Source organism: Papaver somniferum, chromosome 1 (assembly GCF_003573695.1).
Source record: "Papaver somniferum cultivar HN1 chromosome 1, ASM357369v1, whole genome shotgun sequence".
NCBI lineage: Eukaryota > Viridiplantae > Streptophyta > Magnoliopsida > Ranunculales > Papaveraceae > Papaver > Papaver somniferum.
Window position 1 is genome coordinate 54,057,045 of NC_039358.1, and position 70,424 is coordinate 54,127,468.

Genomic DNA, 70,424 nt, shown 5'->3' on the forward strand with positions numbered 1-70,424 from the left:
GATTATCTCTCTTCTCTACTATATAAACCTTCTGGTTTCTTCATTCTAATTTGTGTCCAGAAGAGCTACTATCCTCTTCTTTTCGTCTCTCTCCCTATGTGTGGTATTTTTCATTTCTTCTGTGCCATTGTTGTTGAGTTCATATGAGTGGGCAAGTATTATAGTGCTAACAATACTTGCAATGGGCAGTTTTATCCTGGATACAACTTGACCACAGGGTATAGACATCACTCATTCTTGAGGCGTACCGGTCAACTATTATGTTAAGGAAAGCGTGTTGAACACGTGACTTTGTCCTCTGTTTACTATCAATTGAGTGTTTATTTACCTTTCAGAAATTTTATTTCTAACTTCTTCACATCTTCTTTTAGTGTTTTATTGTTACAGTTGCAACATTTACAGAAACAAGCCTACTACAGGTTCCTTGAAAAGACCTACTACCTTCATCTAGTTGGCCTTGCACTGTTGTTGTACACCGTAGAAGGCTTATCCCACCTTATTTGGGGAATGGTAAGTTCGAATAAGTAAGCTGTCTGCGGAAAGATTACTGCTACAAACTTGTGCCACATATATCTTTGCTTTCAATCTTACATATTTATACAGAAATATGAAATATATTTTTGATTATGTGTATAGGATGTACGAACAACATTAGGGTACCATTTCACATTCGTGGTGAATTCAATGTGCCATACATGGGGGGAAAGCCATGGAAAACCAACGACTTATCCAGGAAAAATTGGATGGTAGGCTTATTAGGACATGGAGAAGGTTGGCACAACAACCATCATGCCTTTGAGTTCTCAGCTCGGTTAGGGCTCGAATGGTGGCAGATTGACGCGCCTTGGTACGATATAAAGCTGCTTGAGTATCTTGGATTAGCATCAAATGTCAAAGTCCCTACAGAGATTCAGAAGTTTAAATTGTCTCACGAAAATCATAATGAATTTCCTCAAACCGAAAAGTTGCACTAATTCAATCTATTGATTACCTTTAGTAAGTGAGGATTTGGGTTTTCTTTGTAAACTTAAGTACTGTAATAGGATTATTGCAATAAGTTCCATGATGCATAGCAAATGTATATGTTCTAATAGACCATAGCATATATGGGCAGATAGCCTGCCTAATTGCTATATTGATGTGTGTATCTGTACTTACAAGCTCTTCTCATTGATTCATGAGCTTAGTTTTCCTCTTTTGATTTTTTTTTTTTTTTTTTGACAGAGTGAGATTTTCCCTTCTCATTTTGGTTATTGCAGGAATCTTGGCTGCTCCATTTCACTTTACTTTGAGTGCACTTTGTGTTGCACTTGCACTGCATTGGGTGACTATACATTTAGGCATTAGCCTTTCTTTCCATCGAAACCTGGCTCACAAGAGTTTTAAACTCGCAAAACCACTTGAATACTTGTTTGCTTACTTTGGACTACATGTGTTGAGATTATTAGTCCCACATTGTTTAGGAAATCTAAGATCCTGCGATTTATAATCCTATGGACCTCTCCACTCATTGCCAATTGGTTTGAGTTGTATGCAGTAATCTAACATGGTATCAGAGCGACACAAGTATAATTCTAACTTGTGCCACGACCACGTGATGCTCATGTTATTCGTTCCATGTGGCTATTTCGTCACAAATATAATGGCGATGGTTCTCTACAGCGACACAAGGCACGTCTTGTTGCTAATGGTGAATCTCAGCAGGTTGGGGTTGATTGTTTTGAAACGTTTAGTCCGGTTTTCAAACCTGCTACTATTCGTACTATTGCTACTTCGCATTCTTGGCCAATTCACCAACTAGATGTTAAGAATGCTTTTCTCCATGGTGACCTGACTGAGACAGTTTACATGCATCAGCCTCCGGGATTTGTTGATTCTGCTCACCCTGATTATGTATGTCGACTACGCAGATCCCTATATGGTCTCAAGCAGGCTCCACGTGCGTGGTTTCAGAGGTTTGCCAAGTTTATTACTAATTGTGGTTTTCGTGGCAGTGTGTGTGACCCATCTCTCTTTGTTTATCAATCCGGCTCAGATACGGCATATTTACTGCTTTATGTAGATGATATTGTTTTGACTGCCTCTAACAATACTCTCCTAAACCGCTTCATTGATCTAATGAAACGGGAATTTGCTATGTCTGATCTTGGACCGCTACATCATTTTCTGGGTATTACTGTCACTCGATCATCTTCAGGGTTATATTTGTCTCAGTCATTATATGCTCAGGACATCATTGCTCGTGCCTCCATGACACAATGTAACCCAGTGGCTACTCCGGTCGACACCAACTCCAAGCTCAGTGCTACTTCAAGTCCTGCGATTAAGGATCCTACTCTATACAGAAGCCTGGATGGAGCATTACAGTACCTCACCTTCACCCGGCCAGATATTTCATATGCAGTTCAACAGGTATGTTTATTCATGCACGACCCACGAGAGCCTCACATGCAGGCCCTTAAGCGAATCATTCGCTATCTTCAGGGCACAATTCATCACGGTTTATTTATCTCGGTCTCCACTACTTCTGGATTAACGACATACTCTGATGCTGACTGGGCGGGATGCCCTGACTCTCGTCGATCGACTTCGGGTTACTGCGTCTTTCTTGGTGACAACCTCATCTCCTGGTCATCCAAACATCAGGCAACAGTTTCTCGATCCAACGCTGAAGCTGAATACCGGGGGGTAGCAAATGATGTTGCTGAAACTACATGGCTTCGCAACCTCCTTCTAGAGCTTCATCTTCCTCTACGACGTGCTACTATTGTATACTGTGATAATGTGAGTGCGATTTATATGTCTGGAGACCCTGTTCAACATCAGCGCACGAAGCATGTGGAAATTGATATACACTTTGTACGTGAACGCGTATGTATTGGTAACATTCAAGTTTTACACGTCCCCTCTGAAAACCAGTATGCTGACATCTTCACCAAGGGACTACCTCATCAGCTATTTGTTCGTTTTCGGTATAGTCTTAGCGTTTGCTCCTCTCCCGCTCAGACTAAGAGGATGTAATAGAATGGATATTATCCTGTTTACCTTATTTAGAATAAGGAGAATTATCTCCGACTTAACTCTTGTAATATTTAGAATAAGGGAAATTATCCCCAATCTAACATGGTATCAGAGCAGGCTATTTGCGACGAGTCTTTGACCGTGCCTTTACTCCGTGTCACCCGATTTAATTGTCCACATGTTAGACCCAACGAGGCGACACGTGAGGGGGCGTGTTGAGATTATTAGTCCCACATTGTTTGGGCAATCTAAGATCCTGCGGTTTATAATCGTATGAGCCTCTCCACTCATTGCCAATTGGTTTTGAGTTGGATGCCCGTATTCTAACAACATGCTGCAAAGGTTAATATGCATCTCTGTTTAACTCTTTTCATTTATCTGCGCTCACCGACACCACCACCAATTCACGGATTCTGATCGAGATCCACATAGTCCAGTTGAAGGATTTTGGTTCAGCTACGTAACTTGGCTCTTTCATCATAACTATCTCGATGAGAAGGTTCGGTCTCTCCATATACTTTGCACTGATGTAATGTAGTTTCCACTTCTTTCTTCCAAAATGATCAAAGGTGAACAGCGTAACAACTAATAGCTATATTGCTATCTACACCTGAAATTCTTGGGCGTCGACTTTATTGACAGTCCAAAAAATGGTCATACAGAATGTTAGAATTTTAATTATATTTGTTTAGTAACTTGGGGTTTTGGCCTTTGCATTCAAGGGTTTCTCAAATGATGTTTCCTCATGTTTTGCAGCGTGGAGAAATGAATAATGTGATGGATTTACAAAAACAGGCCTACTATATATAGGATCCTTCGAAAGAGCTACTACCTTCATCTAGTTGGACTTGCACTGCTGCTGTACATCGGAGGAGGCTTGCCCTACCTTATTTGGGGAATGGTAAGTACATAATTATACACGTAGCTAAGTCCCTCTTCCCTACAGGGAGAATGGAATAAGTAAGCCGTTTGTGGAGTGATCATTACAAACTTGTGCCAATCAACAACTTGTTAAGCATATCTGAGTTGATTGATGATTTTTTTTTCCAGGATACTCATAGGGTGTCAGAATAGCACTCGGGCACCATTTCATATTCTTGGTGAATTCAGCGTGCCATACATGGGGAGAAAATCCATGGAAAACAAACGACTTATCCATGAAGAATTGGTTGGTAGGCTTATCGGGAGTTGGAGAAGCTTGGCACAACAACCATCATGCCTTTGAGTTCTCGGTTCGATTTGGATTTGAATGGTGGCAACTCGACATGCCTTGGTACACTATAAAGTTACTTGAGTATCTTGGATTAGCAACAAATGTGAAAGTCCCTACGAGATTCAAAAGTCAAAATTGTCTTACAAAAATCACTATGAATTTCATCAATGAAAAGTTGCACTAGTTCAGTCTATTGAATATCTTTAGTAAGTGTCGATAAGGGTTTTCTTCGTCACTTTAAGTACTAGTAGGCTTATTGCAATAAGGTCCAAGATGCATAGCTGATGCCGTGATATGTTCCGATAGACCAAAACATATATGGGCAACATATATGGGCAGATAGCCTGCGTAATTGCTGTATTGATGTGTGTATGTGTGTGCTTTCAAGCTTTCTTATGCAAGTACCTTGATATTTCGTGCATGTTTTTTCTGTAGAGGTGGGATGTTAAGAATTGCCAGTTTACATTTCACATTCCCATTAGTGATTCTTCTACTTTTACTGGGAATAAAAAATTCCTGACAAAAAACAGATTTGCAAATTACCTATATCCTTGGTCGGACAGTGGTGGTGGTGAATTAGGAAAATGAGAAACCGTAGATCAGGACGTTAATTTACTGTGGGCTTACAAAGAACTAAGAACGCAATGTAATATGAACTAAAAAGGAAGACATTCTGACTAAATTGTGAAAAAGACCTCAATCTATTATTTACCTTTATTGGGATAAAGTCTTGGTCACATCACATATGGTGCAGTGAATGTAATTTGATCGGATTACCCCAGATAAATTCCACTAGGCTACAAAATCAAAAACATTTCCCTGTGCAGAGAAAATCTAAACAGAAAAGAAATGGTTAAATCAATGCGATTAACAGTATTATCAAAGGGAATTATATATGCAATGAGCCACTGAATCCTTGACAAGTCTTGGTAATGATCAATGACTAGGTGAAGCACTTTGCTTGGTAGCTTTAGTAGAATGAGCAGGTGGAGCGGACTTGGGATCTCCAGACCGGCCATCAGCATTGGAATGAATTTCTGACCCTGATTTGGCATTCTCATTGCCATTAAGATTCCTCAAGTTATAAATACCAGGCGGGAGTCCTTGTGCCTTAGCTAGGAGCTTCAGTTCTGCAAGTTCTCCTCTAATCGACTCCAGTTCTCTTTCTAATTTTTCTTTTTCCTGTCTGCGCAACTCCTCCTTTCTGGCTTCAGATCTAGCACTTCTTTGCACCTCAAATATAATAGCAGCACCAGCAACCGAGAAGACAAACACTTCTCCGAGAAGTTCCGCAGCAGCTTGAACAGCTTTCTGTTCATTCAAAGGTCGAATCGCAACATCAGTCGCATGACCATAAATCCGTCTCTGCACGGTTGTGGTAAGTCTGTGATTTGTCTGGGCAATATTGATGATGTATTCACGAAATCTAGGGTGTTTACCGGCCGCTGCTTTGAGTCTATTAGCAACAGGTTTACACATGGTTCTCACGGCAAGAATACCTAACTTAACAACTGGGAGCTTCATCATATTTTGAAAACCTGCTGGATCAACAATAGTATCTTGAAACTAGGTACTGATTATTGAACCCTGATTATAACGTTTTAGAGTCAAGAGTTTCTTGAAGAAGAAGAAGAAGAAAAGGGGAGGAACAACTGGTGCGAAATTTTTGGTGGTTTGATCAGTGATACTGTCTAGGGTTTAGGGGATTGTTTCTTTGGTGGTGAAGCTAATAATACTGATCTTGATTTTAGTGGGACTCCTGTGTATTTTGTTTTTACTTAGGGAACCAAGCCCGGAATTTCTCTATCTGACCAACTCTATAAATAGGTAAAAATAGAGCCCTTGCACCTTGACCTCTCTGACACCAGATATTTTTGGAACCTTGCACATGCACTATGGCTGGCGTAGACCGTAGGACTCAACGTGACAAAAGTGAGTTCCAAGTTTTATATCGAAGTACTTTTTATTTTTAAAATAAGTTCAAAAGAAAACATGGAGAGAAGCATTATTTGTGATGCTCACAGTCATAGTGATTGCCTTGTTAGCAGAGCAAGCCACAGCCATGTTACAAAAACCGCTTTATTTGTAGCCTTTGAACGAATTTGTTGGGGGTCTCGGCAAAAATGGAAAAAGGAAACCGCCTTCAGCTTTTTTTACTGCCAGTACTGCTATCGAAATGGGTTGCTTCTTAAATTATGAGAAACCATAGCTTCTTCAAAACCAAACAGAAAGTTTACAGTGGATTACAAAGAACTAAGAACACAATGTAATACTATAAATTAACAATGTTACAGTTGAGTAATCAACTAGCAGTAACTCACGCCTTCGCCATTTACTACCTCACCAATGCGATACACCACATTGCCTTCCTGTCTTTCTTCTTCAAGTATCCTATCAGCAGCCTCGGAGCTAACAACAAGAACCATGCCAATACCCATGTTGAATGTTCGCATCATTTCAGCCTCTTCAACTCTTCCAGCCTTCACAAGCACATAAAGATTTATTTAGGATTATCACAAGTAGAAACAAGTTTGGAGGATAGGGGAGAATTTATTCTGCTTAAGATATTCCAATGGGTTTCTTTTTGGTTTACCTCTTGGATCCACTTGAACACAGCAGGGATATCCCAAGAATTGTTATAAATTGAAGCTCCAAGGCCCTTTGGGAAGACCCTAGGTATATTATCTGTGAACCCACCACCTGTGATATGGGCTATGCCTTTCACCCCACCTTTGCTGATAATGTTCAGAACCTATTTCAAAACTACAAATATAAGAATCTTCGAGTCTTCCATCATCAAACTAAAATGTGATTTTTATAAAAAAAGGAGATAGTTTCGAAGTCGGAGCAAAATGACCAACCTGCTTAACGTAGATGACAGTCGGCGCAATTAGAGCTTCACCCAATGTAGTTTGTTTTCCAGGAAGCTGGGATTCCAGTGTAAGGTCACTTCGAGCCAGGACCCTGAACATGGAGATACAAAACCTTCATATGACCTTTCTGAATTAAGCACCTTTTGCAAATTGCCAAGAAAGATAACATAGCAAAGAAACGGGAAAACCAAGGAATTTGTCATTATTTTCTGGAGTTAAGGGATAACCTTCTAACAAGAGAAAACCCATTAGAATGGACTCCACCAGATGGAAGGCCAATGAGAACATCTCCAACCCCAATGTTTTTCCCGTCAATGACGGAATCCTTTTTAACAATTCCAACCGCAAAACCACTGAGATCATATTCCCCGTCAGCATAGAAACCTGGCATTTCTGCTGTCTACAAGGCACAAATAAGAATCACGTAAGATGAAGATAGAAAGAAAGAACACCAAACAGTCAAGCATCCATCCTCCTGATGATCTGATATAGTGGTACAAATCATAGTTCTTTTCGACCATCCAAAAGGTTAATAAGTGGTTGTAGTACATTGCGTGACTCTGTTTATAGGTAGAAAATCTTGGGCTAAACCATTGTAAATACCAGTAAGGTCTTTATACTGCTCAAAAATTGCTAAACCATTTGCTTGAATTGTGAGATATGTAGTTTTGATCCTTATTTTTTTTAAGATTTCGTTTATTACAGGCGCAAAGAACTAACAGAAAAAAACAAACAAACAAACTATTTGACATTGGATTACCTCCCCTCCTAGAAGAGCGCAATCGGATAGTTTGCATCCATCAACGATGCCTTTTATAACCTGAATAAGCAAAGAAAGCTCGTCTCAGGACTGTTGCACAGAGACATAGGCAGTGACTACAAGAAGAAGCAAAATACACTTAAAAATTCATGAAGAGTAAGATTTCCTCCACCTTTTCAGCCAGGTCAACATCAAGACGGCTTGTAGCGAAGTAATCAAGGAAGAATAAAGGCTTTGCTCCAGATGTGATAATATCATTGACACTCATGGCAACCTGGAAAGAAAAAAATTGTAATGCCAGTCCTAATTTCAAGATACAAGGTGCAAGGTTCAGTTAGAAATATACAAGGTCTATCCCAATAGTGTCATGGATATTAGTTTCAAAAGCAAGCTTAAGTTTGGTTCCAACACCGTCAGTACCAGCAACAAGGTATGAATCCCCTGTTCAGTGAAAAAGAAGAAAGCATTGAATCAAATGTCTAAACCTGAAAGGAACAATTGTTGAACAACTGAATTCTCAAGAGTAAATACACAAACATATATACATATAGCAGTCGGGCAATAGATGGTAATTCTAAGGGATAAAATTCCTTTTGGTTTCTTTAGCTCGATAAATGGCTAGAACTCTTTTATTATTAACAAATTGTGCTGTAAAGTTGTGATTTCTAAAAATATCTCAAAGAAAATGCTAATAACAGAAATTTTACGTACCCAAATAAGCTAATCACATATAGATAGATTACATAGTGGTTTTGAAAATCGGAAGATGGCTATGAATTTCAGATTGTTAGCTATCCACAAACAAAAGACAAGAAGGGGTATATGCTAGACACATGAGATTAGATGAATCATGTGGACACAAAATAAATGGATGAGAAAAAACAATAAGATCAAGAATCGACGGTTATTACAAATATACAGGTCATAGATGTACAATGTCTACACAAGAAAACTTAATGTTGGGTAGTTATACTTGATGTTGAACATGTGATCCGTGTATCTACGTAAAATGAATCATATATAAACAGTTGAATCCCATCTCCACAAGAAAGTGTGGAAGATATCCTGCAATTCTATTCTTCAGTTGGTATCGATCTTTCAATCACGCAAATCTTCTTCCACTTCAAATGGCAGAAAATACCACATCTCTTTAACAATTCTACTGTGCCATCAACGTAACCTGCTAGCTTGTAACCTTTAAGAAGAGGTTTGAACTGTGGTATCTGCTGCCGTTTGAAGTGGAAGAAAATTTGCGTGGTTGAAAGATCGATGGCCTGATACCAACTGAAGAATAGAATTGCAGGAAAAACCCTTTCAAGTGGAGATGGATTATTTCACACTTTCTTGTGGAAATGGATTCAAGTGTTTCAGCTTACATGGATACAGAGATTACATGTTCAACATTAGGTATAACTAACCGCAACATAAGATGGAGAAGACATAAGAATAACAGAGAAATAATAGGACTCTTGGTACACGTATCATTAGACTAACATTATATCTCAACCCTCATTCAAGTTCTAGCTATTTCATGTCAATTACACAGCCCTCATGGTAAACAAACTAAACCTAATTCAAAAGAGGCAAACCCATTCAGGTGGCAAGTGTATCATATAACAACATAATCCCAAGACCCCAAAATCAAATGTTTCAATCACCATCTGATAGACATACAGTATGTATACTCAATTTTCCACACACTGAAAGCTAAATAATCACCAAAGGCATCTATTATAATAACTGAGAAACAATAAGAACACTACTTTCACAAACTCTATAAATCACAAAAAAAAAAAAAATGCTAATTTCCTCAAACAGCAAATTGAATAAAGGCCTTGCTTCAAGAAATCACTGCATTGCTTAATAGAGAAGTTAAATTAGACATTTACCCAGAGGAAACAGGCCACCGAACCCTCCAATTCCTGGTGCCATCTTTGCAATTCTTCGAACAAGCTCAGACCCAGCATCAATATCCACACCAGCCTCTTTATATGTCAAACTCTCCAAATCTTCATCGTCCTTTTTTGATTTTAAAACTACAGAAGAAGAAGCTATTTTCATTTGTTTTGATAAACTTTGAGATGTTTTAGAGAAAGAAGATGATAAACTAGGTTTATACAGATTCGATTTCGGCAGATTTTGATCAGAGGAGGATTTGGTTGAGAATGGGACACATCTCAGTAGCTCTGCGTTAGCTCTACAACCGATTTCCATGGCAACAGATTGTACCTTTATCGGTAACTCTCTGGGAGTGTTTTGAGTTAGTGAGAGTGTAGAGGGAAGGTGGAGAAAGAAAGTAGGGTTTAGGTTTTTATGGACATGGGAAAAAATAAAATCATTTTAGTTAGGGTAAAAGTGTCAACCTATTTGCTTTTCTGTAAAGTTTTGAGTGTTTCCGGAAAAAAAGTGATCGGCGTAGGCCGGAACCGGCCGCCAACATTTTATAGACGGAAATAGCCTCAACAACTTTACAAACTTTTTTAAGAAAAATTATAGTTACACTTCGACCACACCAATATTTGGGATCCTGATTCCCTGACTGACATTCTACCTCTACGTGTTCCATGAAGCACCACACATTCTAAATGCAGCGCTGCACAAGTTCACTGTTTGATCTGATTCGTGAAAGCGGTCTCATCGTCCGTAGAGTCTTATGGCAGCCAATTATGCAGTCCAAAGTTCCGGATTGTATATCTCGAATACAATATCTTCACTGAGAAAGGCACAGATTAGTCGTGCCTCTTCATTCAACAACCCGACTTGTGAAATCCCAGCTGAAAACGCCTGTAAAAGTAGCGAACTTGATGCAAGGAAGAATAAGAAGATTGTATCTGCGGCAACAATCCCAACAATGTCCGAAATCATGGATTCTTCGAGAGCTCAGAAACTCCAACTGAAGCTACAAACGTTGGGACCTTTTTTCAGAATCACTGTCAGTAGTTTGGAAACAGAGAAAAAGCTGGGGAGAGCTGAAGGTTTTATAAAGATTTGGTATGGAGCTGGTAAAATTCTTCATTTGGACAACATTAGATTGAGAAGGGAAACACTAGACATGGAGAAATCAATATTTGGGATAGGTTTGTCTGTCGGAGCTGTTGCAATCCGATATGGTTATGATTGCGATTGTAAGACAGCTGAGCTTCTTGCCATTAATGATTCTGATCTTTACCATTCGAAGGTTCCTCTTCTTCCTAGCTTCTCTCGTTCATGCTTTTTATCTTCTTATCTATGCAGTCGTTCTTGTAATTCAATTTGAGTGGTCAGGGATTGGGATAATGTCATAATGATGTTGTCAATATCTTCTGATTTACAGCTTGTTAGGTTCTATACAAGAATGGGGTTCAGGGCAGTGCACGAGGTGACAGGAGGTTCTATGCAAGACCTAGCACACTTGTTGGTATGGGGAGGCAACGGAACTCGAATGGATGCTAACGTCGAGGAACTTTTGTTAAAATGGGGCAGAAAGTTTAAGCCGAGGAGTTCATCTCAAAGATGACACCACACAACATGCTATCGCTTTCCAAAGCTTGTCATTCAAAAGTTTGAGACTTTGAAGTATAAATGAAATGTAACTTGACAGGATTTACTGTATAGAGCATAAATGATAAGCTCAACTTGGAACTTTCAAAGCCAAACTCAGAATCATTAATATCAGTGAATTGCAGGGCTTTAAAATATCCAAAGATGTTTGAGAAACAGAATTCACACAAATGAAATGTTTTCGGCATTTACAACTAACTTTTTTCCCCCAAGAGACCATAGAAATCAGCAATTCAGCAATTCAGCAACAAGCTTATCATGGAAAATGGGAACTTGAAATGTTCCATGTGCCGGATAATAAAGATATAAGTGACACGAAATGGTCATATAGCATTTTCTCAGGCAAGCCAGAGCTAAGAACCTCTAATACAAAAAAATGAATTGTTATAAAAGCCTTCTATGAAACGCTTTCGCTAAAAAATAATAAAAAGCAGTACAGTATCAGGCCTATAATGTGAGCAAAACAAATAAATCCACAGGCATCTGAAACCTAAAAAAGAATGAAAAAAGTTTCATCTGTGGCACATTTATTTCCAGCTTTTTTCGACACCACCAACAAAACACAAGGTCAACGAATTCCAGCAGCGTAAGATCAATTCCAGACAATGAATATTCAGAAGACGGTCACTCATGGCTTGAGAGCAAGGGACAATCCGAACCTGGGAGCCTTATCCAAGGCCTTGGTGTCAAACTCACCAGAAAGTGTCAAGAAGGACTTGAGTTTGAGCTCGTGTTGCATGAGAGCAGCAAGCTTCCCATGGTTGTTGAGCCTGTACTTCACAGATGTTAGGGGATCAACTGCATACGAACCTCCTACTGTGATTGTGTTTTCATTAGTGGAAAACTTCCTGCAGACCTCTGCCACACCTGAAGTCCTCTTCAAAACATCTAGATGGTGCACGTATGAGGCAGTTATAGTATCCCCCTTATCAGACCTAAAAATAAAAACCAAAGAAAGGGTCACACAAAGTGCTAAAGAGTAAAAAATTCACACAATCCAGTAAAACAAACGACTAAAACTGTATTTGTTGTGGTTGCTTGAAGTTGGAAGACTTACAAAATAATTGAAGCTTTGTAGTCTGGATTAGTCAGACTAATTCCAGCATTGTACTTTGTCAAAGCACCAGCACTTGTATCATAACCAGCCTCTGCACCAAAAGCGAAGGTAGGGGAACCCACGGTTGCTGTAACATCAACTACAGGGGACTGGTTCAGGCCAACAGCTGATGTGACGGTTGCATGATCATGGAAGTATTGCATCTCTATCTACAACAGAACAAAAAGACATGGCAGTTGTAGTATATATCAGATAATAACTACGACTAACAGATTTTGCACCTGTAAAAAAAAGTAACTTGGTACCTTGCCAGAGTTGTAGTTGGGCAGCTTAAATGAAGCAATTGCTTTTGTTGCAGGCATAATCTCCAAGAATGTCAGGGTTGTCAAAATCTGACAGATTGACAATAAAGATAGACATCATGATTAAAAACTATAACTCTTACAAGAAAAAAAATGGAAAATTTAAAACTGTAGTGCACATTACAAAGGTAAGTCACCCACATTTGATTCTGTGTCAACTTTGACATCGATGATTGTGTTCTTGTACTTGTATTGCGCTGCAACATCACCTGTCGAGAGCCCTCCCTTCTTAACTGCAGTTGACGAAAGGGCCTGAAAACAATGCACAAATCTTAAACCATTCAATCGACATTATCTGAGACACGAATACAAGACATCTAAAGATTCTAGAATGACAAATAACTAAACAAAGTGTAAGTTCAATGGGAGTCCTCGTCCCGAGATTATACATGACTACCACCACCATACAACGCCGCTAAGAAATCATCAAACATCTGCTTAATACTAAAGTAGCAAAGAAAAAAGAGAACGAAGAACGCCACGGCGGGTAATAAACCTAATGGCCAGAACAGGGAAGAAGTACAAGGATGGGATATACGTAAGCTTTCCATATCAGCTGGATATGTAGTTGAGGCCTTAGGTGGATACAGCTTGTTAATGAAAATCTCAGTCCAACTTACTCGTGAATTTATAATAGAATACAGAAATACATAGTGACATATGTGGATAAAGCTACATACGTTAATTCTAGTTTTTGTCTAGTTTTTGCTACTTATCTCAAGAAACCATACATTTTCCACGCCTGCGCTTCACAGTTGCAAGCTTCAACAACTAACAAACATTGTCATCCTAAGCCTATTCGCCATGGGGATGACCTAAACCTTTAATACGGGTAATCGTCCGTAAATTAAAGGTTCTTACATTAGGACCACTTCAAGAACAAGAGAACCCATACCATAACGAAAACATCAATGGAAATTCAAGCTCTACATCTGACAATTGGAATTAATATCAAAATCGTAATTATGTCTATATGAAGAAACATTTAGATCCATTATTCGCATGAGAAACGAAGACTAGGCGGAAGATGAAATAAAATACAAAACAGATATAAATCATTATCTCGAATCTCAATCAATCACTTGACCAATCTCCATCATAATTTCACAATCATCCTCACCAGTGCATAACCAAAATTGAATAGAATATTCAAGATATAATTTCATCTCCGAATTTCAGTCAAAAAAAAACAAAAATAATTCTCTATCCAGCACTAAAATAACAAACATAAATCAAACAAACAAAATCAAAAAAATCGCGAAAAAAGAATAATTAGGTTTAGCAATTTCATACCACTCCAGAATCGCTCAAAGTCGAAACAGTGAATTTCTGATCATAACTGTAATCCCTGGTGAGCAGATCTACAATTCCATCAAATCAACAAACACCATATCAAAACCAAACACACATCACGGATTACAAGGATCACTGATCGAAATTCTCAAACTCAGAGAAGGAGAAGAAGAAGGACTTGTTCAAACCTTTAGCTGTCTTTCCAATTTCAGAGAACAATCCAGGTCCCATGGTTTACAGCAGCAGCAGAGAAAAACACAGAGAAAAAGAGAGAGGAGAAAGTTTTTTTCTGAAAGACTGAAACAAAGGAGAGGAGTGGAAATGTCGAGGCCGGGTTTTATCACAGAGTTTCTTTTCTTTTACCGCAAGAATGTAGTGAAACTAGCAAGAGTGAATGATTTGATGATCCTGTGGTCATCGTATTACACGTGGTTTGATATTTCGGTGAGTGATTATGAGACGTTGGATTTTTCTTTTGAGAGAGTGATTAGGTCAAAGTCAGACAATTTGTAGGAGGTGTGGCTCGAGGCTGGCACGAAGAGTTGCCACGTGTTAGTAGTACCAACCATTTGTAGTCCCATCCCATGTCATCCGGTTATGACAGCTGTTACAGAGAATGACGAAGAATTCCGAAGTTTTTGAGATTTGTTTGGTAAATGCAAAAACTGTGGAAAAGCCAAAGATCATTCGGCGCAATGGAGTAGCGGGAATAGAAATCTAGAGCAGCTAATGAAGATATTGGGCAAGAAGAATTGCTAAATCCGGCACATACAGGGTCGGAGCCAATTTTTGGAAAATTGATGGGAAAATCACCAATGTGCATTTATATGAGGAGTGCAAAAATGATAAAATGACCGAGTTGAGCCAAAGTAGCCGAAGGAACCAGTTTGGCTGGGTTGGCAATTGCACACCTATCTTTTTGGATCCGCCCCTGCATATTAATGAAGGTTTTTTTTTTTTATAAGTCAAAAAATCGTATTAATCAAAAAAAATATTTACAAGATAGTTTATGAGAAAAGAGGTCACAGCAACCCAAAAAAACTCATAGAACTATTTAAATCGATAATAAGTTACATTAGGAAATTCAATAGAATGTAGAAAAATCGGGCGACCAACAAAGTGCAACCCCACTCCATCTTCTAACAAACATCCATGCTTAGCCATGTCATCGGCTGCAAAGTTTGCTTCACGAAAAGTGTGAGCAAACCTGATAGAGTCATACAAATTTCTAATATCCGTCCACCTTTGTTGGGTAAACCAAGGAACATTATCATTCTCCAAAGCATAAATCACGCTTGATGAATCCGAGCGAATCAAAATATGTTTATAACCCCATTGAGTAGCCCATTCCAGACCAACCAGAATTCCATAGAGTTCCGCCATAAAATTGAAGTTATGCCCAAGCCAATACACATAGATCCAACCCTCGGAATTAGCATTTCTCGCCACCACCCCAGCTCCCGCCACCCCTGGATTGCCTCTTGAGGCTCGTCAGTACAAAGAAGCAGCTCATTTGATTTGGAGGCGTCCAATAACAAACTTTAGGATCAGCATGTTTCACTTTTCTGAAGCTCACACGGAAAAAGTCCAGCACCTTCAGATCCGCCAAAGTATTATGCATGTAACCTCTCATTCGCGCTGAGTATTCATGAATTAAGTTGAAAACTCGCTTCTGGAAAATAAACCAGCAAGGCGTCTTCTTTTCATAAACTTTCTTGTTTCTTGCAAACCATAATTCAGATATCTCATCACCATATTTGCCACCAGCCACAATTCTTTCACAATGCCACTACACTGCCGAGCTTTATTGTAAGAAAGAATCAAGTTATAATCAGGTTGCATATCAAAAGTACCTGCCAGCCATTCCCATGCTCATTTCGCAAAGCTACAGCTCCACAGAACATGCTCCAAAAATTCCTCTGCCATTTGACAGACGCTGCACCTAGACGCCAAAGCTATCTTGAATCTGATACGCACCTTGTCCAACGTTGCACATGCTCCACGGACAAACTTCCAATTTTGAGCCGCCAATGAAGGGTGAACGACTTTCTTCCATAACAGCTTAGCCTCCTCTAGATTTGGGTATTTAGTCCTAACGAGTTCCCTGGCAGACTTGACAGAAAACAAGCCTTTGAAGTCTGGCATCCAAATATTCTTATCACTACCAGCACGACGCCTTGGAATCTCCTCCAGAACAACGCCAGCATTTGTAAGGTCCTGAAAATGATCCCCCTCCAACTGCCATTGTTCCTGCACAATAATATCACTAACCCTTGCGTTTCTATCAAGATCAGTGCGATTCAAAACTTCCGCCAAGGCTTCAGTTTCGTACCATACATCATAAAAAAGAGAAGTCGCCCTCCCATCTCCAACCAAAGATTTGGTATTGCGAATCACCTCTTGGTGCACCCAACGAATTCCAGGAAGAATCGAAGATTTAACTCCAACCAACTTCAGACGGCCATCTCTGCAAGTGAACTTCGACTCTAAGAATCTAGACCATTTCTTCTTCGAAGCCTTAATGCTCCACCACGTCTTCATGATCAGCGCCTTTTTCATAGTTCTTAAGATAGTTAACCCAAGACCACCTTCCCGCACCGGACTGCATATCTTGTCATAACCCACAAAAGCTCTAGACAAATTCGAATCTCCCGGCCAAAGGGAATTACGAATCACTCGTTCACATTGTTTGACAAATTTTACAGGCCACTTATACACAACCATGTTATGAATCGCGTAGCTAGAAAGGACAGTTTTAACAAGAACCACTCGATCTTGAAAGGAAAACATCTTACCTTTAAAAACCGACAACTGATCCTTAAGTTTGTCCACAACATTGCTGATATGACTATACTTCACCGCTCCAGGCATCACCTTAACACCCAAATAACGATCCGGGAAATAAGTGACTCTCACCAATTGATTGGCGTCTATCTAAAGACCTCCCACCAAATTAAATTTTTCTCTTCTCCCTACACACACGCTGACCATAAGCACGTTGATAATCCTTAAGCAGCTTCACCAAGTTTGTCAGACTCTTCATATTTCCCTTGCAAAAGATCATAATATCATCAGCAAAAAATAAATGAGTTGGATCAATACCATTGCGCTTCACCATATGAGTCATGCATTTATTTTGAAAGAGCTTTGTGATGTTTCTACTTAGAACATCCTCTATCAAAACAAATATAAGAGGCGAAAGAGGAACCCCTTGACGCAAACCCCTATTAATCTTGAAAAAACCCTCTGGGCTACCATTAAGAAGAATAGAAATTCTAGCAGATTTCAGAATATTGTGAATCCAAGTACACCAATCCTCTGAAAACCGTACATTCTGAACACCTCCATAACAAAATACCAACTAACCGTATCAAAATCCTGAGAAATATCAAGTTTGAGACCCAGATTACCATCCTTCCTTTTAATGTGAAGCTCATTCACCATCTCCGAAGCCAAACTAATGTTTTCATGAATATTCCTCCCCTTCATAAAAGTCATTTTTTTCTCCGAGACCAAATTATGCAAGACCTTAACAAGTCTAGCAGCCAGAATTTTAGTAAAAATTTTGAAGAAAATATCACTTAGACCAATAGGTCTATATTTCCTTAAACTATCCGCACCTCTCACCTTAGCCAGCAAAATAATGAGACTAGAGTTAGCCCCATTAGGAACAGATTTATTATTCCAGCAAAAAATAATATCCTTGGCTAGATATTGATGACTTAAATCCCAACAGTGTCTATAAAAACACCCCGAGAATCCATCCGGACCTGGAGCACTATCCGCACCTAAATCAAAAACCACCGCCTTAATTTCCTCCATTGAAGGAATAGAATCCAACATCTGACTCTCCTCCAAAGATATGGAGTCATGTTCATACTCAAACGAGTGTTCATCAATCGCTAAATAATCCCCAGTAAATTTATTCTCATAATAAGAAACCACATGATCTCTTAATTGGTCCGGCTCATTGATAAGTGACCCGTCATCTGCCACCAACTCCGAAATAGTATTGGCGCTTCTACGAGTATTGATAGTACTGTGGAAGTAAGAAGTATTACTAGAACCCTCCAAAATCCATTTGTTGCGAGACTTTTGCTTTAACATAATATGATGTTGCATACGCACCTCCTGGACAGCCACCAACACATCCTTCATCACATTCTGTTTTGAAGTATCAAAAGGGTCCTCATCCGAATTTCTACTAGCCACTTCAATCTTCAGTTGAGCCTGTTTAAGCTGTGCATTGACATTGCCAAACACCTGTTGATTCCACAACTTCATAGCTTCCTTCAATCTTTTCAGTTTGAAAGGAAATATAAAATCAGGGTTACCATACACCGGGGCATTCCATGAAGCCTCAACCATTCTCCAAAAATTAGGATGCGTAAACCACATTTTCTGAATTATGAAAGGAGCACACCTCGGCCTAGGAGAAACAAAAGGATAACCAATAAGGGTCGAATGATCAGAAACTTCCCTAGGAAGAGCTTTACACCGCCAATTCGAAAATTTAGTTAGCCAAGGATCATTAATAATAGCACGATCAAACTTGCTAATAATTCTTCGCACCCCCGATTGACCATTAGTCCAAGTGAACTTAGAACCAAAAGAGTCCGCTTCAAATAAACTATTCTCCTCCATACAATCACTGAATTCATTGATACTAAAAATAAGAGTTTATCTACCCCCTTTTTTCTCATGATTGCGAAGAACACAGTTAAAATCACATATAACCAGCCAAGGAGTTGTCAAATCCATCGCAGAGAGTTGACTCCAAAGTCTCCTTCTAAAAACTTGGAAATAATTAGAATGAACAAAAGAAATGAAGACCCCCTCGTTTCTCACCGTAATGGCCTGTCTAGTCATATATAACACTACCGGCTCTTTAATATCCTCACTCCAAAGAATCCAAAGATTACCTATAGAACTTGAAGAAGAATTATGAACTGCCTTTTTTTACAAAACCGGCTAAATTAAGCCTTAACATAACACTGTCTGAGTAAGGAATTTTCGACTCAACTACACAAAGAATAACCAACTTAAAAATTCTAACTAACTCACGCAACTTCAAACCAGGCTCCACCTTTCGCCACCCTATTGTCATTCCAATAGAGCACTCGCATTAGGAAACAATTTTCTTTGGTTTATTAGTTACCTTTGGATTCTTAATGTGAACCCTTCTTTCATTAATTGGATAAAATCCCTTACGAACACGGTCCCAAATCATTAACTTCAGTGTCAGAATCAGACTTGGAGTCTGTATCTTTACTTTGTTGTGAATCACTTTGAGAAGCACTTTGTTGCGAGCTAGACATACGAACACGTCCAGGCTTCCTGGTCTGTTTTGGTACAACTTTCTCCACCGGTATCTCGGACCATTTAGCACCCTTGACACCTGAAGCTGCTTTCTCTGGCGTTAGTTCTTCATCTGAACTCACTTCTTCCTGATTGGATTGTTGTACATAATTTTCAAGTCCCAACTCAGCAGTCAAGACATCAAATTTATTCGGCGAAATTACAACGGTATTTTCAGTTAAGGCATTGTAGATAGGCGTATCCACAATATTATCAACCATCGTGTCTTGAACTTGGAGTTATTTTTCACCCATAGTTTCAACGGGAGTAGAAGAAGAATTAGCATGGTTCTTATCAGTACTATAGTGATTAGTTCTTGCCAATTCACCACTCGTTCCCGACTTAGTTGCAGTTGTAGTTTAACCCACTAACAACCTGTTAGCTAATGCTCTTTTCGCAGCTAACGCCTGTTAGTGAAGGGAATTGTTTCAAAGAGAGGTGCAACAAATATTGGAATTTTGGATTTATTGTATGGGTTTCTTTTTTTTCTATAGGTTCAAAATTGAAGGATTACATCAAGTTTCTCTCTAACGAGAGTCTTTAACCAATTAGGAAAATCAGAAAACCACGATTTTGATATTTTCCTTGCCCTTTCTTTTTGAAAGGCAGTTTGCAATTTCATTTGATTCCCTAGGAATAAATGTGCATTTTCAGACTTGAAAATGTTTTAACATCTCTTTACAATCAGAGACTATCAGGGTGTTATTCCTCAAGGGAGTTGGGGGAGTTGGGTGTAGTTATGTTTTTTCCCGTTAATCGTGGGGGAGTCTGAAGGAGTCTCTCAAAATCTCCGTTAGTCGTGGGGAAGTTTGAAAGAAACTCTTAAATTCCCTGTTAGTGGTAAAAATTAGAATGTTAGGGAGTTGGTTTTTTTTTTTTGAGTTCTGGGGAGTTCTAGAGAGATTACAATGTATTTTTATCTCATTCCAAATCTCTCAAAAGAGTAGAGATTTTGGGAGAATCTCTCAAACTCCCTACAGTCAAAACATCAAACTCTCTCAAACTCCCTGTACTCTCTTACACTCCCTCAAAATCCCCATGATACAAAATACATTAAACTCCCCTCAACTCACTCGTGGACTAAACCTTATTATTATTTTTCCATCTAATAGACCCGACACTACCATTTATTGCATTAACCACGTTCTGACAGTCTACTTCCAAATGCAAGCATTCCACGCCAGCAGCTCTAGCTAACTTTATTGCCTCCAATGCTGCAAATGCTTTTGTTTGCTCCTCATTTTGAGCTACTCCTGATGTTGATACTGCACATCTACATTCACCTGCACAATTAATCATAGTTAGTCATATTCCCGTATCCTTGTTTTTCTTGATAAAAGATGCATCAAAATTCACTTTCACAAAGCCGTTTTCTGGAAGTAATCAAGGTGTGATAGTTCTAGCATGTCTATTGGACAGATTACTTACTCTCCTCCTTGCAGAATTGCATTTCCATTCATTTACCTCTTTGTTAACTTACTTAACAAAGAGATCAACCTGCACCATAGCATTATCAAAGACCACTACACATCTAATTTTTCCAGACATGCCATAAAGCAAAACCCATCAACATTATGAAGTTGTTTTTCTCTACATTAGTATTTGTTCTATCAAACCAACTAGAACAAATATATGATTAATAGCACATAGAAGATTTTTTGTAACCTGACAATTAACTAGCAAATAATATGTTGTTTCAGATTCAACTGACAAAAAGGATACTTACTCTCTTTATCTACAACAACATGCCTAGCAAATTTTTTTCTAACAGGTAAACAATCATTGACACATTTCCACAAGAAATGTTTAATTTTTTGTGGTATGTCAAGTTTTCATAAGGCTTTCTATGGGAAATCAGGAGTTTCATTTCCATAAATATCATTTATTATGACTTTGTAAGCAAATTTAACACTAAATATCCCATTATGGGTTGGTTTCGATCTCAATACATCAAAACCTATTGAACTTATCTCACATATATCTTGAACTGTATCCTTGTTAAACAAAATATTAAGCAACTCCACATTCCATTTACATTCATTAGGCACAATAAGTTAACTGGAAAATTTCAAATTTAAAGAAGCATTAAAAGAGTCAAGTAAGCCAGATCTTTTTGGTACCCACTTATCCTTCCAAATTTCAATAGATTTACCATCATCCACTTCCCAACAGTAATGTCTTTTGATAATTTCTGGACCTCTGCAGATCCCTTTCAAATCCAAGAAACAGAAGTCTCATTGACAACATGAAGAGGTTTGTTATTTGGAAATATTTTTCCTTATATATCCTAGTCCATGGTGCATGTTGTTCAGTCACTAATCTCCACGCTAACTTATCTAACAAAGTTGAGTTTTAAGTGCTCTGTGTTTTTTTTTCGATATTTAGACCTCCTAAGATTATTGGCTTACTGTACGGGTCTAACTTTTCTATAAAATGACAATTCGAGTGGTATAGTTAACTTCATGAATATATCACATTCGTTTATATATATATATATATATATTGTTTGCAATTTCTAAAACTTGAAACGAGAAAGTTTAAAATATTTTTAGTGACTCTTTTGGGAAAGCTATAAAGTTTTCTAAATTAGGTGTATACTTTCGTAAATCAAGTCGAAGCCTTAGACGAGGATTATAGTTTCTTATAAAAAAAACTTTATAACTGGAAAATTATTAGGTCGACGAAATAAGGCAACATGAATGATGGGGTAGTGGTAATGATGTAACACCATGATATGAAAGATAATGATAATCGGAACTATAATTGATAGGTACCATGACAACTGCATAATTGTTACTGTTAGAGTATTGCTCGGTTGAATTCACAAGTGTTGATATCTCAAGCTTGTTTTCAGAATTATATCTTGATTTCTAGTTTACAATCAGTTAAGTCTCGGACTAGAATAGAAATGTAGTTGATAAACATAGGATTACGACCGTCATTATTGTATTCTACTGTTTGAAGGCGAAGATCAGTCGAAGCTTTTGGAGAACTTCATCAACAAAAGGTAAGTGAAGACTGAACCACCTATATATCATGTTATATTCACTTTCTATCATTTGAGACGATGTCGCGTAACTAATTAGACTATTATGCATAGACAAGAATTTCGAGTCGGGAACTAATTATCTAGTTAACGAATTTCTCAAAATATAATGACTAAGCTTAATGAACATTTGTTCATACTTGATGAATTTTGGTTAAGGACAATTTATTGTTCAGAATCAAAATCATGATTCAAGTTTATCATTTGGAAATAACCTGGAACAGTGATATGTATCATTGATATTGTTATAGCTTTGCTCGGTCGAACTCGCAAGCGTTGTTATCTCAAGCTTGTTTGTAAAATTTAGTTGCCAAAACTATACGTCTTGATTTAAAGTCTACTTATAGCTAAGTCTCATACTAGGATAGTTAAGTGTAGTTGAGCTCCAGACTCCACGACGATCATCATACAAAGACGACGGACTACTCATGGAACCTGTGGAACTTCATCCGACTAAAAGGTATGTGGATACTTGAACTTATCTATCACTCAAAAGTTTATCTACTCTATCTCCTACTCTTGAGACAAAGTCGTATAAGTATGATAGTTTTCATTTATGCAAATTTGCTATTTCGAGCCGAGTTTAACTCGCCTATCTATTTTTCGAAATATGTGTTGGTAATCTTTCGCTTTAACCATTTTCATCTTTATCCGTGACGAAAGTCATGATGACATTTCAATCTTGAAAATAGCTTAGACAAAAAATAGTTTGTGAATAACAACTATATAACATCCTCTAAGAATGTTTCAATGATTGGGATGGAGAGTTGAGATTACATAACCATCTTTGGATATAAGCATATATAGTGTGTTCGCACATTAGTGTATAAATCCATAAACCGGGAACCAAGTGTGTGCATATGTGTGCATACAGAATTGGTGAAGGAGACAGGTTAGGTATGCATACCCGTACGCATACTTGCAGAAGTTCACGTCCGTGAAAATCTGTTGAGTTTGTAGTTTGCAAACTTTGTTAACCAGTCACCTAAAGTATGTGTACCCGTACGCATACTGGGGGAAGTTTTTCACCCGAAAAATTCTACTGAGTTTGGAAACTAAAACCAACTCATTCGGTTACTTAAGTACGCATACCCGTACGCATACTCGTGCGCATTCTTAAGTTGGTTATTTTATAAAATTTGTAGTTCATGAACTTAAGAAAATAAATTCTAAGGAATGCAATCTTTGCAAACCGTGGCTATATTGTTCATGAATTGATTCAAACGAATCAAACTGATTTTGTTTCAATTGTGTTTATGAATAAAGACACAAGCAATTGAACAACTCTTCAACTAGTTCTTTTGAAGTCACTGGAACTAGTTATGAGAAAGATGAATACGGTTGATATGAAAGTGCTCATATGGATAACCATTGGTTAACGATTGTTGAACCAACTCAGTGTACACGTTTAGGTACAGTTACTCAAACCTAAATGAAATACATTTCATTTGTGTGTAACAAGCTAAGTTTTGATCTAACGGTGAAAGATATTAGCTTGAATCTAATCAGGTTTTCATCTAACGGTGAATATTGAATGCTTTGTTACTAAGCTAACATTAATTGCAAATCCTATTTTGAAATTATATAAAGGAGAACTCTAGCAACTGGAAAAACTAATCCCCAGACGTCATGTGTGATACTAGTTATATAGTTAGAGTCGATTCTCCTTTAACCTTAGGTTTCTTCTCGAGACCACGTAGGTTAACGACTTGAAGACTCATTGGGATTGTGAAGCCAGACCGATACTACTTCTCTTGTAGTTGTGTGATCTGATCTTGTTGTATCTATCGTACCAGCATAATTGTATATTATTGGCTTGAGATTTATATATCCGATAAGCAAGATAAAAAAGTAGTCACAAACATCTTCATCTCATCGTTTGTGATTCCACAATATCTTGTTTCGCTACCATACGATTAAGATTATTGTGAGGTGATTGATAATTATAGGCTGTTCTTCGGGAATATAAGTCCGGGTTATCGATTGGTTCCTGTTCACCTTGATTTCTACCAAAAGACGGAACAAACTCATAGATTTATCTTTGGGAGACAGATTTATCTATTATCGTAGATTTTTCTGTGTGGTACAGATTTGTTTATTAAAGTCTTCGACTTTGGGTCGTAGAAACTCTTAGTTGTGGGTGAGATCAGCTAAGGGAATCAACTGCGTAGCATCCTGATGGGATCAGAGACATAAGGAGCGCAATTGTACCTTGAGTTAATGTGAGATTGATTAGGGTTCAACTACAATCCAAACCGAAGTTAGTTTGCAGTACGCTAGTGTCTGTAGCGGCTTAATACAGTGGGGTGTTCAAACTGGACTAGGTCTCGGGGTTTTTCTACATTTGAGGTTTCCTCGTTAACAAAATTCTAGTGTCTTTGCTATTTATTTTCCGCATTATATTTTGTTATAAAATTGAAATATTACAGGTTGTGCGTCAGATCAATCAATTAAAATATCCAACCTTTGGTTGTTGATATACATTGATTGACACTTGGATATTGGTCTTTGGTACCATCCAAGTTATCTCTTGTATTTAATCAAGACTCGCAGATTTTTATTTGCTTGAGTAAGTATTAAATCGAGAGATCGAAATATTGTACTCTTTGATATACTTTATTCTAAATTGAGTCTGACTGTCTAGTTGATTCTCTAGAAAGTGTATTGGAGTAAGTCCTCTCAGATTGCCAAACGAATTTTTAGGTGTGGTTGTTAGACCCCCGCATTTTCAGATGTTATTCAGGAATGTTTCAAATCGACTTAGAAAAATATAGAACTACTACATATTCGGATACAAGGGAGTGGTATCAGTTTTACTAGGAAAATGGTTATATATCTGAACCTGTATTACATGTACTTGTACACGTAGCAGAGTAGCTATATATCGACTTACAGATTAATGGTACACATACTCTTATGTATATCATATGAAAATCCATGTAACTCGTGAACCTGATCGGTATGCATACTCGTATGCAAACCATTATTGAACTGTGGTTACGGAACAAGGTTTGTTTCCAAACCAGTATGCAAACTTCACTAGTTATGTGTACCTTAACTCGGTCGCGTTTCCAAATCGATTCCGGAACCGGCGATAGTATTAAGGTTTCCAAACTGGTACACAAACTTAAAAAGTTATGTGAACTCCGGAACTCGGTTTGGTTAAATGTTTACAAACCGGTACGCGTACTATGACTGAACCAACTCACGAATTGCTATGTATTTATACCTTGTACATCTCATTAGAGTGATGATAGGATTTCGGGATTGCCTATATATAATAACCGCAATCGCACGGTGTCTAACTAGTAGACAGAGGAAAGTACGGGTCGAACCCACAGGGAACGGTGGAAATACCAATAATCAATATTCTCAATCAAAAAGGTTATCCATTGCTTGGTACAACAATGTAGAAATGAAATTAATTGAGTCAAAATTTAATGTGTGCCATTTCGAATCAACTTTAGGGGATAAGAAGACATTGATTACTTGTGTTTACGGAGCAATATATGTTGATGATATGATAAAATAATGACATATATGGAAGAATTTTCTTTACAGGTAAATAACCCATGGATGTTAATTGGGCATCTAAACATTATTTTTGATTCAAAAGAAAAACAAGGGGAAATAAAACGTACTTGAGCAGCAAATCATTTATAGTTCAGATAATTGATTTTATGGGTCTGCAAGATGCGGGATATGACGGAGCACCTTTCACTTGGTTGAAAAACAGAAAGGGATAAGAAAATATTTATGAAAGAATTGACATAGCTTTAATATTTAATCAATGGATTCACAACTTTCCGGACACAAAGTTAACTCACTTACCCAGAGTGGGCTCAGATCATACTCCAATTTTTTTTAGATTCAAACCCATAAAAGAGGAAATTACAAAAACCATTCAGGTGTATCAAATCTTGGTTATCTCACCCAATAGTAACATCGATAGTAACCGTTTCTTGGAGACTTCACTCGGATAACCCTTCCAATAATGATTTTCACTTGAATCTTAAACTTCTTTCTTTGGATTTATCTCATTGGAATACCGATTTTTTCATAAATATTCACAAAAATATAAAAACTATAAACAATAAAGTAGAGAGTATCCACAGGCCGGGTAATTATCTACAAACATATAAAAAATGAAAAATCTACAAGCTGAACTAGGATAATGGTCAAAATAAGAAACTATTACTATCACCAGATCTCTAAGGATAAATTCTTTAGTAAATATGATCAAAACACTGAATACTTTCATGCGTTAGCAACAAATAGAAATAAGATTAATTCAATCAATTCTCTTAGAGAGCCATCGGGTTTGTGGCTATCAGACAAAGACCAAATCTATTATTTTCTTGTTAATCACTTTACACAGATCAATACTTCTCAAATCAACAATTATGATATTGATCTCTCAAACATAATTTTTCCTTGCATCTCTGAAGAAGAAAATTTCTCCCTTTGTGAAAGGAAGATATTTAGGATACTATTACAAATATGAATCAATGGGGGGCTCCTGGTCCGGACGGTTTCCATCCCGGTTTTTTTAAAGATAATTGTTAAGTTTCGGGCAAAGATATTATTTCTACAATTCAAGACTTATTTATATCAGGGATTTTAAACCCGAACTTCACTCATTCCTAGATTACCCTAATCCCGAAAATAACCACTCCACAAACTCCGACAAATTTTAGGCCCATAAGCTTTAAGCAATACGATTTACAAGATAATTTCAAATATTTTAGCTAACAGGCTAAACCTGACCTAAACAAGATAATATCCCCAAACCAATCAGCTTTTCCTCCGGGTAAATAAATTACTGATAACATTATCATAGCACACGAAATTCTTCACTCAATGAGAATTTTCATAGATAAGAAGGGATATTTAGTTCTTAAACTAGATCTTTTTAAAGCTTCCGATAGAGATAGAGTGGAGTGGGGTTTCATAAATAAAGCTTTTTTATCGCTTGGATTCAACTTCACATGAGTTAATCTGATTATGCAATGCATTTCAACCACCCCATTTTCCGTTCTGCTTAATAGTTTCCCGGGACCAACATTCAAAAATTCTAGAGGTTTAAGACTAGGAGCTCTCCCCTTATGTTTTCCTAATCTGCATGGAAATTCTATCCAGACTTCTGGAAAATGCAATTATGGAAAAAATCTCTTTGGTCTTAAAACCAATAAAGATGCACCGAATATCGCTCACATGTTGTTCGTATATGATTGTTTTTTATTCACAAAAGAGGATTTAGGAGAAGCAAAAAAAATGTATTAGACATTTTATCAACTTTCAGAGACATAGCGGGTCAAATCTTCAAAAATTGGGAGTTTATTTTAACCGCCGCATTCATCCGAGACATGGAAAGATAATTGCAAAAATACTTAAAATTTAATTGATGACGAAAAATGAAAGGTACTTGGGGACTCCTCTTTTTTTTTTATAAGAATAGGAAGGAGAATTTTGAGCCGCTGCTACAAAGGTATTATTCTACCTTTCAAGGTTGGAAATCTAAGCTTACCTCTCAAGCAGGGCGGAAAGTAATACTTAAATCTATTCTTCAAGCTTATCCTACTTATCAAATGCAAGTTCTAGGCCTACCAAAAGAGACTTGATCAATTGAATAGGATTCAAAGAAATTTTTGGTGGAACAAAGATGGGGTTAAAAGACAAGGAGGTTTTGATAAAAGCTTGGACCGGTATTTGCAAACCCATATCTCAAGGGGGGCTAGGAATTAAACACTCACACCAGTTCAATCTAGAACTTCTTACCAAATTGGCCAGTAGACTAACCTCTGAACCAGATTAATTATGGGTTAAATTTTTAAAAGACAAATACTTTTCAAACTCTAGCATTCTAGAATTCCCTAGAACATCTAACCTTTCTTGATTTGGACTAGCATCCAAAAAGGCTTGAACCTTATTAAAGGTAATTTCGTTTGAAAAATTAAAAATGGGGAATCGGCTAAAATTAGGGAAGATAGATGGGTTTCTAATGAATATATGATTCAAAAATCATCGGACATAGTGGACCAAATTCCAAAACTGGTAAAAGAGTTAATTACTCCAGAAGATACTTTGGATCTTGAAAAATTACTTGATTATTTCACTCCGCACATTAAGGAAAAAATTCTTACAATTTCGACACAAAACGAAGATAAAAATAAGATCAAATGGACGCATCATTCTTCAGGAGCATTTTTAGTGAAAAATATTTATAATTTTCTTATAAATCAGGAACAAGATAACGACACTATGGCTAATTTTCTATGGAAGAAATTATGGAAAATTAAAGTAATTCCAAGAATTAAACATTCTCTCAAGTACAAGAAAATGAATAACATCTTTTCAGATTGTGCCCCTTTACAAGAGCCGTTTGTTTGGTTCATCTTTAAGCCATATTAATAATCCCCTTTTCACACTCTATAAGTAATTGGGTCAAAAATTGGATATAAGATTCGAATGTTTCTCAGATATCAGATAAAATTGCTACCATACTCTTGTTTATTTAGAAGCATAGATGCTCAATGGTTTTCGAATAAAAGGATCCAAAACCGACAATGCTGATATAGCAGATTAACAAGTTTTTATATTCAACATGTCAATTACGTCTTTGCGGATTCCTTTTTCTAGAAATGGAGTTTTATCTAATCAAAATTGGGCGTCTTTAAACACGGATCATATACTGTTTATAGATGCTGCTTTCAAGAAAGAAGACTTATCAATGGGATTCGCGTTTACTTTATTTTTAGTAGATCAAGAGGAATTTATGCATATCGAAGCGGGTTCAGATAAAGCATTGACAACAGTTCATACAGAAGCAAAAGCAATGCTAAAAGCTACATCTTGGTTAAGAGATACTACCTCCGTTTTAGGAAAAGTGATACTTTCACTTTTTCATTTTTTCCTAAAAATAGGCCAAATTGAAAAAGTGAAAGTATCACTTTTCTTAAAACGGAGGGAGTAATATTTTATCTAGTGTGTCAGTGGTCACAGATTGCAAAGGTATTACTGATTCCATCAATATGAATTGTAAGGCCATTCCTTGGAAAGCTGAAAATACAATTAAAGAAGTTGAAGAGATCTTGGAAACGCTCCCACAAACTAAGGTAAGATACATAAACAGAAACACACAATTCGACAGTGGATACTTTAGCTAAGGAAGCAAGAATCAAAAGCCTTCAACGTTTTTTTATAAATCGAGTACATTGTCCAATGTTTTTAATCAAGATAACATGGTAAACTTATTGTACATATTACTTGACCTATGAATTTTAACCTTTTCGTCGAAGTAAAAAAAAGTACCTGTTATACTTGAAAGTGTATTCAAACATCTAACATTAATGTATGCAAATCTGCATGATGTAGGACGGGACCCGAGCTGACATAAAAATAATTCTCGGTCAGTATCGGTCAGGATCACCGATACGACCTTATCATATCTGCGAGGACCGATACGATATCCGGTACCGGAGCCACGGAACCACGGATTAGGATCCAAAGTCCAAACATTGGACTAGGAAGTAAGGAACCGGTGTGAACTTTTGCACCTCGATATTAATAACGAATAGGAGGGGATCCAGATTCCAGACTCCAGAGAGCCCTGGTTCCGCATTTGCGAATTCCTCTTCATATCTTTTTGGAGAAAACGAAGAAACCATCAAAAACTTTCAGACTGAATGATCCAACAATCGACAGCGGAGAGAACAGAGAAGTAAAGATTCCAATGTCTGGACGAGAAGGTCGTGAATCAGATACCAAGCGTAGTTCCCATCTCGAAAGAGAATCAAGGTTTCTTCTTCTTCTCTGATTCCTTTATACATATATTTGAATGATTTGTATTACATTCAATCGTTTTAATTGCTTGGGGTGTTTTCATATCGTAGATATTCTGGGTAAAATGTGTGTTTTGGGAGTTAAGAAGAAATTTAGGGTTTGAAAACAAAAAATTGCTGTTATTTCACAGTTAAAACTTGAGAATATATAATTTGTGTAGATACCCTAATGTCTATAATCACTGCGAGAACAGCTCAGCTGATACCAACTTGTTTTAATTGGAATATCCCGTAGTTGCTTTGATAAGTGCACTCAAACAACGCTACTGCTCGAGTTGAGATGCATGTTGCCAGTTAAACTCGAGAAGACTAACATTTCATACATACTTTTACCTTAAACCTTAATTGCGGAAATCTATCTGCTGGGGTAAACTAGGTATCAGTAAGCTGAGTGTCAGTATGGGTGATGCCATTTTTTTTGTTAGTTATTGATTTATCTCCCTTCTCCCACTTTATCTATTGCATAATTTGCATTTACCATGTTCGAGTGAATGTTGTCCTTCATGCTCAGTTTGTGTCTAAGCACTACTCAGATGCCAATAATTTTCATAAAGTTCTCCACATATTGTTGTGTTCTTGATGTACAAATTACACCAACCAACTGTAATGAGGTGCTATTTTCATTTGACCTATTGTGCAAGTTGTTGTACAGCTAACTGAAAATTGTATAGATGCTTAAATGGTACGCCAGTAAGCATATCTAGCTTAATACCGCCGGTTCTTTTCCTTATTATTATTGTTATTATTATGTTGGTTATAGCATGGTGTAGTTATTATTGTATTCTTCTCAATGGGAGAAAACAGAAGAAACTATGCAAGTCCTATTGTTGCTTCTCTAATCGCTAAAGTTCAGTTTTTTTGTTACCATCCTTAGTGCTTTACTTGCACAGATGGTTTTAATATCCTCTGAACCAGCCTTCAAGTTGTTGATACCTCTTCTAGTTCTAAATTTCCTTAGTCGTTTACATTAATGTCGTTTCATCTCAGATTCGCTATAAATTCTTAATTGTTGTATTGCTAGCTCCAAGAGATCAAGGAGAGATGGCAAGCCAGCAACAGAGAGAACGTCTTCTCATAACTTGGATGGTGAGGAAGGTTTAGATCAGGATAAAAAGAGTCACCGGGGATTGAAGGATGCTTTACCTCTTGAGACTGCACATGTGCCTGAGTCGAAGATTGAACCTGATAACGTGAACAAAGAGTTGAGCAAGAGTGCTGATGGAAAGGTTGGCGCCAAACATTCCTCTGGGGCAACTGAGATCCCTCGACCTGGATCATTTTTTGAGGTATTTTTCCTTTGGTTAAATGTGTTAGGGGACTGGATATGCCTAAGCTGTGAGACCACCGACATTGTCTTAGGTCGTACAGTTTTACCTGCTTGGTAACCAAGATACCCTCTACCAAACACTGATTAATGAAGATATATCTCACTTGAAAGAGATTGGATAATGACCTCCTCTCTATGATGCAACAAAATCTCGTAGCATTCCATAACCAACAGTGATACATGTTTGGTCAGCAGTTTCAGCTTCTGCTTTTTGCACCAAGGTTTCAACCTTATGACAATGTCGTTTAGATGTTTTTAATGATGTTTATTCATACATTTGAGTGACGTGTAAGTGCATAAAGTATGTAGTTTAGAAGTAATTCAACTGAATTTTTGTCAAAAAATTGGTTAAATGTTACTTGTGATATGCTAAGAATCACAAATCTCAGGTAAGATAATTGGAAGCTCAGATGAGTGATAATGCAACGTATCACTGATTACACTACAAATTTATATATTTGTGAGGGTGATAGTGTTAAAAATTAACAGTAGATAAACCTGATACCAAGCTTACACATTTACATCTAGTTTTAGTATGAGGGAAAAGATCAATGTTTTTCCTTACCAATCAGCTCATCCGACATTTCTTGCTAAAAATTTCTTAGCGATGCATTTCCGTTGATTCTTGCAGTGGGTTTGGTTTTTATTAGCGTATCTCTTAATTTTCTTATCTAGTGTATTGGGTTTTCAGTTGTTGAAAAATATGCCTCCAAGTGCTAGTCCACATATAGTAATCTTTGCCTGTACATATGTGACATAAATACAGCACGATGAACCTGGTAGTGCGGCACAAGGTGGCCGAAGGTTTAGTCGCAGAGATAGTACTGGTATATCTTCTCATCCTCCTAAGCCCATCAATTATTATCTCGTCATTCACGTCTTAATCTTTTATTTTCTGCACCTGCTTATCACTTTTGAAAGACCATCCAAGTTATATTGTACATAAATTTTGGAAAACAACAAAAAGTTAAGTTTCAATAGTAGAAGTGATTTCTAGGCCATGTGATTCAAAATGTGATGGATATACCATTTAGTTAGTCCACGGCATGAAGCATAGGGGTATGTGCCCTGCACCTGCTTATTTTCTGCACCTGCTTATTTTCCGCACCTGCTTATCACTCTTGAAAGACCATCCAAGTTATGTTGTATTTCTTATATTGTACATAAATTTTGGAAAACAACAACAAGTTAAGTTTGAACTAGTAGAAGTGATTTCTAGGCCATGTGATTCAAAATGTGATGGATATACCGTTTAGTTAGTCCATGACATGAAGCATAGGGGTATCCTCTTAAGGTTCATTTATTTAAGTATTGGGGTCTGACTTGTCTGGATTGTTTCACCTCATAGTCATAAAGATTCTAAAAAAATTCTGCCCAGGGATATGTGCTTATAGAAAAAGGATGACGACATCATAAATTCATTTATTTTATTTAATTTGATGGCCAGGATCTTGTTTCCCATCATCATTTGTTTTACAAGGAGTGTTCTGACCTTTGCTTTGCATTTATCTCAATAGATCATGGACATGTCAGCAACCCGAAGGACAGGTCAAGTGATAGGAATGGAAGAGACAGGAGAACTGTGCACAATTCGACACAAAGAGGTGACAGGGCCCAAGGTCGGAGAGATGATAAAGTTTGGCGTCACGACGGATACGTAGAATTGGAGTCAGATAAACCAACCCCCGCAAGGAAAAGGCCAGCATTCCAGGAGAAGAAGATGGAACCAGAACCCAGCAATGCTGTTGGTAGAACAGCAACTACAGAATCTGCTAGGGCTGATCGTCCTCCATCTGGAAATTCAAGAAAGGATGAAAGAGGAGACCGCTCTTACCGTGAATTGGACAGATCTGAGAGACCATTCACTTTAGACCTAGCTGTACCACATAATAGGACTGGGTTTCCTTCTAGAGAGCGAGAAAGGTATGGTGGCAGCAGAGGTGGATATAGGGGACGAGATGGGCTTAATGAAAGGCATGGGGAAAGGAATGAGTATCGTAGTCGGCCAACCAGTTTTAGAGCAGAGAAGTGGAAGCATGATCTGTACGATGAGGCTAACAGAAGTCCAACTCGGAAGAACGAAGAGGATCAGATTGCGAAGGTTGAAGCTCTCCTGGCTTTGTAACAAATTTTCAGTTCATTCTCTTCCATGTTATCTGTAAGTTTTTTCTTTTAGCTTTTTGATAATCTAGTGGGCGATGTGATTAAGAAGTTGATATATTTTGGTTTCTGCACTGGTGATGAACCAAAATATCCCCACTGAATTATTCCAGTTTTTTGAACTGATATATTTCCATCATCCATTTACTTTAGCGGCAAAAGTAACAACTCTCTTCCATCAAATGTGTACTCTGATTAATTCTTTATAGCCATCAAGGATGAGTTTGATCCATATGAATATGCTTGGAAAACAAACGGTATCCGAAAAAAAAGATCTCTGGTTAGCGAAATGATCTTTCTCAAGTTAACCAAGAGATCCAATTTGGGTCTTCTTGGCTCCATTATATGAGTCAAGGATCCAATTTATCACATTCCCAGATGTGATCTTCAAGGATCCGCAATCAACTACAGGTTAGAGACGATAAGAATTTATTATAAACAATTTGACTTCCATTTAATTCAAGCTCAATAATGCAAGTCAAAATTCCTCTATTATGCAAGAATAGATCTGTAATTGTTAATGAGTTGATCACAAGAAGCATACGAGTTTCTACTACAAATAAAAAAAACGTTAGATCATTAAACATTGTTAATAAACCTTAAGCACCAGCTTCAGGAGATTCAGACTGCATCCTCGGTTCCTCGTTCGCATTCCTAAAGACCTGATCCCAGCCACTACCTGGGTTTGTATCCAAGTAATCATATGGAACTGCAGTCTTCAGACCTGGCCGAACACCACATCGGGTATCAACAATTCGAAACGGAACAGAATCACCTTCTTCAACATAACTCGTTTCCAACTCTTCCCAGTCGAATAACAGTGGCAATGTGAAACAAGAAAGATTTGGCATTACTTCTTAGATAGCTTTGGAGTGAGGTGGGTTTTTGCCGAAAACATCAAGGCTAGCATTTTGGAGTGGTCTAACAAGAAGAGCAAACACATAGTGAAAAGGATTTGGGGCCTTCTTCCTTTCGCAATTTGGTGGAACATATGGAAAGAACGTTATGACCGACTTTGTAGAAACTTTAGAAGAACTATTAGTCAGTTGATAATATCGGTTAAGTGCACTTTGTATCATTGGTCGTTGAATACACCAGTCTTTTTTAAGGTTACTCTTTGAGTACCTTAATATGTAATTGGGATGCTGTTGTCGGAAACAACTAATTAATTTGTATTCTCTCCTTTAGCCTTCATCTTTTTGATGAGATCTAAATTTTAATTCATTTTTGTCCTTTTTCTTTCAAAAAAAAGAAAAATCAGAATTTAAAAAAAGGGTTGCGTATCCTACATGGATTCAGGCGTCTATATTCAAACACATTCCATCGGAGAAGCTAATAAGTGTTGTTTCGCAAACCGAAGGGAAGGAGTTCGCAGGTTGTAGATCTGCGTGAGATAAATCGTATCAAGTGCCGACAACAGATTAGCTAGCATGGTTCTAAGAGTAGAAAGAAGCGTTAGTATTAGAATTTTGTTTGATTCATGAGTCAAATCAGTTTGACTTTTATTTCCTTTTACTTTTATTCCCGCCCTGTTTTGAGGTAATTTATCTTTGCTTAAATGTGTTATGGGACTCAATACTATACACCCAAGCTCTGATACTACTGACATTGTCTTAGATCGTAATGTTTTATCTGCTTCGTAACCAAGATTCCCTCTACAAAACACTGATAAAAGAAGATACATTGTGAGTAGTAAATAAATCGAAAATGCTAGATTCACCATGATTTTGTCACAGTGGAATCACCACAAGACACAAGGAAAAAAAAAAGGGGCCCACAGAAAATAAAAATTTAGCAAAATTTAACTTCTTCTACTTTCATCTGCACGAAATTTAGCAAAATTTAATATGAACAATGCAGTACAAATGTTGCAATTGAACTTGTTCCTTCCGAGTTGTTTGTCTTAACTAACAAATAAGAAAAAAGAACACCATTAGTATAAGTTCATCTACGAAGCTTTCTTACAAGAAGTTGTTGAGTGTTTCAGGAAATAAGTTTGGCATGCGAATTTCGCTTTTAGTTCGTTTTGGTTATAATGGAGCAGTTCATTGGACTTGTTATTCAAACGTCTAGAGATCCCAGCAAGTATTCACTTCACGTATCAATCATAGCACGTTGTGAAAGAGTTCTATTAAGAGCGGGTGAAACATTATACTTGAGATTTATACAAGTCATAGAATTCCAGGACCATTGACAACATATAGCATACACAGACATGCACTAAACAATAACTGACAATCTTGATACAGTTAACACACTCATAAAAATAAAGCAATGAAAATTCTTCCTCCAGAATCAATAGAAACGTTGCAGGTGCCAAGCATGATATGTCTGTAATCGATAGGGAAGAATTTGATTAAGAGCAAGAACCCAACTGCTCCGTACACCAACAAATACTGCAATTTTCAAGAGAAAAAAAAATACAAAGAATAATTTTTAAGAATCTGATAATTGACTTATTAATTGAGAGGTAAAATTGGTAACAGGATGATTTTAACGTACCATTCTTTGAGTGCAAGACATCCCTCGGGCGATGCGCCCCTGTCTGTGGTTGCTCCAGGCGCTTGAGATTGTTGTTGACCTGCATACTCAGCACCTGGATATCCGGGAGGAGGTGGTGCAGCAAAGGCACCAGGTGGTGGGTATCCCTCTACTGCTGGTGCTGGTGGACACGATTGAGGAGGGTATGCAGCTGTGATGAATTCAAGAAAAGAAAACAAAGGAAAATAAGTATCAGGGAGGAGTAAAACTCAAGAGATAGAGCCGAGACCAACCTTGAGATTGAGCCATGGTGATAATGAAGTACTGAAGAGAAACAGAAACCAACCTTGAGATTGAGCCATGATGATAGTGAAGTACTTACTGATGAGAAACGGAAACTAATGTTATAGACTTGTAGTTGAGGAGAAAGATGTAGTTTGGATGTACATATTTGTAGTTTGGATGTACATATTTATAGAGAAACATATACTTAGCGGGGAACCTAGTTACTAAGTTCCCGAATTATAATTCGCAAATCCATTCCACCGAATCCGTACGTATCATCGGTACAATTGAAACCTCGATTCAGTTTTACGAATTTCCAATTCAAAACGAATTATACGCGTACTTATAAATTACCGAATCATACAGCCAGTATAATATTTTGTCACCTCGTCACTAAATTGTTATTTTTTATTATATTTGTGATTTTCAAAATCTAACACTACCAATGTACATGCAATTTGCTAGTTGTAATGCACACATCATACATATGGTTCATGTAAATTACTGAGTCATAGTACCTAAGGGAGATTATGTTAGAAATGACTGTTTTACAGGTTAATATATGTCGAGTTTTGTATTCTGAATTCATATCTTTAAAGCGAATTTTATACAAGAAGCGTATGCCGTTCCGTATTACTGCTGAATCACAAACCGTTGACCGGATTTTTGACCGAATTTAATTTTTTTTCAAATTTATATAATATTCGTATGCTTCCAGTTCTGAACGCTTCCTATATCCCGAATTGCTAAGGAAACGAAGGAATGAAAGAAAAACATGTTACCCGCCTTGAAGACCAAAGGATACAGAGTGAAGTTCGTACCCATTTCATATCACTATGAATTGAGTTGTAAACTAAACGGAAAATGCTAGCTTGATCGACAAAAAATCCCGACCAAAAAATCTCGCTTTTAATAGATGGTTAAGCCCATTTTACTCGTTCACCATCCCAATATTAAGAACTCGTTCACCATCCCAGTATTAAAAACGCAGCAGGAGTTACCATTTTCCTCTCGAGATGAAAATCTGGAGAAACTTTCAATGAGTATATCACTTCCGAAACTAGACTAGGAAGGAAAAAGAAGAAATTTTGGACATATACTGAATTTATTTTTGTTTTGTAGTGGTTGTTACATCCACTTGTAGTTATGCCGGACATGAGTAGCCTACACAATAATAATAATAATAACTAGATGACTGCTGTCAGGGTGGGACGATCGACCGAGGAAATCGACACGAAAGTATCATTTTTCCTGACACGGTGCAAAAGTATTATTTTCCGTGACACGTCGCGAAAGTATCACTTTTCCTGACACAATGCGAAAGTATTATTTTTTCTGACACGACGTGTGAATATCATTTTTCCCGACACGGGGTGAAAATATTATTTTTTCTGACACGGGATGGAAATATCACTTTTCCTGAAACGGAAAATTAGCCGATGCATAAACCAATATATGGCTGCATAACGTGTTATGCATCCTTTGTGATGGTTTGCATAATGGTTATGCAATCAATTTTTGAAAATTGTACCTAAACTGAAAGTATCACTTTTTTGAAACGGAGGGAGTACATCGTTTTATTAGCTGCAACGGAAAATAAGTTGATGCATAAACCAAAACATGGCTACATAAAGTATTATGTATCCTTTGTGGTGGTTTGTATAATGGATACATTAATTTTCAGAAAATTGGGCTAAAATGATAAATACCTCCGATTCCTCGTAAAAATTCTAAATTGAATTCGGAAAATGGATCATTTGTCCAAATATTTTTAAAACATGTTTCTACCGGACGAGTAAAAATTAGTATAGATTCATCCTGACTTAAACTTAAAAAATAGCGAGGATGGAAATTAAAAATAAGAAAATTAAAAATAAGAAAAAGTATTTGAAAAATTGGTAAGATGAAAGTTTTACATCCTGCCAGTTTTTACATTCTCATCTATTTAAACGGTGTTAAATTTTACATGTTTTTCACACAAATTATCGTTATTGGGTTAACCAATCAATTTTATGAATTTAATATTGTTGTTTGTACTCATTGCGTAAATACGTAGAGTTAAAGAGATACTAACATATTAAAGAATCTTGTATTAAATATACGTATACCAGGCTTAATCTCAAGGGTAGCATTCTTTCACTCTTCAATTATTGGTGAAAGATAAACTCTCATGGCAGAGGTGATCCACCACATTAATTCGTAAGACTAATCAAAGTCTAGTAGATGATGGTCACTTGTGGTGGCCTGGTAACCAAAAGATTAGCTGTCTTGGAAAATTGTGAGCCATACTACAAACAGACTACAAAAGCATCAGTGTTGTTAGTTAGATCTGTCATTTGGAGAACTCAGACCATGATCTCTCTGTAGATATACTTATCCACAAATGGCACAATTCCTTCCACTTGATTCTGGATGCAGTAGTATATACAAGCTACAGTAGTGACGCCACAAACCTATGATGAGTGATATCACTCAGTTTTTGACACGTGACATCAGTTAGTACGTAGTATGATTGATATATAATATCATACAGCTATACAGAATACGACATTTTTTTTTGAATCATACAAAAAAAATTCATGCATATGGAAAGAATCTTAATTTTCCACTTGAACAATTATTCATGGGAGAAAAAAATGATAGTAACATCTGTTAGATTTTTTTGTGTTTTGAGCAAAAATCATGGTTAAGGTAATTCTTGTTTATTTTAAGGTAATTATGATTTGCTATAATATGTTTTATGACATCTTTAGACAAATGCTATTTCACACTACTTTGCGGGATGATTTCCCGCAAAAACGACTTCTTTGCCGTTTGATGATTAAATCAACGGTTAGATTCACATTCAGGAAAGGACCCATCACTTTCAGGGAAGGACCCATCACTTTCAGCATGGACCCACCATTTCTCCTAAAGAGTCCAAGGTTGTTAGATCTGGGTTTTAGCATGATCTAAGGATAAAGAAGCCGCTTGAGTGGGATAATTTCCCGCAAGGTCGTACGGGATAGCACTGCTCGCATCTTTATAGTATTAATCATGCATAAAAGACTAGTTTAAGGTTAATGCTAGATAAGGTTGAGTCTAAGCATGACATGTCCTTTAGCTTGACATGTCATATGAGGTGTCTAATGTAGCCATGAGGCGTCCTCCAACTCATGATGAAAAGGTTGGAGTAACATGTGGCAGGCATGACTAGGACTCTCTTTTAGCCTCATAAGTTTTCCTTAAAAGCAAATCTGTTTTCATTCCATAATGAAGTAATGTGAGGAAATAGAAGTTGATAATAAGTCATGAAAGGTTTAGTGTCTTGAGTGTTTCCATTTCCTTGTTCTCAACCTGATTATGTATGAACTATATGTAGTGTTCTTGCTCTGATACATGATTTGCTTTGTACGAATTCTTTTTTTTCAACAATCGTCAATCCTTTTTTAGGTGTCCCGGCTTGCCACAATTCCAGCAAGCACCTTTTGGTTTGTCTCTTTTGTTTGGTGCATTATTACTGTTTTCATCATGTTATCGTTTATGAGATTTATTTTGGGATTTCTCTACTACAACATGAGCATTCGTATCAACTTCCGATAATTCCAGTTCTTCCGTTAACCTAGTTACTAAGTTCCCGAATTATACTCGTATAATTCGCGAATCCGTCTGTGTCGACCAAATCCACATGTATCATCCGTACAACTGAAACCTCGATTTAGTTTTACGAATTTCCAGCTCAAAATGAATCATATACGTATTTACAAATTGCCGAATCATACGGCCAGTATAATATTTTGTCACCTCGTCACTAAATTATTATATTTTTGATTTTCAAAATCTTATCAGGGAAAATATCATTTGGTCATTTTTTAGGTGGTCCCAAGTCTGTTCTTTTCTTTTTTGAAAATAGAAATATATTACTGGAAACAGAGATGGGTAATCAGTTGATTCAGTCTCATTAGGAGCGAACTCAGATAAAGTTATTCTGCTGATGACTGAATCTGTAAGATTAGTCTCCTCTTGAACTGATACAAGGTTTGTACTTATATTATAAGATTCATAAGCTTTGACAATGTCAAAAGAAATTATTTGAATTAAATATAGGTATTTTACAATGCTATAAATACCTAGCCTTACCAACAAATGAAGGCATTCAATTCATCAAGGAAACCGAGTCTTAAACTTATATCTCTTTAATGTCTAGAACTTAAGTATTAACTTCAACTTGAGTTCTCTTTATTACTTTGGGAAGCATTTAAGATCATTGTAACACCACTAATTAATACAATTTCATCACTCATTACCCGGTGGACGTAGACAATAGTCGAACCACGTAAATCCTTATGTCTCTTGATAACTTAGTAGCACTTACATTATTATTGAGTTCGTCATTATTAGTATTCTTATCTTGAGCACTTTAAATCACTTAACCGTATCAGTTCAACTGAGATATCATTACTTCTTAGTATTGGATTCTCTGAGCTGTTCATATTACATAGACTACGGGAAAAATAGTAGTCACACTGAATTTAAATAAGAGGGAGGTATGTAAACTATCCATGAAATTAATTAGGGTTTGGTCTGACGACCCATTAAGTGTCAATTCACAGTTAAAACATGTTAGAGCATAGCTCGGTCAACCTCGCATGCGTTGCTATATAAAGCAAGTTTGTCAATATTAGTGATCAAAACTATAAGTCTTGATTTCTAGTATATTATAGCTAAGTCTCAGACCAGGATAGTCAGTGTAGTTGAGCTCAAGGACTTCATGGCGATTCATCATACAAGAAGAAGAACTATTCAAGGAACCGGTGGAACTTTTCGACAAAAAGGTATGTGAAGACTAGAACTTATCTGTCACTCAAATGTCTATCTATTTTATCTCCTACTTCTTGAGAAAAAAGTCGTATGCAATATTTATAGACTATGATCATACAAATTTGGTGTTTCGAGCCGAGTATATCTCGCCTATCTATATCTCGAAATGTGTGATTGGTAAGCGTTTCGCTTCGATCATGTTTTCTTTACCTAGTGATGCAAGTCATGTATGTTTCGATCATCTTGAAAATTTATTTGACGAGAAATAGTGTAACAACTATACAACGTCCTCTAAGAATGTTTCAATGATTTAAATAAGAGTTTAGACTACATAACCATGTATTCCTTGAACCGAAGTTGTCTAACTTTGTTGATCAAGAGAAATCGGTAGGATTGTGAAATTGGATTTGTCAAGTCCGCGAACTGACGGAAGTTCTTGACCGAGAATTTCTACTGGATTTTCCAAAACTCGTTTATGTGCTTAGTCCACGAACTGGTGGAAGTTCTCTTCCCGAGAATTTCTGCTAAGTTTGGAATACTCAACCGATTGAACTTAAGTCCGTGAACTTGTTTGTGAGCTTAAGTTGTTATGATCTAAAGATGAGTTCTGAACATGAGTATTAAATTACTAAGGAATGGTTTATGCAAACCGTGGCTACAATGTTCATGAGCCGATTCAATCGAATCGAATCATCTTTTCTTCAATTGTGTCTTGTGTAGTACATGAGATTTCCTTGCAATTGAACAACTCTTTAACTAGTTCATTTGAGCCAATTGAACTAGTTATGGTGAAGACGAACAAGGTTAATATGAAATGCTCATATGGTTAACCTTTTGGTTACTATGTTGAACCAAATACGCGTACACGTTTGGGAACGGTTTCACAAACCTAGTAAACGTGTATGTCAATTGTGTATGACAAGTTAAGTTTTCGATCTAACGGTTGAGAAATATTAGCTTGAATCTAAATCAGGTTTTCATCTAATGGTGAATATGGATTGCTTTGTAACTAAGCAAAACCCTGATTTGAAGACTATATATAGGGGACATCTAGCTTTGAGAAAAACTAATCCCCACACCTCTTGTGTGATACTAGTGCGTTCGCTAGATTCGATCTCCATTAACCTTTGATTTTCTTCTCTAAAATCAGGTTAACGACTTAAAGACTTCATTGGGATTGTGAAGCAAGACCTATACTACTTTATCGCAGTTGTGTGATCTGATATTGCATCTTCTATCGTGCGAGTACAATCTTTGATTGGCTTGAGATCGTGAGAGTTCTCTGATAGGCAAGATAAAGAAGTCACAAACATCTTCGTCTCTCTGTTTGTGATTCCTCGACAAACCTCCTGTGTAGTCAGGAAGGATTGTTGAGAGTTGATTGATTAATCTAGGCTGTTCTTCGGGAATATAAGACCGGATTATCAATTGGTTTCTGTTCACCTTGATTTCATATCAAAAAACGAAACAAACTTTAGGGTTTTTCTGTGGGAGGAAAATTTCTCCTTTGATAGACTTTTCTGTGGGATACATATTTTTTTTATTGTTAAAGCCTGCGATTGTGTTCGTAGTAACTCTTAGTTGTGGCCTGTGGGTAAGATCAGCTAAGGGAATCAAGTACGTAGCATCCTGCTGGGATCAGAGGCGTAGGAGGATAACTGTACCTTGGATTAGTGGGAGACTGATTGGGGTCCAACTATAGGCCAGTCCGAAGTTAGTTTGTAGTAGGCTAGTATCTTTAGCGGCTTAATACAGTGTGTGTTCAATCTAGACTAGGTCCCGGGGTTTTTCTGCATTTGCGGTTTCCTCGTTAACAAAACTTTTGGTGTCTGTGTTATTTCTTTTCCGCATTATATTTTATATAATAGAAATAATACAGCTTGTGCGTTAAGATCATCAATTGAATCCAACCTTTGGTTGTTGATTGATATTGATTGATCCTTGGATATTAGTCTTTGGTACCATCCAAGTTTATCTCTCTTTAATCGAGACTCGCAGTTTGATTGAGTAAGATTAAATTGAGAGATTGAGATATTAACTCCTTGAGATACTTTTATCTAGATTGAGTCTGACTGTCTAGTTGATTCTCTAGCAAAGTAGTTCGGAGTTAGTCCATACAAATTGCTAAGCGAAATATTGGGTGGTGTTGTTAGACCCCCGCTTTTTCAAAACAGATTACCTCTGTGAAAGAGGAAATTAAGATTAAGACTGGTAAAATTTTCCCATTTCCCTGGTTACCTAAAAACTTGGATGCCATAATGACCTCTTTCCTGGTTGAATTGGGACAAACCAATGAAACGAAGGCCTTTTCTACATCAACGAGGACAACCAAGATATTGAACCAGATGATTTTAAAAAATAAATACAATAACTACAAGGTTAATACGTGAAAGAAGTGGGAGCTTCTTCGATGGTTATCGTGTGTGTGTTTTTCATGTGGCAACACAAATAAGATATCCTCCTTCCTCCTTTTTTTTTAATTAAGTTGGGGAGAAAATCATGTTCACCTCCAACCCTAGGCATAAAATCTATTTTAATAATTTTAAGGTTTCATTAGATCTCATTGGAGCTAAAAATGGTTTTTTGATATATTAAATTAATTTAATTAAGTAAAAGCAGATTAGGATGTCAATCCAAAATTATGCCACATCATCCGTGCTTTAGTTAAAGAAGTTGGGTCAGAGAAGAATTTTAAAAGTATTCTCTTCACTTTTGAGTTGGTGGCCGGCTTGAAGGTGAAATTTAGGACAAGTGCCATTGCAGGGATTGGCGATAATGATAATGGAGAGATATGTGCAGCTGCATTTGGATGCAATTTAACAACCTTCCCAATAAACTAGTTGGGTATTCCACTTGGGAGCAAGTTCAAAAATAGAGCCATTTGGGATATTATAATCCAGAAACGTCAAAAAATATTAAGCACGTGGAAAAGGAAGCATTTATCCAAGGGACAAAGATTGATTCTCATCAATAGTGTCATTGCAAGTTTGCCAATTTATTACCTCTTAATGTTCAAGATGCCGGATTCAGTTGTAAAAAAAATTGAGAAGATCGTTAGTAACTTTTTATGGGTCTCTACTGATGCAAATAAGAAAACAAGTTGGGTATCATGGTCAAGAACAACTCTACCAAAGTCTAAAGGAGGCATTGAAATCAAAAAACTAAAGCTAGTTAACAAGGCACTCCACTACAAATGGGTTTGGAGATATGGGTCTGAAAAAAGGCACTTTGGAGGCGTACTGTTCGGGAGAAATTTGGAGGTACTCAAAACTCACTTTTTCCTAATTCTTATTCAAAGTCCATAGGTCACAACCTTTGGGCAGGCTTTCTAAGAGCCAGAGATTATGTCATGGAAAACATTAAACTTGTTCTGCACAATGGGAGGAGTATTTACTTCTGGACAGATAAATGGATTGGGGATGAAAGTTTAAAAGAGAGATATCCGGGTATCCACATCATCTCTAAAACCAAAAAATCTATAGTTAGAGATATGATTTCAGATGAGGCCGACTGGAATTTCAACTTTAAGAGAAGATTGAATGAGAACGGAGTGGAGGAGGTTGCTGATTTACTTCTACAACTTGGGGGTTTCTCTAATTCAGTTCTAGGCGCAACAGGTGATGATGCAAAAGATTGGAACTTTGGCTCAAAATTTACTGTCTCTAGTTGTTATTCCTCTCTGGATTTAGATGTATTTCTCGTGTTTCCATACAAACAAGTCTGGAATCCTAAAATACCACTTAAGGTGTCTTTTTTGGTTTGGACTTTGTGTCATAAAGGTGCTCCAACTCTTGACTACTTATTTAGAGAAGGGAAGGTGAACTCAAGCCAATGCCTAATGTGTGCAACTGAAGAAGAATCAAACAATCATCTTTTTTTTTGCATTGTTCGGAAACAAGAAATTTTTGGCATTACTTCTGTTTATGGGTGAAAACCGTTTCTGCCGATTTTGGTAACTTCGGTAGGTGGTAGGTGGGTGAGAAACAAATCTAGACCCTAAACAAATGTACTGCACGTGAGTACTTTCAGATTCGAGAGATCAATCTGCACAATTCTGGCCTAAACCAAGAAGATGGCCGTTCCAGACTTGCTTCGGTCACAAAGTGAAGGAGAAGGGTTGGTTTAGGGAGGGAAGCGAAGAAAGTGTTTGAGACCAGAATGATTCTGGAAGGGTAGTATTCAACTTGTATCAGAAGGTGAAAGCTTGAGAAGCTAGCAAGAGTTGAAAGCTTTTTGGGAAAGCTAGCTAGGTTACTTTTCTGAGTGTTGTACTTTTCTCCTGACCAAGACTTGTTGTCTGGTGGAAATAGGTAAGACCTATTTATACAAGTTGAAGTGAAACGCACCCTGGTCTCATTAAGGAAGAGTAAAGTGGTGAGTGAATGGGAGGAGGTGGTAACTGTTAACGCATGAAATTGATGTTCCATAAAGGAAAAGCGTTTCACAATTACTTCCCTATTTACTTGTTATTACACCTTCTTATTGCAGGCGTGGTGTACGCCGCACGCTGTAAACCGCCAAACCAAAACCCTGAAGAGCATCCCCCAGTTTGTGACTTGTGTTGATGTCTCGAGTGTTTTCATGGAAAACGTGTAGCATGTTGCTGGTTACACAATGGGTGGAAGCGGCAATGCCAGGTTGCAAGTGGTGCATGGCATGTGTGGCATGCCTTGATTGCAGGTCGCGCATCGTGTGCAAGTGGCAATGCCAGGCTGCAAGTGGTGCATGGCATGTGCCAATGGCATGTGTGGCATGCCTTGGTTGCAGGTTGCACAATGGGTGCAAGCGGCAATGCCAGGTTGCAAGTGGTGCATGGCATGTGTGGCATGCCTTGGTTGCAGGTCGCGCATTGTGTGCAAGTGGCAATGCCAGGCTGAAAGTGGTGCATGGCATGTGTGGCATGCCTTGGTTGCAGGTTGCACAATGGGTGCAAGCGGCAATGCCAGGTTGCAAGTGGTGCATGGCATGTGTGGCATGCCTTGGTTGCAGGTTTCACATCGGGTGCAAGTGGTGATGCCAGGCTGCAAGTGGCGTGTGGCATGTTCCAATGACATGTGTGGCATGCCTTGGTTGCAGGTTCGGCAAGCTAGGCTACCAACGCCAATTTTGGCATGTGCCAATGGCATGTGGCGGCTTTGGCCCTAGGTTGCACGGTTTGGCAAGCTAGGCTGCCAGCGCCACTTTTGGCATGTGGAGGCTTTGGCCCTAGGTTGCAAGGTTTGGCAAGCTAGGCTACCAGCGCCACTTTTGGCATGTGTCGATGGCATGTGGCGGCTTTGGCCCTAGGTTGCACGGTTTGGCAAGCTAGGCTACCAGCGCCACTTTTGGCATGTGGCGGCTTTGGCCCTAGGTTGCACGGTTTGGCAAGCTAGGCTACCAGCGCCACTTTTGGCATGTGCCAATGGCATGTGGCGGCTTTGGCCCTAGGTTGCACGGTTTGGAAAGCTAGGCTACCAACGCCATTTTTGGCATGTGCCAATGGCATGTGGCGGCTTTGGCCCTAGGTTGCACGGTTTGGCAAGCTAGGCTACCAGCGCCACTTTTGGCATGTGTCAATGGCATGTGGCGGCTTTGGCCCTAGGTTGCACGATTTGGCAATCTAGGCTACCAGCGTCACTTTTGGCATGTGCGAATGGCATGGTTGCCATGGTGCACAGTATGCGGCTTGGTTTTGGCGTGGTTGCCATGGTGCGCAGTATGCGGCTTGGTTTTGGCGTGGTTGCCATGATGCGCAGTGTGCGGCTTGGTTTTGGACTTGGGGTTTTGCGCGCTGAAACCCTAATTCAGTATTTTTGAAAAAAGATACCCGGGTAATCATTGCCTAGGTGCATTGAATGTTTTAATAAATGTGTTCGGTGTTACTGGTGACGTCATGCTATATATAAGGTTTACGATTTTACCCTTTGTCTAAAAGCCACCATCAACATTAAGTCCCCTGCTTAGCTTGGAACAGGAGCCTTGTTGGGAGGTAAGCATAAGATGGTGACAGACGAGTGACAGTAAGTCATAAGAGAAAGTTCAGGGGGCTTGTATGGCCTTTTTCGAGATGTAAATAGAATTTGCAATCCTTTCCTCTGATAGTTTCGCACAAATCCCAGTGTAATTAGGTGTCTTTGGGTCGAACCTTGGTCATGAAACTAAATTGCTTGCCGACATAAAGGAACTTGGAATGGGTGTGGACCATCTGGCTGACATGGTGTCGTCAAGGAAAACTTGGCGCAGCCCTAACTGGGAAGGATTGGAAACTGGCACAACTTGGGAAGCTGGCGCAAGTTGGGAAGCTGGCGCGATTGGGAAGCTGGCGCGGAAAACTGGCGCGGGAAGTAGGCGCGATTTGGGAAGCTAGGCAGGGAGTGTGTGCGCCTCTTTTTTTTTTTTGGAAGTGGCCAAGATTGCCACTGTGGGCCCACCCTTCTATGTGCACGGTTTTGAAAAAGGGAAGTCTTTCCCTATTCGGAATTCCTCACGCCCATATATATATACATACATATGCAAGGCTTTATTTCGTCTCGTATCTTTGTTCTTCCATACCTTCACATTAGCGGCAGAGTGATAAGGAGAACCGACGCCCAGGTATGTCTTCAAAGCTCTCTTTCTAGTTCTTCTTTCTCTTTACATTTTTGTGTTGTAGTACGAAAACTCTAGTTGTATACACGTTCCATCAATCCCATAAACTTCTTGTCGTGAATATTGTGGCAGCATGCTTATGAAAACCTAGTTGCTTAGGGCTTTCTTTTTGTTTTGGTGTGGCTATGTGTGGTTGATAACTTCTTCTCGTCTTTCCCTTCTAGTGCACACATCTTGTTACTAAATGACAAGAAATTCTGATAAGATGTCACCCGAACAAGGACCTGCTTCACCAAAAGATGTCGGTAGCTCCAAGCCAAACATAGATGATGATTTCTTCACAAAATCCCTTGTCTCAGCTCGGAAGAATCATCCAGATCTCAAGCCAATTCTCTTGACTGGTACAGAGGATGAGAGTGAGACTCGTTCAGTCCGACCAGAGAGCATAATACGGTTTTGTCTCCACAAAGGGGAGTATTCTGCTTCTCATGTTGATTTCAGAACGTGTCAGAGCCCGATGCGTTCCTTCGATAGATGGATTGAGTTTATGGTGATCCGGGAGCACATAAATGCTAACTTGACTCGGGTACAGATCATCGACGCTGTTAGGGATTCTGCAAATCTTCAAATTAGGAAGGATATCCCGGGTTTGGTTGCTTTTATTTCTAGATGGTGTCCTGACACTCATACAATCGTATGTAGATGGGGTGAAATGACTTTTTCCCTAGAAAGTGTGGCCCTCTTGATGAATCTTCTCGTAATAGTAAACTTTAACATCCAATTGTCGGAAGATGAAGAGAAGATGCGAGCCGACCTTGCTTCGAAGTCGAAAGATTTTGTTCGGAAAGAGAACAAAAAGTGCTTCTACAGCTGGTGGATATCTCAATGGTTCCTGATCGAGCTGGATCCTAGTAAGAAGAGTAGTGTACTTCATGTTGCAGCATTCTTAGCTCTCTGGTTGTCCATGGACGTTTTTGATGACGGTTCCGGCAAGAAGGAGATAAGACCAGAGCTTATGGCGATTTCTGTGAGGATAGCGAAAGGTGAAGTCCTCCCCATTGGAAATTTATTCCTTGGTTCCCTGTATACGCACCTGGATCACCTGGTCGCGGACATGCGTGTTTCGAACGGTTTCATGAAAGTGGATTCGTATGTTCATGTTGCTTTCCTTCAAGCGTGGTTATGGGAGCATTTCGAGAAGTATGCTCCTAAATCGTTACCTTCGATTCCTGCGAGTTGGTGCGGCTCCAGAATTCTACGATGGGTGAACAGGCGGCCCATAGTTGGCTTGAGCTTGGTCGGGTTTGTTGATAAGTCATATGAAATCAGTTTTCTCCCGTGGGCTACAGTGCATAAGTCTGTAGTTCAAATTAACACCTTTGCTTATGTTCCGAATATAACTTTGCTTTCTAAAGGTTGAGTGTTGGTGAAAACTTGTTTATGCGAAGCTGCATGCCCAGTTATATTCCGTCTTTATTTAGGGGATCTTTCCAGGTAGATTCCTATAACATTGATCGTGCTGCTCGCCACATGGGTTTCGACCAAGGGGTCCCTCTTGCTCGCCAGCCGGTTGTCCCTAAAGATCCGTTGCTCGTTGCTCTCAATGCCAGTGTTTTCGATCCGGGTATGCGTCTACCCTTCTTGCAGTCGGGAAGAGTTCTTTCGACTACTTCCAATTACAATGAGTTTTGGCACGATGAGTTCCTTATGATCCGCGGTTTTGTAAATCATGCAGTGGAGAACACTCGTGGTAGACCCTCCCCTGAGGTTTTGAAGAAGCATCCGATGTTGAGGGATCCTAAGCGAAAGTTGCCCGACAACGTGGATAGTCCCCAGGTGAAGGAACGGAGGACGAAGAATCGCGCTGGCGGATTTCGGTCGGTTTCGACTGACCCAGCAGCTCCCGTGTCTTTCAACTCTTCCAATATCCAGGTAAGCGTCAGTCCCCTTGCTGGTTCACCCGAAACACGTAGATTTCTACTTCTGAATATTTGCATCTTGTTTCTACCAGGGTTTCGGTAATGTTAACGCTTTTACCGCACTTGCCCGTCGTCAGGAGACAACAACTCTTTCGAAAGACGTCGGCGGCATTGAGCCTTCTTATAATGGGGAAGAGTCTGAGAAAGATAAAAGTTCAGAAAGTGAAAGTAGTTCTTCCGACAACAGCGCTGGATCTTCTTCAGGAAGTGGCTCGATAAGTTTCACGTTTTCCTTTCCCTTATTCTTTTCTCTTTCCTTTTTTTTTTGAAAGCGTCTAACTCGAACTTGCGGGAAGAATCTGATTCGGGAGACGGTTCTGAGGCGGAGGTTTGTGAAAACTTGCCTTTAGTGACGGTGACCGCCGTTGGTGACTCAGATATGGAAGTTGGTTAAATGGAAAGTATGGGCACGACTGAGGATGTTCTGGCGGCTGTTGATGTGAGCATGGAAAAGAACCCTTTGCCAGTCGTGGGTTCGGTTGCAGGCGCTACCTTCGATCCCCCATACTTGGTTCCTTACCCAGGTCATGTGCTGGTTGGCGGTTTCAGCGTGCCAGCTAAGTATGAGGTGCTGTACACCAGAATCTGGGAGAAGTACGGACACATGGACACAACCAGGAAGATCACCAGTCGATTTTCATTGGCCAAACGTGTGGAAGAAACTTTATCTTCAGTCGAGGACATGTGCGAAGTGACTGGCCATACTGTTTCTGAAGATGTCATCGCCAGCTGGGAGCATCATCGTGATATGTGTGTAGAGAAAGATTTCAACGCTTCGTGGTTTTTCAAAGGCTTTTCCGAGGTCCAGAAATCGAAAACCATGATGGTCGAAAGTCTTTCCGCAGGTGAAATCGCGCAGCAGGAAGCAGAAATCGAAGAATTGTCCAAGACGTTGACTCTGAAAAGAGCGGCTCTTGAGGACGCAAGGGACGCCTTCACCAAGAAGAGCAGACCACTGTTGGATAACTTTCCTTAGACGTTTCTTTTTTTTGTTTGAAAGACACGCTGGGTGTATGATTTAGAGTTCGACTGGTTTTGATAGACGATTGGTAATATATTTGTTTTTTGAGGATATTGGATTATTTTTGAAATGAATGGTTTTCATAATGTTACTTTGGTTATGAATTGTGAACGAGATATTTCTTTCACGAAAGTGTGTGCCGGTAGTTGGATTAGGGTGAAATAGTATGATGGTTTTTCGAGAACCCGAAAGAATAAATTGCATATCTCGTCTGATCTAGACTTACTCAGTTTCTGAGTCTTTTGGATGCAAATACGATCTTTCCCGCGCAAAACCAGTATTGTAAGTAGTATTTCCGCAGTAGTATTGCCGCGATTTCGGAAAGTCCCTGGTTGTTTTGGAGCTTCCTGGTGACTGAGTCGTTTGCTTCTGTTTCCTGCGAAGTCCCCAGCCGTTTCTTGCGGTTTACAACTGGTAACCGGGTTGTCTGGTAGTCGAGTTGTAGATCCCTAAACCAATTGTCTGCTTTTGTCATCCTGACATTCGGATCAAGGCATGAGATCGATTTCAGGAAGCGGATATTGCAACCGAAAGATCAATCTCCCACTGTGGTCGCCAATTGTTTATGGGTGAAAACCGTTTCTGCCGATTTTGGTAACTTCGGTAGGTGGTAGGTGGGTGAGAAAAAAATCTAGACCCTAAACAAATGTACTGCACGTGAGTACTTTCAGATTCTAGAGATCAATTTGCACAATTCTGGCCTAACCAAGAAGATGGCCGTTCCAGACTTGCTTCGGTCACAAAGTGAAGGAGAAGGGTTGGTTTAGGGAGGGAAGCGAAGAAAGTGTTTGAGACCAGAATGATTCTGGAAGGGTAGTATTCAACTTGTATCAGAAGGTGAAAGCTTGAGAAGCTAGCAAGAGTTGAAAGCTTTTTGGGAAAGCTAGCAAGGTTGCTTTCTGAGTGTTGTATTTTTCTCCTGACCAAGAATTGTTGTCTGGTGGAAATAGGTAAGACCTATTTATACAAGTTGAAGTGAAACGTACCCTTGTCTCATTAAGGAAGAGAGTAAAGTGGTGAGTGAATGAGAGGAGGTGGTAACTGTTAACGCATGGAATTGATGTTTCATAAAGGAAAAGCGTTTCACAATTACTTCCCTATTTACTTGACCGCTTTCTTCTTATTACACCTTCTTATTGCGGGCATGGTGTACGCCGCACGCTGTAAACCGCCAAACCAAAACCCTGAAGAGCATCCCCCAGTTTGTGACATGTGTTGATGTCTCGAGTGTTTTCATGGAAAACGTGTAGCATGTTGCTGGTTACGCAATGGGTGCAAGCGGCAATGCCAGGTTGCAAGTGGTGCATGACATGTGCCAATGGCATGCCTTGGTTGCAGGTCACGCATCGTGTGCAAGTGGCAATGCCAGGCTGCAAGTGGTGCATGGCATGTGCCAATGGCGTGTGTGGCATGCCTTGGTTGCAGGTTGCACAATGGGTGCAAGTGGGAATGCCAGGTTGCAAGTGGTGCATGGCATGTGTGGCATGCCTTGGTTGCAGGTTGCACATCGGGTGCAAGTGGTGATGCCAGGCTGCAAGTGGTGTATGGCATGTGTGGCATGCCTTGGTTGCAGGTTCGGCAAGCTAGGCTACCAGCGCAACTTTTGGCATGTGCTAATGGCATGTGGCGGCTTTGTCCCTAGGTTGCACGGTTTGGCAAGCTAGGCTTCCAGCGCAACTTTTGGCATGTGCCAATGGCATGTGGCGGCTTTGGCCCTAGGTTGCACGGTTTGGCAAGCTAGGCTACCAGTGCCACTTTTGGCATGTGCCGGCTTTGGCCCTAGGTTGCACGGTTTCGCAAGCTAGGCTACTAGCGCCACTTTTGGCATGTGCCAATGGAATGTGGCGGCTTTGGCCCTAGATTGCACGGTTTGGGAAGCTAGGCTTCCAGCGCCACTTTTGGCATGTGCCAATGGAATGTGGCGGCTTTGGCCCTAGGTTGCACGGTTTGGGAAGCTAGGCTTCCAGCGCCACTTTTGGCATGTGCCAATGGCATGTGGCGGCTTTGGCCCTAGGTTGCACGGTTTGGCAAGCTAGACTACCAGCGCCACTTTTGGCATGCGCCAATGGCATGTGGCGGCTTTGGCCCTAGGTTGCACGGTTTGGCAAGCTAGGCTACCAGCGCCACTTTTGGCATGCGCCAATGGCATGTGGCGGCTTTGGCCCTAGGTTGCACGGTTTGGCAAGCTAGGCTACCAGCGCCACTTTCGGCATGTACCAATGGCATGGTTGCCATGGTGCGAAGTATGCCTATTGGTTTTGATGTGGTTGGCATGGTGCACAGTATGCTGCTTGGTTTTGGCGTGGTTGGTATGGTGCGCAGTATGCGGTTTGGTTTTGGACTTAGGGTTTTGCGCGCTGAAACCCTAATTCAGTATTTTTGAAAAAAGATACCCGGGTAATCATTGTCAAGGTGCATTGAATGTTTTAATAAATGTGTTCGGTGTTACTGGTGACGTCATGCTATATATAAGGTTTTACGATTTTACCCTTTGTCTAAAAGCCACCATCAACAACTTCTTAGATAACTTTGGAGTGAGGTGGGTTTTTGCCGAAAACAAGATGAGCATTTGGGATTGGTCTAGCAAGAAGAGCAAACACATAGGGAAAATGATTTGGGGCCTTCTTCCTTTCGCGATTTGGTGGAACATATGGAAAAAACGTTATGACTGACTTTATAGAAACTTTAGAAGAACTATTAGTCAGCTGATAATATCGGTTAAGTGCACTTTGTATCATTGGTCGTTGAATACACCAGTCTTTTTTAAGGTTACTCTTTGAGTACCTTAATATGTAATTGGGATGCTGTTGTCGGAAACAACTAATTAATTTGTATTCTCTCCTTTAGCCTTCATCTTTTTGATGAGATCTAAATTTTAATTCATTTTTGTCCTTTTTCTTTCAAAAAAAAGAAAAATTAGAATTTAAAAAAAGGGTTGCGTATCCTACATGGATTCAGGCGTCTATATTCAAACACATTCCATCGGAGAAGCTAATAAGTGTTGTTTCGCAAACCGAAGGAAAGGAGTTCGCAGGTTGTAGATCTGCGTGAGATAAATCGTATCAAGTGCCGACAACAGATTAGCTAGCATGGTTCTAAGAGTAGAAAGAAGCGTTAGTATTAGAATTTTGTTTGATTCATGAGTCAAATCAGTTTGACTTTTATTTCCTTTTACTTTTATTCCCGCCCTGTTTTGAGGTAATTTATCTTTGCTTAAATGTGTTATGGGACTCAATACTATACACCCAAGCTCTGATACTACTGACATTGTCTTAGATCGTAATGTTTTACCTGCTCTACAAAACACTGATAAAAGAAGATATATTGTGAGTAGTAAATAAATATCAGAACGCCACATAGATGATACTTCCCACCGTGAATGCAGATCTTTGATGGTTGAACCACATTATAATGCAAAGGACCAAAGGTTGAAGCTCGCCTGGCGTTACTACAAACTATTACAATTAACTCTACTGGCCTCATTTTTTAACTTTCAATCAAACAAAGGCTTCATCAACCACGTTGGAGACTAAGACACAGAAAAGGTTCATTCCATTTTCCCATCTTCTACGTATTATCAGATTCAAATTTCAAGTTACACAGGTTAGAGACGATAAGAATGTATTATAAACAGTTCGAATTTCATTTAATTCTAGCTCAATAATACGAGTCAAAAATTCCTCTATTATGCAAGAATAGATCTGTAATCGTTAATGTTAATGAATTGATCACAAGAAGCATATGAGTTTCTACCACAAAAAAAACAAAAAAACATTAGATCATTGTAAACCTTGTTAATAAACCTTAAGCACCAGCTTCCGGAGATTCAGACTGCATCCCCGGTTTCCTAAAGACCTGATCCCAGCCACTACCTGGGCTTGTATCCAAGTAATCATAGGGAACTGCAGTCTTCAAACCTGGCCGAACACCACATCAGGTATCAACAATTCGAAACGGAACAGAATCGCCCTCTTCAACAGAACTCATTTCCAATTCTTCCCAATCGAATAACAGTGGCAATGTAAAGGGAGCCCAGGGATTAAAATCAATGATCTTAATCTTCCCTTTGCTGGTCACATACACATCAAATGTGTAATTCTCTGATTCAAATACCTGTTGGACATTCTCCGTGAAAAATTCCTGGATTGAGTTCTTAAGATCTTCTTTCTTCTCCACAAGGACAGGATAGAATGATGTGACCTCTCGCTGAGAAATACCAACAAGAACGCCACGGCTGACGAAACAACGAAATTCCATCTCTGGATGGAACGTTGGGTACCATTTTCGAAGAGCTAAGTAGAACGTCGATGGCCTTGAAGAAGTTGTATCATCACAAGAACCAAAGGCATGGCAGAGATCATGCGTTAAAGACTCGGATGATTTTAACAAGAGTGCAATTTCACTGAAGCAGGTGCACTTCAAGTTCCCTGTCGTACTTATCCAAGCAGCATCCTTGGGAGCACTCCAATTAAGTTTAGGGAAAACAGTCCCATTAAGAGTCTCAATTGATTGTTTAACAGCCAGTTCGAGTTCTGGGAAACACGGTGGTGGTGAAGATTGTTCAGATTCGTCATCAGAATTCTCTGGAACTTGGAAGTCGTCTGCTTCTTCGGGATTGTGGATTCTTCGAGGCAATGCATCTTCACCAGTTACGGACTCAGGAAGTAGGAAAGGTCCAGAATCATCTAATAGGTATTCGACAAAGGATTCTGGAAGCTCAAGGATTTGGGTCTTGATCGAAACAGATTTGAATTTTGGGTACCATTCTTGAATTTGACACCTTCTAACTTCTTCTTCTTTCATCTTCACGAAATTCAGCAAAATTCAGTATTCGCAATGCAGTACAAAAGTTGCTATTGAACTTCTTCCTCCTGAGTTCTTTTGTCTTAACTGATAAACAAGAGGAAAAAACACCATTAGTACAAGTATCTAAAACAAGAACTAATACTGAAAGTATTAGTTCTTTTGTCGTAGATGAGTTCTTTTGTCCTTCTTCCATCTACGAAGTTTAAATCTTTGCAGTATGGGAAAGATAACTAAAAGACTGAAAATATCTAAAACAAGAACTTCTAGTTGAAAGAGAACTCTTCTTAGGTTGGTTGATACCAAAACTGCTTTCTTACGAGAAGCTGTTTCAAACCGATAACTGTTCAGAGTTGCAACCACCTCTCAATGCCTCTTACATTTACATATTTAAGTCGTAGAGTTGAGCATTTCAAGACATGTGACTTCTCATAAGAATTGTGAATGGCTTAATAACAAAGGAAGACTCGAAAAGATAGCAGATGAAATAACATCATATGGTACAAAAATTATCATAAGAAAAACACACGAGGCAGATATGGTATCACTGTAAGATACCACTGCCACAATTCATGTATATGTGATTTATCTTACTTCCTAGGCTACGTCTGTTTTCCATAGCCATTGGTTTTGGGTTCAATCCCACACTCAAAATTAGGGTTTTGTAACACAAAAAAGATTAATAAGACAATAAAGTGACAAACGAATTCATCAAATTTTCAGAATAACAAATTGATATGATTGAGGAATTTTACCAAACACATGATGCGCAGTACTAGAAAAGTTTAATGCCAATAGGATTAAACGCATAAAGAGGGAAATAAGAGAAATTGGTTTGATTAGTTCTTACCTAAAAGGCTAAAATCAAACTCACGTCAGAATCTGCAATAGAGCTCTTAAACGCAACCACCAACAGAGAAAGTTCAGAGGAAAATTAGGAGGAGAACTCTCATCTATATGTGTTATTTAAGCTTCCTAGCTGGATTAGGAAACCATCTCAAAGTGGGAAAGTACTTCTGCTTCTCACCGAAGTTGAAGTAGTACTTTTGAGAAGTCAAGGGGAAAATAAACATGTAAAGTCACTCACTAATAATCTGTTTGGCTATCAGAACCAGCCCTAATTTTTAGAAGTCAGAGGCTTAAATATTGTGCCTGAAAAAAAAAAAGTTACCATACCACTTAAGAAGTTGTTTTTGAACTTTAAAAGAAAAAAACAAAAAAAAAATCAAAAGCCAGTTTGGGTATGCACAATTCCAGGATAACTTCTAAAATCAGAAAAATTTGCTTCAGATGTAATCTAAAAATAAATTAAAAATATAATGAGATGATAGTAATAAATTAGATATATAAATCATAAGTAATAATTTTAAATTAAGTTTTATCTAATCACACAATAGTAATAGAGTGCCTTCAAGATAAACAAGTAATGAAACTACTGAACATGTATCATCAAAATAAAAGTTAATGTAAATATCACTTGGATAATAATTATAAGATAGTATTAGCAAAATGAAATTGATATTAATAGTACAACTTAAGGATTACTTAGTAATAATATACATTTAAGAAAATAAAATTAAATCAAATCAAATCTAGTATTAGTGATTAAATTAAACTTGACCTTATGACTAATTACGGTTAACTTTTATTGGTCTAAGAAATAAGAAATATATAATAATAGTAATAAAATATTATTACCAAACAACTATGGAAAATTGTTAGCGGTTATTTATTTTTATCAAGTCACATGATGAAATAAATATATAGATACATTGACAATTATATGTAAAAAAAAAATGGGGTAGCATCCATTGACATGGTTATATTGACATAATCTTCACATTTTAGCGCCATTTTTTCACTGAGTCCAACCGGCAATGAATTTGAAGCTAAATTTTTAGTGAAGATTATGTCAATATAACCATGTCAACGGTCCCACGCCTATAGTACTAACATTTGGATAATGCTTATAACATTAAGTTATTATTAAATAGTACATGAATTTAAAAATTATTTAGTTATAATATAGTTTCATTTGGGATTAAAATTTGATTTCATTAAAATAAATAAAATGGGTAAGCATATAGATTTGTGTCTCGTTTCAAGTTGTTTCAAAATCATTTAAAATGAGTTGCATTTTTCGTGTGTTTGTAAGTATGAGCAGTACTTGCATTTACTTGAGAGATGATATTTCTCTATAAAGTGGGGAGTTTTGAGCATTCAGAAGGAAGATTCGATTTTCGAGGACGAAAATGACACAAGGTGGGGAGAATGTAAGGATCCTCAAGCACATCAAAGCTATTAGACCGGTTACGAGAAGATCTAGTGATGATCGAGAAGATTTAGCCGCTAAAAACCCAATTAAATAAATATGATTTTTTTTAATAAAATAATAATTTGGACATGAAATTAGTATCATTAGATAGATCTCGAAAAGTTTTGCAGAATGGAGTATTAGAACGTGTCATTCGTACGTCGGATGAGAAAGATACCGCAACCTGAAATTTGGATGCAGAAATTTGACTAAAATCAACTGGCGTTGACTCACTGTTGACAAATGAACCTTGACTTTTGAATCGACCAGACCAGGACCTCTTGTTAGTACAAAGTTACCCTTAGTAATTTTGAGTGTATGGTAATATTAGAAACTTATTAATCAAGTTAATTATGCTTAGTTAAGTTAATTACATTTCTAGAATATATATTCTCTTGTAAAACAAAGTGGGAGGTGTTAACATGAATGAGCTGGAGGTGGGCTGTTTGGGAGAGTTTGAAGAGGATTATGCAAATAGGTGTTGTGGGTTAATCAAGAGTATTGAAAAGGATGTTTTGGATTAAATAAGAGGAGAAATAGAGTAAAAGATAGAGAACTACTTAGACTAGTTATAATGAGTGAAAAGAAAGATGTGTAAACAAGAATAAAGAGGAGAAAAACAAGGATTAGGGTAGACTATATGGGTTAGCAGGTGGAAAAGGTGAGAGGTCTTGGTGAATATGAAAGACTTGGTCATCTTAATCACCTTGGTTTTTAGGTTAGGCTGGATCTACAGGTACATCAGATCATGAGCATTCAGTATGTGCGGCATTCGTTATCACAAGTGGAAGTGGTAATTGTTAATAAGAGTAGGAGTAATTCAAAGAGATAAATAGATGATAATCAAGTAATTATTCATGGTAATGGTTTTGAATAAGGTATTTAAAATCGCACGATTATATGCCTAAAGATATTCAAACTCTCGCCCTACCATCTATATATATAAATCTTCAACCATCATTCTATGACATGTTTTTGTGATACTGACCAACTTATAATATATATTTATAAGGTTTTCCCAGTATATAAATTTGTATTCCCACTGTATTTTATTGAATATTGCATATTCATTCAATTTTTTTATATATATTTCTATTTTTAATTTATAATGTAAGAATAATGATTTAATAATCATCCATGAATCCACGATTCACGATTCAATATACGATTTGAATCTCAAAATTTAAAAAATGATTCGCGTTCCTACTTACGATTTCACAACTTGGTTTGATGAAGTATTCTTATGATGATTGATGAACCAATTAAAGTAACTTCTTTACTAGATTCTAATTCGTTAAATATGATTCATATAGATGGTATAACATGATAATAAAAATGGGCAGTTGCTAGATACTTATATAGACATGAATCAATTAAGTTTATAATTATTTGAAAAATCAAGATTTTATGTGAATTATTCAAGTTCCCTGGCCAATATGTAGAGACGATTATAGGTATACTAAATTGATAATTAGTCGTAGATTTGTAAACGTTAATTGTAGTATTTTGTCTGGTGGTTCTGTGGGCATATTGTTTGTTCAATTCCATTTAGAAACGAGTTAGATATCGATGGCCGAAAACTAATCGTCGTTGCTGTATTTCTGAGTTAGCAGTCACGAGTAGTCATAAGTTGGAGCCCTTTTGGATAGTTTAGAGCGTTATTTGGAAAATAATCAGTAGGACAAAGTTGTATATCTTAATCCCTAAATTCCGCAAAGACTGATATTGATCGTTTTGGACTTAAGAGAGTAATATAGAGACCCTCAAAGGTGACTTGTTGAACTGTATTTGGGTTGAACACTTAGAATTATTTCAATGTCTTAATGAAGTAGAGGTTTTCGAGTGCTTTCTAATTTTTAGAACATTGATCGGTTGAACTCACTAGCATTGGTATGTCAATCTAGTTGTCAATTTTAGTTTCCAAAACGCATTCTTGATTTAGTATACTAAAGATAGTTTCAGACTAGAATAGGTCTAAAAAGAAGAATCGAAGCTATCCTTCAAGGATGAAGAGTGAAGACTAGATCCAAGAAGACATCAACAAGGATTTTATCAACAAAATTATGTGGTGATTGATTTCATTTGAATTCTTGTTCAATTTTACCTTTCTAATCCATCGAAGCAAGTGCTCACTCTATGGAACAATTTCTATGAAAGTTAATATACATTTATGTATATATACTCGAGGTTATTTGAGCCACGACTTTTGTGACAATAACCTTTATCCCTGGAAATGTTCTCATGTTATATTGAATGAGCTTACGAATTCAACGATCCAAGAATCACTCGATTCCGAGTTATAACAATGAAGTTATGAGTGGTTTATTAAAGTAACAGTTATAAGAGTTGCTGAAACTATTACAGTTTGTTAGTAGGAAACAGTCCACAAACTGTTTGTAACGGTTCACGGACTTGAGCCCAATGACGTGACTAGAAGACATTGTTGCATATGTTTGTGATGTTTCCTTATCTAGAAAAGATAGTTATTAATCCAAACATATTTGATTACCATATTAAAGTGTTTGTGATAACTTTTAATTCCTGCCTGAGTTAAAATGTGATTTATTCACATAAATAGAATATTTGCTAATTAATTATTTATTTAATTATTTTGGCAAGAGTTTGTAACTTAGGAAAGACTCTCAAAAGTAGGAGAGTCTTGAAAAATGAAAATAGCTTTGATTATCTTCCAAGCTATTGTTCATTATAAATAAAGGGTTTGTGAGTGCTATACGTTTTTCATTCCCTTTGGAAAATTGGTGTAAGCTTTAAAAGGTTATTTTCTATGTCTTCCGTTCTTCGTAAAATCTTTGTATTGGGGATCACAAATCCGAGTTTGATTTAATCTTCGTGATTGATTATACAACTTGTAATCTAGGTTTTTCACCTCTTGTCTATTCTAAGGTTTTATCTTCTAATATAAAACCATTCAAGAGTTGTTGATAAGAAACCCTAGGTTTTGATAGATTTCAGTTTTTGATCGTATACCAACACTTGTTAGTCGAAATCGGAAGCTAGAAAGAAAACTTCGATTGAGGTATCTCTAATAATCCTTAAGAAGTTTTAAACAAGATATCTCTAAATTTATTCTAGTCGTTCTTGTTATAGAATCATTAGGTTTCTCTTCCTATTTTTGAAGAGTATAATATGTTAGAGCATTACTCGGTCGAACTCGCATGCGTTGCTATCTCAAGCATGTTTGTCAATGTTAGTGATCAAAACTATTAGTCTTGATTTCTACTCTATTATAGCTAAGTCTCGGACTAGGATAGAAAGTGTAGTTGAGATCAAGGACTTCATGGCGATTCATCATACAAGTAGAAGAACTACTCAAGGAACCGGTGGAACTTCTCGACAAAAAGGTATGTGAAGACTTGAACGTATCTATCACTCAAAAGTCTATATACTCTATCTCCTACTCTTTGAGACAAGAAGCCGTATGCTATATATATATATACTTGGATTATACACATTTGGTATTTAGAGCCGAGTATACCTCGCCTATCTATATCTCGAAATATGTGTTGGTAAGCTTTTCGCTTCGATAAAGTTTATCTTTACCATGTGACGGAAGTCATGTTATGTTTCAATCATCTTGAAAATTTCTTTGACGAGAAATGGTGTAACAACTGTATAACGTCCTTTAAGAATGTTTTAATGATTGAAATGAGAGTTTATATTACATAAACAATGGTGGACATAAGCATTGTTGTGGAAACACATTTATGTATAACTCTTATTCCTTGAACCAAAGTTTGCAAACTTTGTTGATCAAGAGAACCGTAAGAATGACGTGAGCCAAGTCCGCGAACCCAGTCCGCGAACTGCCGAAGTTCTAAAACCCGAGAATTTCTGCTGGAGTTGACAAACTACTTGCGTGAAGTTAAGTCCGGGAACTCATTCCACGAACCGGCGAAGCTCTCATACCCGAGAATTTCTGCTGGAATTTGTAAACTCTATCCGGTAACTTAAGTCCGCAAACCTAGTCTGCGAACTTGAGAAGGTTATATATCTGAAGATGATTTCTGAACTTAAACTTAAAAATACTAAGGAATGCAGTTTGCAAACCGTGGCTATAAAAGTTCATGAACCGATTCGAGTGAATCAAATCATCTTTGCTTAAATTGTGTCTTGTATAATACATAAGATTTCCTTGCAATTGAACAACTCTCTAACTAGTTCATTTGAAGTCATTTGAACTAGTTATGGTGAAGAAGAACATGGTTGATGTGAAATGCTCATATGGCTAACCATTTGGTTAACTATTGTTGAACCAACAAGTGCATATGTTTGGGTACGGTTAACAATCCTAGAAGCGTGCATTGTCAAGTGTGTGTAACAAGCTAAGTTTTTGATCTAACGGTTGAGAAATATTAGCTTGAATCTAAATCAGGTTTTCATCTAACGGTGAATATTGAATGCTCTGTTACTAAGCTAACATTGATTGCAAACCCTGATTTTAAAAACTATATAAAGGAGACATTTAGTATTGTGTAAAACTAATCCCCACACCTTACATGTGATACTAGTTTGCGTGCTAGAGTCGATTCTCCTTTAACCTTTGGTTTTCTTTTTCTAAAAACAGGTTAACGACTTAAAGACTTCATTGGAATTGTGAAGCCAGACCGATACTACTTTTATCGTAGTTGTGTGATCTGATCTTGCATCTTCTATCGTACGAGTACAATCAGATTGATTGTCTTGAGATTGATATCTCCGATAGGCAAGATATAAAAAGTAATCACAAACATCTTCGTCTCATTGTTTGTGATTCCACAACATCTTGTTTCACTACCATACGATTAAGATTGTTGTGAGGTGATTGATAACTTTAGGTTGTTCTTTGGGAATATAAGACCGGATTATCAATTGGTTCTTGTTCACCTTGATTATTATCAAAAGACGGAACAAAACCTTTAGGGTTTATCTGTTGGAGACAGATTGATCCTTTGATAGACTTGTCTATGTGAGACAGATTTGTTTATTGTCGAGCCTGCGATTTTGGGTCTTAGCAACTCTTAGTTGTGGGTGAGATCAGATAAGGGAATCAAGTGTGCAGTATCCTGCTGGGATCATAGGCGTAGGAGCATAACTGTACCTTGGATCAGTGGGAGATTGATTGGGGTTCAACTACAGTCCAGTCCGAAGTTATCTTGGAGTAGGCTAGTGTGTGTAGCAGCTTAATACAGTGTGTGTTAAATCTGGACTAGGTCCCGGGGTTTTTCTGCATTTTCGGTTTCCTCGTTAACAAAATTTCTGGTGTCCGTGTTATTTCAAATTCTGCATTATATTATTTTATCTTTATAATTGATATAATACAGGTTGTGCGTTAGATCATCAATTAGAGTAATCCAACCTTTGGTTGTTGATTGTGGTTTTCTTTTTCTAAAAACAGGTTAACAACTTAAAGACTTCATTGGGATTGTGAAGCCAGACCGATACTACTTTTATCTTAATTGTGTGATCTGATCTTGCATCTTCTATCGTACTAGTACAATCAGATTGATTGGCTTGAGATTGATATCTCTGATAGGCAAGATATAAAAATTAATCACAAACATCTTCTTCTCATTGTTTGTGATTCCACAACATCTTGTTTCACTACCATACAATTAAGATTGTTGTGAGGTGATTGATAACTTTAGGCTGTTCTTCGGGAATATAAGACCGGATTATCAATTGGTTCTTGTTCACCTTGATTATTATCAAAAGACGGAACAAAACCTTTAGGGTTTATCTGTGGGAGACAGATTCATCCTTTGATATACTTGTCTGTGTGAGACAGATTTGTTTATTGTCGAGCCTGTGATTTTGGGTCTTAGAAACTCTTAGTTGTGGGTGAGATCAGCTAAGGGAATCAAGTGCGCAGTATCCTGCTGGGATCAGAGGCGCATGAGCATAATTGTACCTTAGATCAGTGGGAGATTGATTTGGGTTCAACTACAGTCCAGTCCGAAGTTAGCTTGGAGTAGGCTAGTATCTGTAGCGGCTTAATACAGTGTGTGTTCAATCTGGACTAGGTCCCGGAGTTTTTCTGCATTTGCAGTTTCCTCGTTAACAAAATTTCTGGTGTCCGTGTTATTTCAATTTCCGCATTATATTATTTTATCTTTATAATTGAAATAATACAGGTTGTGCGTTAGATCATCAATTAGAGTAATCCAACCTTTGGTTGTTTATTGTGTTTTTCTTCTTCTAAAAACAGGTTAACAACTTAAAGACTTCATTGGGATTGTGAATCCAGACCGATACTACTTTTATCGTAGTTGTGTGATCTGATCTTGCATCTTCTATCGTACTAGTACAATCTGATTGATTGGCTTGAGATTGATATCTCCGATAGGCAAGATATAAAAAGTAATCACAAACATCTTCGTCTCATTGTTTGTGATTCCACAACATCTTGTTTCACTACCATACGATTAAGATTGTTGTGAGGTGATTGATAACTTTAGGCTGTTCTTCGGGAATATAAGACCGGATTATCAATTGGTTCTTGTTCACCTTGATTGTTATCAAAAGACGGAACAAAACCTTTAGGGTTTATCTGTGGGAGACAGATTGATCCTTTGATAGACTTGTCTGTGTGAGACAGATTTGTTTATTGCCGAGCCTGTGATTTTGGGTCTTAACAACTCTTAGTTGTGGGTGAGATCAGCTAAGGGAATCAAGTGCGCAGTATCCTGCTGGGATCAGAGGCGTAGGAGCATAACTGTACCTTGGATCAGTGGGAGATTGATTGCAGTTCAACTACAGTCCATTCCGAAGTTAGCTTGGAGTAGGCTAGTGTCTGTAGCGGCTTAATACAGTGTGTGTTCAATCTGGACTATGTCCCGGGGTTTTTCTTCATTTGCGATTTCCTCGTTAACAAAATTTCTGGTGTCCGTGTTATTTCAATTTCCGCATTATATTATTTTATCTTTATAATTGAAATAATACAGGTTGTGCGTTAGATCATCAATTAGAGTAATCCAACCTTTGGTTGTTGATTGTCATTGATTGATCCTTGGATATTGGTCTTTGGTACCATCCAAGTTATTCCTTGCATTTGATTAGAACTCGCAGTTCCTGCTTGAGTAAATCAAATCAAGAGAGAGATATAAACTCATTGATATACTTTTAATTTATTGAGTCTTGTTGATTCTCTTAAAATTATATTCAAGTTTATCCATACAGATTGCTAAGCAAAATATTGGGTGGTGTTATTAGACCCCCGCTTTTTCATAATAATCCCTAATCTATAAGTTTTTTTTTGATATTACTTTTACCTATTAATTGTTTTTCAAGATTTCCAAAACCTTGATTCACATCTAAAGGGAAATCGATTCAGTGTTTTGTGGAAACAAAAGATCGAAAATTATCAATCATGTTGGTGCGTATTCTAAATTGAACTAACGTTCTTCTAGAAGATTTATGAGAATAGTTCCTAAAGAGAATCGGTGTTCTGCTAGGAGTTCTATGAGTGCTTGAGTACAGCTGAAGCAGGTTTTACATCTAGTTCGAATAGGTAGTAGGAAATTGGTGTAACAGCTTATAATCAGTGTGTGTTTATTCTGGACTAGGTCCCTGGGTTTTTCTGCATTTGTGGTTTTCTCGTTAAAAAAATTTCTGGTGTCAGTGTTATTTCTTTCCGCATTATATTTTATTTATATGATTGAAATAATACAGGTTGTACGTTAATCAATCATAGTTGGTAAATCCGACCTTGTTTGTTGGATCAGACTTGATTGATCTTGAACAATTGAATTTTTTCTATTTTCACATTGTTAGACCAGTCTGGACTAACCATGTTTCATGTGAACACCGTGTTGAAATATTCCTTTAGTGATTGTTGCTTGAAGAGGTTTATACTCGGTGGATATTGAATAGTTTGTGATTAACACAAAAGATTTTGGTCCAAGATCTTCACACTAAAATCAGGTTTATGGATTTGTTTTTGTTTAACTCTGATTGTGTTGAAATAGACTCTCCTTGATATACTTTTCTATATAATTGAGTCTGACTGTCTAGTTGATTCTCTTGAAAGTATATTGGAGTAAGTCCTCCCAGATTTCCAAACGAATTTGTTGGGTGTGGTTATTAGACCCCCGTATTTTCACTAATGACACCTAATTTGACCCATTTGGATAAGTAGATAATTATTTATGCCCAAATTACATATTACTAGGTTATAGAAAAATTGATAAAATTAGAACCATTAGTAATTTCATTTAACCCATAACTGGAGACTTGTATGATATTGTGCGATGATTATTGTGTGAGCTTATTGGCTAAATTATTAGAGTGCTTGTGTGATTAACAGTTACCCTTTTATTATCAACGATCAATTCAAATGATGAACCAGTGAATCGAATATCTCGAGGTAGGGGTGATTTGTCATCAAAATAGGTGGGAATTTAGATTAACTCTTTTGTAACCATTGATGTTTCTTTTACAAAAATATATGTTTAACAAACTCATGCATTATCTGATTGTGAATTCCATGTATTGTTGATTTTAATTTCCGAAAGTTCTGTTGGTTCTTTTAACCTCTCCATTGCTTGGAAAGGATCTGTAATGTTTTGTTTGTCTTTGTGAATGTTGTGGGAAATAAGAATTTCCATCTGTGGTATATAGGATACGTTTCTTCATTTATACTTATGTGTTTGTGCTTTATTAGGTGTGGAATTGACATTAATATTATCCTATCAAGTTTGGAATTGGCATCAATATTAAATTTCAAATAAGGAGTTAGTTCCATATACATGATTGTTTATTTCAGTGATTTGGTCGCATTTTAATGTGTAGGAAAACACGTATTGTTTTCCAAATCATGCCAATGATTACTTGAAAGTTAAATTTTATTTCTATTGGGAATCCCTTTTAGGGATGATATGCTTTTTTTTTAATAGGAAAGAACATATATTAATAATTTAAATTAAACTAGATTTACATAAGAGGAGTATTTCATGAGATCTCCAAACTCGTGAGTAGAGACTCGATCCGTCGACCTCTTATTTGAGAGTCAGGCTCCTGGCCAACTGGGCTAGCCCCTGATGGTTGGGATGATATGCTCACTCATTCCCACTTTCAGTTTCAGAGACTGATCAAGTGTGCACATGCTATGGACGATCAAGTCTTGGAAGTTTTGAGGAGTTGAGTCCGTTAGTTGATTAGCTTTTGTTATGTTTATTTTGTTGTGTATTCTGGTTGCAAATCGAATCACTATTTTATTTGTATCACCTGAGAGGAGTTCTTGTATTTATTTCAAAGAGGGTTTAGACTTGGGATGATTTTATTTTAGAACTTTAAATTTAATTCTTAAGTTGATGATTTAGATCCTTAGTGCCTCAATATGTAGTTAATCTCGAGTGTAGTTGCAGGAAATCCCACAACACACCCCTTGTATTATCATGACTATAACTTCTATATCTAAACTTATTTGATATGAAAATAAAGATAAAAATAATGAAAATAGAAAATAAGACACAAGATTTACGTGGTTCGATCTGTAGGATCAGAATTTCGCGACAACGATACGCTCGCGAAATTCTTAACAACGCATTACAAAAATGTCGCAGAGCACTTTGAGAAACGACACAATAGATGATATTATCTTAAACATAAGAAAATGTAATAACTTTGCGAATATTAGAAGATCTGCGAAATTAACATTTGTAAGCTTGCGAAAATACCGCAAGCTAGATCCGAAAATAGGGGAAATATGAGCTGTCATTCACTATGTAAACACCTATATAAAGAGAAAAGCAGGAGAGAGAAAGGAGGATATACACATTTTAGGATGAGAGAGCGAGACACAATAGGAGAGAGAAAAAAAAGAACTTGTATTATTATTATCTTCTTATTCTTCCCCAAAAACCAGAGAGAGAGATAGAGCTCCAAATACTCATTAATGGAGTCTCAATGTAATTCATATGTAATTCAATAATCATAGTGAAACCTGACCCCGTGGATGTAGATCATATTGATCGAACCACGTAAATCTTGTGTCTTATTTTCTATATTCATTATTTTTATCTTTATTTTCATATCAAATAAGTTTAGATCTAAAAATTATAGTCATGATAATATAAGGGGTGTGTTGTGGGATTTCCTGCAACTACATTTTGGCGCTAGAAACACTACCTATCCCTTGTTGATGTGAAGAAGAATCAAAAAAATCAGCTACTGTTAGTGATTAATTCAATTGGATCTATAAGCTTCAAGAGCAAATAGGGAAGTTTAGACAATAGTTTCATCTCTTCGGACAACAAGTCTTCATCAACAAAATCAACGGAATGTACCAATTTCAAGGACAACCAAACGCACCTTCATCAACAAATTCCTCAAGGATTTGTGCAGCTTAAAACCACCAACAACATGCGATGAAGGGCGGACATGAACGAAGTGATATCAGCACTGGACGAGCAGATAAACCCGTGAAAATTCCATTTGAGCGAAGAAGGATTTTATTCTAAGAGAAACCAACAATAACCAAAGAGCGAACAAAGACGTAAAGGTGAAAGAAAGGCGCTAATATCCTAAAAGACAGGCATATAGGTGAATGGAGGAGTAGCAATGAGGAGATAAAACACCAGTTCCATGCGAAGTAATGTCTGCGAAATTAATTCCATCAGCAACTCATGAAAAGAATACGTTGGAAGATCAATTATCAAAGAGGGAGATCAAGGAGACTTCGTGCAGCTCAAGACAATTAGCATCACGCGAAAGAATACCCAGATGGAGCTCATAACATTGATACCTTCAATCAACCAACTAAGAAGTAAAGAACAATAGCACAAAACAAAAAGGACGTATAGGCAGCAAAAGATGAAGTATCATTTATCAAAAAGGGAACGAAATTCTGTGCGAAGATAATAACAGGTAACACGATGGGATGAGAGATTGACAAGACAACAACTTAGGCGAAGATATATTTAGCACCATTCAAATAGACATGAAGTAAAGCCTCGACCAAAAGATAGGAGGAAAAGAAAGACTTGCTCCGTGCGAAGACAAGGAACAACGAATGAACTATGCGAATTTGGAGAAGATGACAGTCAACAAAGCAAAACAAAGCTGCATCTATCACTTGTTCAAGTGAACCATCTGAATTTGCACTTACAGATAGCACGGAAACTAAGCTAAAAGAAAACACGTCATAATCACGTGGAGATGGACTAAAAAGAATTCTGCACACGGAGGAGAATAATCATGTGAAGATGAACGATCAATGGAGCTTTGCGAAGAACAATCATTCTCATCATAAGAAAGATGGAATTATCCAAGAAGGTATAAAAATTAGGTCAATAGATCATTGTTGCAAGCAAGGAAGAAGACTTAGGGAATTCATGAAGAAACAAGTAACATAGAAGTAACAGAAAGAACAACAAAGGATTAAATAAATTCATCACACACAACTATCTTAATTTTGCTCATAAATTAATCACCGACAAAACGAAGACAAGTTCCCTCAAATAACAACTATCTTAAGCAAGGGCGTTAAAAATTCATGGAAAGAACAGAATGGAGTCAAATACCTATCAATCTGCAGTTAAAAGATGAGATTCAGAGATAATCAGATTTTACAAGCTAAGCAACGGGAGCAGAAGAAGAAAAAACGAAGAGATTATACTAAGAGCGATAATATGAAAATAACTTGTGCGAATCTCGCAGAACTTACACAAATAGAAGCCAGCACAGATGGTAAATGGAGAAGAGGAGGAATTTGATGTCACCAGATCGATCTTCACCGCAATAATATTCTTTTTAGACACATTTTCTATGAAGCCAGCGAGAAGATAATAATAGGAAGACGGCAGCATGGCTTCCTTTCGCAGATAGAGACTGGTATAGATGGTTACAAGCGAAGGCAATGAGGATGACATTGCACGTTCGATCCTCCCATCAATCATATTTTCCTTTGCTTGATTTCTTCAACTTCCCAGAGCGAATATAAAGTAACAGAAAAGTATTGTGCGTTTATTTCGTAAAGAAGAAGCTTGCACAATTGGTCACGGGGCATGAGTACAAGCAGCAGGTCGCGAGATCAATTCTTGCTTCTCGCAAGATTATTTTTGTTACGCGAAATTTATGCAGAATTGCCTCTCACACGGTTGGAATTTGATTACTTCGCAAGAAAGGCTTAGCACAGTTGGTATGGTGCGAGAAAATCCAAGAAGCAGGTTAAGGGTTCAAGTCTCACTTCTCACACTTCTTTTTGCTGCGCGAAATTCATACATTTCAAGGCATTTATTCACTTCTTTGACAACAACAGCGACTCACATGAAAGATAAGTACCACTTCCTTGAACATTTTACTTTATACTAAGAACGAATAAAAAG

General features: G+C 37.8%; 9 protein-coding genes across 10 annotated transcripts in view; 3 read left to right on the top strand and 6 right to left on the bottom strand.

The window, feature by feature from the left end:
- LOC113287034 (acyl-CoA C20 Delta5-desaturase-like) overlaps positions 1–1,192 on the top strand; it is a 6,084-nt gene extending 4,892 nt beyond the window's left edge. The window contains exons 2-3 of one of the 2 annotated variants that reach the window (XR_003329675.1): positions 372–510; positions 637–1,192. Coding sequence is in view for 1 of the 2 variants with exons in the window: in XM_026535695.1 (XP_026391480.1) it covers positions 388–510; positions 637–750 (237 nt within the window). In the remaining variant the exon portion in view is untranslated. The remainder of the gene's footprint in view (positions 1–371; positions 511–636) is intronic. The other variant, XM_026535695.1, reaches the window with a different exon arrangement.
- Positions 1,193–5,170: 3,978 nt separating this feature from the next.
- LOC113311624 (OPA3-like protein) lies at positions 5,171–5,758 on the bottom strand. The gene has a single exon (XM_026560461.1). The coding sequence runs from the start codon at positions 5,756–5,758 to the stop codon at positions 5,171–5,173; it is 588 nt and encodes a 195-aa protein (XP_026416246.1).
- Positions 5,759–6,400: 642 nt separating this feature from the next.
- On the bottom strand, positions 6,401–10,211 carry LOC113287048 (phosphoribosylformylglycinamidine cyclo-ligase, chloroplastic-like). The gene is made up of 8 exons (XM_026535712.1): positions 9,757–10,211; positions 8,214–8,308; positions 8,040–8,141; positions 7,868–7,927; positions 7,335–7,507; positions 7,096–7,198; positions 6,828–6,986; positions 6,401–6,714 (listed from the first exon to the last, which is right to left on the bottom strand). The coding sequence occupies exons 1-8, from the start codon at positions 10,079–10,081 to the stop codon at positions 6,541–6,543; spliced, it is 1,191 nt and encodes a 396-aa protein (XP_026391497.1). The 5' UTR covers positions 10,082–10,211; the 3' UTR covers positions 6,401–6,540.
- A 179-nt stretch (positions 10,212–10,390) lies between these two features.
- LOC113287069 lies at positions 10,391–11,544 on the top strand. Its single transcript, XM_026535733.1, has 2 exons — positions 10,391–11,045; positions 11,181–11,544. The coding sequence occupies exons 1-2, from the start codon at positions 10,521–10,523 to the stop codon at positions 11,361–11,363; spliced, it is 708 nt and encodes a 235-aa protein (XP_026391518.1). The 5' UTR covers positions 10,391–10,520; the 3' UTR covers positions 11,364–11,544.
- A 121-nt stretch (positions 11,545–11,665) lies between these two features.
- LOC113287059 (mitochondrial outer membrane protein porin 2-like) lies at positions 11,666–14,463 on the bottom strand. Its single transcript, XM_026535723.1, has 6 exons — positions 14,308–14,463; positions 14,120–14,187; positions 12,968–13,078; positions 12,770–12,856; positions 12,465–12,673; positions 11,666–12,342 (listed from the first exon to the last, which is right to left on the bottom strand). Exons 1-6 carry the CDS (start codon positions 14,348–14,350, stop codon positions 12,036–12,038), a joined length of 825 nt encoding a protein of 274 aa, XP_026391508.1. The 5' UTR covers positions 14,351–14,463; the 3' UTR covers positions 11,666–12,035.
- Positions 14,464–15,551: 1,088 nt separating this feature from the next.
- Positions 15,552–18,487, bottom strand: LOC113311703. The gene is made up of 4 exons (XM_026560531.1): positions 17,486–18,487; positions 17,100–17,168; positions 16,097–16,993; positions 15,552–15,908 (listed from the first exon to the last, which is right to left on the bottom strand). Exons 1-4 carry the CDS (start codon positions 18,485–18,487, stop codon positions 15,552–15,554), a joined length of 2,325 nt encoding a protein of 774 aa, XP_026416316.1.
- Positions 18,488–29,127: 10,640 nt separating this feature from the next.
- Positions 29,128–34,053, top strand: LOC113311775 (nuclear speckle splicing regulatory protein 1-like). The gene is made up of 7 exons (XM_026560590.1): positions 29,128–29,409; positions 29,567–29,638; positions 29,898–29,931; positions 30,101–30,320; positions 31,386–31,650; positions 32,458–32,518; positions 33,209–34,053. Exons 1-7 carry the CDS (start codon positions 29,128–29,130, stop codon positions 33,814–33,816), a joined length of 1,542 nt encoding a protein of 513 aa, XP_026416375.1. The 3' UTR covers positions 33,817–34,053.
- A 1,884-nt stretch (positions 34,054–35,937) lies between these two features.
- LOC113287084 (cysteine-rich and transmembrane domain-containing protein WIH1-like) lies at positions 35,938–36,822 on the bottom strand. Its single transcript, XM_026535753.1, has 3 exons — positions 36,679–36,822; positions 36,354–36,543; positions 35,938–36,247 (listed from the first exon to the last, which is right to left on the bottom strand). Exons 1-3 carry the CDS (start codon positions 36,692–36,694, stop codon positions 36,208–36,210), a joined length of 246 nt encoding a protein of 81 aa, XP_026391538.1. The 5' UTR covers positions 36,695–36,822; the 3' UTR covers positions 35,938–36,207.
- A 17,828-nt stretch (positions 36,823–54,650) lies between these two features.
- On the bottom strand, positions 54,651–56,876 carry LOC113287076 (cell division cycle protein 123 homolog). The gene is made up of 2 exons (XM_026535743.1): positions 56,638–56,876; positions 54,651–55,874 (listed from the first exon to the last, which is right to left on the bottom strand). Exon 2 carries the CDS (start codon positions 55,785–55,787, stop codon positions 54,918–54,920), a length of 870 nt encoding a protein of 289 aa, XP_026391528.1. The 5' UTR covers positions 55,788–55,874; positions 56,638–56,876; the 3' UTR covers positions 54,651–54,917.
- Between the last annotated feature and the right edge of the window lie 13,548 nt (positions 56,877–70,424).

Bases quoted from the DNA above. Each gene is read 5' to 3' on its own strand.
- LOC113287069 (XM_026535733.1), top strand. From the start codon at position 10,521: ATGGCAGCCAATTATGCAGTCCAAAGTTCCGGATTGTATATCTCGAAT. The intron at 11,046-11,180 runs GTTCCTCTTCTT...TCTGATTTACAG, and splicing joins CTGATCTTTACCATTCGAAG to CTTGTTAGGTTCTATACAAG.
- LOC113311775 (XM_026560590.1), top strand. From the start codon at position 29,128: ATGTCAATTACGTCTTTGCGGATTCCTTTTTCTAGAAATGGAGTTTTA. The intron at 29,410-29,566 runs GTGATACTTTCA...ATGAATTGTAAG, and splicing joins CTACCTCCGTTTTAGGAAAA to GCCATTCCTTGGAAAGCTGA. The intron at 29,639-29,897 runs GTAAGATACATA...TGCATGATGTAG, and splicing joins AAACGCTCCCACAAACTAAG to GACGGGACCCGAGCTGACAT.
- LOC113287059 (XM_026535723.1), bottom strand. From the start codon at position 14,350: ATGGGACCTGGATTGTTCTCTGAAATTGGAAAGACAGCTAAAG. The intron at 14,188-14,307 runs GTTTGAACAAGT...ATGGAATTGTAG, and splicing joins AATTGGAAAGACAGCTAAAG to ATCTGCTCACCAGGGATTAC. The intron at 12,674-12,769 runs GTACCAAGTTAC...GTTCTGTTGTAG, and splicing joins CCAACTACAACTCTGGCAAG to ATAGAGATGCAATACTTCCA.
- LOC113311703 (XM_026560531.1), bottom strand. From the start codon at position 18,487: ATGGTTGAGGCTTCATGGAATGCCCCGGTGTATGGTAACCCTGATTTT. The intron at 17,169-17,485 runs GTTAGTTGGTAT...ATCTTTTGCAAG, and splicing joins TTTCTCAGGATTTTGATACG to GGAAATATGAAGAGTCTGAC. The intron at 16,994-17,099 runs GTGTGTAGGGAG...TTGGGTGTTAAG, and splicing joins AACGTGCTTATGGTCAGCGT to GTGATGCCTGGAGCGGTGAA.
- LOC113311624 (XM_026560461.1), bottom strand. From the start codon at position 5,758: ATGAAGCTCCCAGTTGTTAAGTTAGGTATTCTTGCCGTGAGAACCATG.
- LOC113287076 (XM_026535743.1), bottom strand. From the start codon at position 55,787: ATGAAAGAAGAAGAAGTTAGAAGGTGTCAAATTCAAGAATGGTACCCA.
- LOC113287084 (XM_026535753.1), bottom strand. The intron at 36,248-36,353 runs GTACGTTAAAAT...TGAAAATTGCAG, and splicing joins TGTCTTGCACTCAAAGAATG to TATTTGTTGGTGTACGGAGC.
- LOC113287048 (XM_026535712.1), bottom strand. From the start codon at position 10,081: ATGGAAATCGGTTGTAGAGCTAACGCAGAGCTACTGAGATGTGTCCCA. The intron at 7,928-8,039 runs GTGGAGGAAATC...TTGCTTATTCAG, and splicing joins ATGTTGACCTGGCTGAAAAG to GTTATAAAAGGCATCGTTGA. The intron at 7,508-7,867 runs GTAATCCAATGT...TGTGCCTTGTAG, and splicing joins GCGCTCTTCTAGGAGGGGAG to ACAGCAGAAATGCCAGGTTT.